This window comes from Elaeis guineensis, chromosome 13 (assembly GCF_000442705.2).
Source record: "Elaeis guineensis isolate ETL-2024a chromosome 13, EG11, whole genome shotgun sequence".
Taxonomy (NCBI): Eukaryota; Viridiplantae; Streptophyta; class Magnoliopsida; order Arecales; family Arecaceae; genus Elaeis; species Elaeis guineensis.
The window spans coordinates 79,523,327-79,595,415 of record NC_026005.2 but is presented as its reverse complement, the minus strand read 5'-3'; the positions used below and the strand labels follow the sequence as shown (position 1 = coordinate 79,595,415).

Sequence of the window (72,089 nt, the reverse complement as noted above, 5' to 3'; positions counted from 1 at the left end):
TAAATACATGTCTCTAATTCTAAACACCTTGAGAATACGTATCGAAACTAATTTCATGGACGATTCAAGGACACATCATACTTGAATGAAAAAAAAATTATTCTTTTATTGATCATATCAATATATTAAGTATAAAATTATGTCCTAGATTTATTACAATATGTCAGTCATATTGGCTTCTAGGACATACATCTAACAATCTCCCACTTGGAGTAAAGCCAATTGGCCACAAATCTAAGTTCCATTTTTTCAAAGCAGACTTCCATTTTTAGTTGGCTCAATTGCTTCGTCAGCGGGTCTGTCATGTTATCTGTGGAGTCTACTCTTCGCACCTTGACATAAGGTAGTCACAGATACCGCTGCTCTACGTGTTTGAACTTCTGGTGAGACCTTAGCTCTTTAGCAAAGGCTATAGTGCCATTATCATTGCAATACCGTGTCATGGCATCTAATGGCAAAACATCCAGTTCCACAACTAATATTAGATCCAGAATTCATCCTATACATCTACAGCATACTCAACCTCCATTGTTTGATTACTCAGAACCTTTTCGATATATCGAACAAGAATACACCCTTGAATCGTAACTCAGAATCTCCTCCAAAGATCAAGAACAAATCTTTAGTCCTTCTTAAGTACTTAAGGATGTTCTTCACAACTATCCAGTGCTCCTCGTCTGGATTCGATTGATACCTGCTCGTGATACTCACAGCAAAGGCAATATTAGTTCGAGTACATAGCATGGCATACATGAGGCTTCCTATTATCGAAGCATAAGAAATCTTACTCATGTACTAAATCTCCTTAGATGTGGTCGGACACATCATCTTGAAGAGACGAATACCATGTCTAAGAGGTAAGAAACCTCTCTTGGAGTTTTTCATGCTGAACCTCTTCAGCATCTTTTCTATGTACAGCTTTTGTGACAGGCCAAGCATCCATTTAGGTCTATCTCTATGGACCTTTATTCTGAGAATATAGGATGCTTCCCCTAGGTCTTTCATTAAGAATTCCTTAGACAACCATCTTTTGACCGTGGTCAGCATGGGAATATCATTTCTAATAAGAAAAATATCATCCACGTACAATACGAGAAAGGTGATTGTACTCCCACTGATCCTCTTGTATATATAAGATTCTTCTTCATTTTTGATGAAATCAAATAATTTGATTGCCTCGTCAAAATGATGGTTCCAATTTCGAGAAGCTTGCTTTAATCCGTATATAGATCTTTACAGCTTACAGATTCTGTGATCACCATCATCAGACGTGAAACCCATAAGCTGCTCTATATAGATATCTTTCTCAAGATATCCATTCAGGAAGGTAGTTTTCACATCCATCTGTCAGATTTCATAATCATAGTGTGCTACAACAGCAAGCAAAGTGCAGATGGACTTCAGCATGACTACGGACGAAAAAGTTTTCTGATCGTCAATGCCCTTGCACTGACTATAATCTTTAGCCACAAGCCTAGCTTTATAGGTCTCTACCTTACCATCAGCACCTATCTTCTTTTTGTAGATTCATTTACACCCAATAGGTATAATACCTTCAGATGGATCCATTAAAGTCCAGACTTGATTCGAGTGCATCGAGTTAATTTCTGACTTTATAGCATCTAACCATTTCTCGAAATTGATATCAGACATCGCCTTGTCAAAGGTGTTGGGATCATCACCATGACCCCTATCTCCCATAAGGAATATTTTCTTTACTTCCTCTGTAAGCATACCCATGTATCTTTCAGGAAGTCAGAAGATCCTACTAGATCTATGAGGTGGCTGAGGAACATCAACTACTGGCTCATGGACTATGGATTCCTGAGGATCTATAGCTCTGAGCTCTTCAGAGACCTCCTCTTCGAGCTTCACTAACCTCCCACTGCCGTCATCTTGGATAAACTATTTTTCTAAGAATACGATATTTCGACTCACAATCACATTGTGGTCTTGTGAAAAGTAGAAGCAGTATCCCATGGACTCTTTTGGATACTCAATAAAGCGAGCTGTAATAGATCTATCCTCCAACTTTTCAGCCATCTGTTTCTTGACATAGGTCGGACATCCCCAAGTCTTAAGATAACCTAAACTCGACTTCTTACCAAATCATATCTCATACGGTGTTGTAAGAATGGACTTTGAAGGAACCCTATTCAACAAATGAATGGTAGTTAACAAGGCATGTCCTCAAAGAAATAAAGGTAGATCAGTGAAGCTCATCATAGACCTGACCATATCCAATAGGATTCTGTTCCTCCTTTCAGATACTCCGTTGAGCTAAGGTGTTCCAAGAGAGTCCACTGAGAGACTATGTCGTTGTCCTTAAGATATCTCAAAAATTCTTGACTAAAGTATTCACCTCCTCGATCAAATCGAAGAACCTTAACGGGTTTGGCAATACAATGGGGTCCTGATCAAGAACATGACTTAATTTTTCTAAGGTCAGAACAATCTTGAGGTTTCTGAGCCAGTCTTTGAAATTGTTACCGGTCAAATGATTGGTTTCAAGGATGCGAGCTAGAGGGTTTGAGGCTGACATGATCATTTAATTACGAGAATAGAGATTCAAGTTAGACTTTTATACTCAATATTTTAATTTGCTACTAAAAATTTTAAGATGTAAATAATAACTCTCATTAATTTTTGAATCTCTCCACTCCCTTGGAAGGAAATAAAATCCTAACATGACAAAAGATTTCTAGTAAGTGCTGTGGTCCCACCGATGACATGCACCTCATCTAATAGTTATTAGTAACACACACACCGATGTGTAGGCAACTCTTTGTCCAGATACTTCACAAGCATGTTGCAGTCATTTGGTCTCTAAGTCATGTGGGCTCACCTAACAGTTATTGCCCATACTTCTTAGTTAAGCCCTACTTACCATTCACAAGCAGGTGCAAGACCGTCATTGGGTCCCTCATCTAACAGTTATTGGGTCCAACCCCATCCTTACCCTAGAGCAACTCTTTGTTAATAGAGTGGTTGCGTATTTTCGATGTAATTGAACCACTGTAATCAGTCGAGAATAATCAATGTCGGTAACATGCCTGCACATCTACAACGTGGAAGACCTACGGACTTAATATTTATGGAGAGATTTGGATTTAGATCTCATCTAATCAGTCATCATATGATCGATCTAACTGGCATCGGCTAAACCAAACCGCTGAGCAACCTAATTCAAGATCCAATCTTCCAAATTGATCAGATAAGTGGAGAACAGTGAGGGTTCCCCCATTGTCCTCCCTAGATACCAACGAATTAACCAGGTCAGCCAACGTAACCAATTAAATAACCACATCTCATTAACGGGCCTTAAACACCAATAGGTTGGTTGATCAAAATTGGTTAGCTCAAGCGAATCGGGCTCAAATCAATGAGCCAAATTAAGTTCTTAGGTTAATCGATTCTACACATGAGACTTAATCGATTTGATCAACAACAATTGTATGATCATTAACTTAATTTATTTAACTTAATTCAATACTTGACTCGGTTTGACCAATTACTTAATCGAATTAGATCCATATGACTCAAATTAAAAACCTTAGATATAATCCTATTACATGATCTAATTTTTTTTTATTTTTTCATATCCAAAATCCTCATGCACAAACACAAATTTTAGATTCTAAAATCATATTTTAGATCTAAATTCTTTACATGAAAGTAAGTTTTAAAATATAAAAATAATTTTCAATTTTAACATACAAACATATATCACATATATGCATGTAAAATCAGATCTAAACAAAATTTCAGATCTAAACATGATATCATATATCTCATATACTAATCATGGATTATATTACAAATAAATTTGTGATCTAAATATATAATCATATATCACATATATGAATCAAAATTCAGATCATAAAAAATTTTAGGTTTCATGTATGCATCTATTTCACATGAACTAGAACTCTTTTAGATCAATTTTTAGATCTATGGATGCATCAACTTATCAACTATATATTCAAAAATTAAATCAAAAATTAAATTTTAGATTTGAAGATCCTTCCATACATCTCATGTATCAAAAAAAAATATTTTTAAATTTTTTTCAAAAATATTCATATCAAAATTCAGCATATGAAAATTCATGGCTCTAATACCACTGTTGGAATTCTGGATTTGGTGCATGCATATGTATTTCAAAAATTTTATTTTTAAATACCACAGTGGAGAATAAGATTAAAATAATTTTAATCTTAATTTTGCATGTATAAAAATATGAAACCACATGATCTATTTCATATGCTGAAATTGATATATGCTGAATTTCAGATTGTGATCAAATCATATACCTGTATTGTAATTTCTTACTTCAAAACTGGATTTGAAAGAGATGAAGCTCTTTGTTAGCCACACAAATATCTGACTTCTATGAGTATCCACTCGAGATTAGCCTGGAATAGTTCTCTAAAATCTGAATATTGAATCTCCAAAATTCAGTCTGCTAAATCTGAACGAAGCCTGGATCGCGATCAACTTTTGATCTTTCTTCTTGATCTTCTTCTTCTCTTCTTCTCTAATTTTTCTCCCCTTACTATGTGCTACTACCAGATAGTAAAAATCAATAAAAAGAAGGTGCCCAACAGACTTGGGCATGGTACAACCTTGGGACGGGTATGGGACGCCTGAAGGAGAAGAAGAGAAAGGGAGAAGAAAGAGGGGCGTGGGGCTCTCTTGGCATGGAGAGGGGCTTGCTTTGATGATCTTAAGACTTTAGGGGAGGTTTCCTTTTATAAGCACAAAGATTGAATCCTATTCAATCATATAATACAAGTCCTACTTGCATTATATTTCCTATAAACTTAAGTTATACAACTTACATTAGGAAATATTATTAGCTCCCAACTAATGGAGCCCTTGCACCCATAATTAAACATCCTCTTTTGTACTCAAGAGATACCCCATATGAAAATAAAAAACCCTCTAATTAATGGACACATCCAAATTGATCAAATCAAAGTGGCGCCCCATAAAAACTATTAAGGAGATTCATAAGGGACTTGGACCCTTAATTTATGTGATCCATAACCTTAGACACCCAACATTTGGAGTCTCATGAATCTTATTCATGTAGATAATTAGCAGATAATTAAGTTAGAATTAACTTATCAAATAAGTAATCCCAACTGAAAGAGGAATTGAGTCCAACCATGTGCTAGCTTATCAAATAACTTATCAAATTGAGTCCAGCTTATCAAATAACTTATCTGGATCTATCACTGTCCTCATGATGATCCTATGACCAGGAGCCTTTAGGAATTAAATACATGTCTCTAATTCTCAACATCTTAAGAATATGTATCGAAACTAATTCTATAGATGATTCAAGGACACATCACACTTGAATGAAAAAAAAAATTATCATTTTATTGATCATATCAATATATTAAGTACAAAATTATGTCCTAGATTTATTATAATATGTCAGTCATATTGGTTTTTAGGATATATATTTAACAGCGCATGGGCAACCTAACAGTTTCAGAGCTGTGCATGATGCATGAGATGAGCTGTGCATAGGCAACCTAATAGTAGATTCTCAGAGCTATTCATGAGCGTCGCTAACAAAAACTGTGAGTAATAAGGATAAACTCTATGCCAATGAACAAAAACTTTACGGGATAAACACAAACTCAAACTCATGATTCAAAAGTTGAGTGTTCCTAGCTCCACCCATAATAAACAATAAGAGAGGAGGATAAATAATAAATCCTGTGAAAATAAATACAAACTATCAGAGGATAAATACAAACTTCAAATAATAAGTAGAGACTACGAATAATAAATACAAACTTCGAATAACAAACAGAAATGTGAATAATATATACAACCTCTATGTCGATAAACAGAAACTCTCCAAGATAAACAAAAACTCAAACTCTCCAAGATAAACATAAACTCATCAAATGGTCTTGGTCCACCACGATAAATAATAAGAGAGGAAGGAGGACAAACTCAAACTCATGATTCAAAAGTTGAAGGATCCTAGCTCCAGCCATGATAAACAATAAGAGAGAAGGATAAACAATAAGTCCTGTAAAAATAAATACAAACTATCGAAGGATAAACATAAACTCCAAATAATAAGCAGAGACTATGAATAATAAATACAAACCTCGAATAATAAACAGAAATTGTGAATAATAAATACAAACTCTATATCGATAAATTGAAACTCTCCAAGATAAATATAAACTCATCGAATGGTCCTGATCCACCATGATAAACAATAAGAGAGGAAGGAGGATAAACACTAAGTCTTGCGGAAATAAATACAAACTATCAAAGGATAAATATAAACTTCAATTAATAAATAAAAATTATGAATAATAAATATAAACTCTGAATAATAAATAGAAACTATGAATAATAAATACAAACTCAATGCCGATAAACAGAAACTCTGAATAATAAATAAAAATTATGAATAATAAATACAAACTCTGTACCGATAAATAAAAATTATTCAAGATAAATACAAACTCGTAGTTCAAAACACAAACTCTCTTGCATGCACTCGCGCATCCGTCGGGCGTGGCTGTATCGCTGTCGACCTCCACTATCTCATGAGTCGTACCATCTGCTTCGAACTTCTCTCGTCATCTTAGACCTCATTTTAGGCTTATTGTGGACCGTCGGGTGAGGGAAGAGTGGAGCCGAAGGGTGGAGGGCGAGGTGGTGGGGTGGAGGGCAAGGGGAGGGGAACCATGGGTAGGCATGGGGCTGGGGGGATGGTGTAAAGGAGTGGTGGAACCATAGGTGGCACCGGATGGGGTGGGTGCAGGGCAGCCACAGGAAGAGGAAGGTGGAGGACATGGGCTGGGGGGGCGCTGGAAGGGGTGGGTGTGGGGCAACTGTGGGAATAGGAAGGCAGAGGATCCGACGGGGAATCGAAGGGGGTGGGTGCAGGATGGCCGCATCTCCCCATCTCATTTTTTTTTTATGGTTCATGAAGCCGTCTTCATGGTGAATGAAGGTGCCTTCAACACTATAGTATAATGGGAGGGGGAGGGTGATGTCGCATCACAGTCAATGCGGGCTATCTCTCCATCATATCTCTTTTTTTTTTTTTTAACAATATCGGATCAACTAACAGGCAAGAAAAATCATCCATTTGCTTTTTAGGAGAGTCTTAGAGATGCACGCCGATCTAACGATCGAGGAATTGACCGAATATAGGTTGGGATCCGATCGATTGGAGCCTAATCTATATATATATATATATATAGTATAATGGGAGGGGGAGGGTGATGTTGCATCACAGTCAATGCAGGCTATCTCTCCATCATATCTCTTTTTTTTTTTTTAACAATATCGGATCAACTAACAGGCGAGAAAAACCATCCGTTTGCTTTTTAGGAGAGTCTTAGAGATGCGCGCCGATCCAACGATCGAGGAATTGACCGAATATAGGTTGGGATCCGATCGATTGGAACCTAATCTATATATATATATATATATATATATATATATATATATTTTTTTTTTTTTTTTTTTTTTTTTTTTTTTTTTTTTTTTTTTTATATATATATATATATATGCACACACACAAACACACCCACACACCAAGTTGGGGGAGGGCATAAATGGCTTCTCGCCCATTAGTCCTTAATTTTATTGTTAATGATACCCTTGGCTTCATGAATGAAAACTTGGAGGATAACACAAAGTTTGAATCTTATCTCACGCTATTAAAGTGACAAGTTGTGAATAAGCCGTCTTAACATTCTAAATAAATATCTGCTCTACTGATTGGTGCTGACCTCTCTTCGAGCAAGCACTCTCGGGTCTCGGGCTTGAATTAGAATGATGATGAGTGACCATCATATTTATTTTATTTGGCTCAAATAAAATTTTGTTTTGCACCAAATTTTGTGCAGCAAGTTATTCAACTGATTAAGCAAGCTTGTTGAGTACGTGATGATATGTGCTAAGTTTGTATAGCAGTGTGCTTGCTAATTTACAATTTTGCTCATTTGTAAAGTAACATGAGCATGCTTTTTGTACATGGCATGTAGAAAGTATTTTTGTGTCAGAATGTTTAACTATAAGTCCAGCCATAGCTGTTTAGATTGCAGACTTGGTGGCAAGTAAGGCTTATATAGCAGCAGAAAATGTAGTCTCTTTGTTTTTTAGCAAAACTGTTCAAATCCATCAAAATCTGCGTGTTATATAAAGGGGACAAGATGATTATAAGCATCATCTTGATGACTACCCTGGAACAATTTTAATATGTGCAGGTGAGTTCTCTCATATTATAGGTGAGGTTGGGTTGGGTTTAGAGGGTTAACTGTGATCCTATATATATTTAGTTGTACCTAGTTTAGTTTACTAATAAGAGCCTTCATGGAATTACCCAAAAGCCACCAACTCGACCCACCTCCTCCTGGACAAATCCTACAAATATTGCACCATTGCTGTGTCAAATTGCTGGAATGCTAACATATTGACGTCTCCTATTCTGTCACCCATTATCAAGCCATGTATCAAGCCAAAATGAGGTATAACAAAGTTTTAAGTAACCCAAGTTATCTCATTAATCTCCACGTCATACATGTGTTAATTAAGCCACAGATTAGCTTATATGAAATGGTGTTTGGTACGGGAGAGAGCAACCACCCACAATTTGCTTCCAATCTTTGGTTGAAAGTCAGAAATGAAACGGTTGTGCCGGTCACTGAAAGAAGATAATTATTTTTATCATTTCAGAAAGCACAACTCATGGACATCTATCGTGACTTAAATAGATGATAAAACTTCTTGAAATGTCTTAACCCTTTTCTCTTTGAGCAAAGATTTTCTTAATCATCAAAATGGTGATTTATCTAGGTCTGGATGAAGGCTGAAGCAAAGTCAACTAGTTCTTGAGGAAATAAACAAGATAGATTCCAATAGACTTTATGGGCCAATCATGACTGATCAATTTCCTGGAAGATATTCCATACTTCTGTGTAGTCTAGATTTTTCTAGAAATTTTGAATAATTTAAGCTTGCAGAAGTAATAGAATTGTCACTACTCTATGCCAACTACATTCATACATGTATGTTGCTATACAATGAGAATAAGGCCAACATGAACCAAATCAACAAAGAAGGAAAGGGTTTTGATTGGTTTGCCTTGCTTTTTACAATTCAAGCATAGTCCTAGGAGTGTCATGTGTATTTGTTTTTTAGTGCCGACTTCCAATAAGAATAGGAAAAAATAAAAAATAAAAAGGAGGAGGAGAAAGAACATGAAAGTTTGGTGATCCCTGGCAGCGTCAAGGAAGAGCACTTGGATATTACCAATTGGCTTCCACTTGCTCTTGGCGTGGCCAACTAGATAAATGATGCATTCAAATCAGCTCGCTTACTGTCGTTCCTTTAAGATTCTCAAGTGGGAAGTGCTTGCAGGCCCAGCTTGTGGCTTTTTCCAATAACTTTGTCTTCCCAACACAGATTCTCCGTTCAAAACTATCCTATATTATTGGGGCAGTTCAACCGACTCATCCGATTCTGATTTTCAATTAATCTGATAAATACAAACTATCGACTATCAATCGATTTGTCGATCAACAGTCGGCTATTCTTAACCTCTCTGGCAAACTCCGACTATGACGATTTAACTGACTTCAGACCGATGACCATTGACATATCAGAATTGCCGACTGATGGTATTAGGACTTCCACAATTACCGACATACAGTTAAAATATTTAGACTACCGACATAGAGTCGGCATACCAGAAATCGCCAGCACAGAAAGCGCATAATGACTAGAACATGATTAGTGGTGGGTATAACCATCCATCCCACGATCACATAATGCCGAAATTAGTGGAACTCATGTGTCTAACCGTTACAAACGGTTACCAACAACTCTGTCTATGCAAGGAGGTAAATGAACAGCATTTAGTAAGATATTTTTTTGAGCTAATACTCTATCTATCTAAATATTCATCTGCTGTTCACCACTCCTCACTGGCTTAAGCATCAGAGAATCCCTCCGGATATAATTTCGGTCAGTGTGGACTTTATTTTGTAGATACTCTTCACCGACAATGGATGTAATATGGGATTGGCAGCAATAGATTGGCGCGCCAGGAAGGAGATGATACGAGAAATTATGATAAAAATTAGAGCTTAAAACAACTCTACAGGATCCATGAGACAATCTTTCCATCGGGAAGACCTTCCTCCCCCACCTCCAATAGTAGAGTCCAGCTTTTCACGTTCTGTAGTCACTTTGGATGCACAAATTACTGCTTTAATACAGCAAATGAAGGTGTTGACAGAAGCGGTACATAGCCTCCAACAACAACAGATACAGCAACAGTAGCAGTCACTGATAGAAGAGCCGGTGGCGTATTCAGTGCCATGCAGACACAGCCACCGTCCTCCATAGCACTCACCCTCTTCATCTCCAGAATGACGATCATCTCGATGTTCTCATCGAGTCGAGCAACCGCTTTCTCGGCATTCTCATCATGCCGCTCATCATTTGTGGTGATCTCCCTCTCCTTTCTATATATATAGCATCAAGAAGGAGAAGAGGCCGTATGTACCTTCCACTTCTCCATCCTCAAGTTCTTTAGGGGATTCTATCCTGAATTTTTCTAACAACGACAGCTCGATGACTACGAGCGTAAATTCAAAAAGATCAACCGCTAACTTGTCCGACTCCAAGTGGAAGGTCGGAAGTCCTCCAACGATCTTGACTTCCACATTGCCTAACTCTTTCTCAGCATATCTTGGATGAACTAATCCCATCTTGATTCAAGATTATTACTACAATATATCGAGGTCCCCAGCCAGAACCACACGTGCAGATCCAGCAGGTGATTCGGGCGATCCGGTAGTGGGGGAGTCGAAAACCTCACCAGTAGCAGCGAAACATTTAGATCAATCAGCTCCATCAGACAGATCGCAGGACTGACAAAGATTCTGCTTTCAGTGCTATATTTCTATATGATAATAGTGGATTAGTCCACTCAGGCTACTTCGAAAGAGGCACCCACAGTCTGGAAATATTTATATTCATCTCCATTGTCCGTCGAACTCTAATCTTTGCCAGAGCCATATGACGGCTTCACCAATCCGATCGTTTGACGATTGTAAAGTCAATAGTTTGATGATTGTGCTAATTATAAATGTATATGAATTGATAAATAATAAAAGTTATTTCATTTTTTTCATCACAAGATTACATCTTCTAACGAACTCTTATTTTGTGATGAAGTTCTTAAGACTACTTTGATCGATAAAAGATGATTTATCACATAGTCTTTAAATTGATTTACGATCAAACAATACACTATTACTAAGATGATAGTGATATCAAGTATAGGTCATTGTGTGACATATGTGTTGGTTGTCCTTATAACCAAATGGTATAGAAACATTGGTATGGCATGCAGATGAGATACAGGAGTACATGTCACTGAATGTGACCAACTACAGAGCACTCTGCTATCAAGAGTAGCTCACGAAGGGTATGGATATAAGTATTCCTCCGAACTGAGATCACCATGGTGACTTACAAGCAACTCACTGTACTTTGATGCCAGACTAACTAAGTTTCTAATTCAGTGATAGAAGATTTCTAGATACAGTTAAGTACTTATCAAGTCGGTACATGAGTTAAGATGGGATTGACCCATCCGAATTAGTAGAAATTAATGTATCAATGTATTTTCATTTAGTAAAATCTGAACCCAGATAATCCATGTGATGGATTTGAAAGATTAAAATACAATATTGATGACTTATCTAGGATTGACAGTTAAATTCTAAGTCGTTCTCAAGTATTAAGATCAAAGGGATGAATTATACGACAACCATACGCCAATAGATTCTTGAATATTGTTGCTTCGTCATCATTAGACCTATCCGGACATCAGGTCACCATTGCTAGATGGTTACATCGATTAGTTTAAAAATTTATTCCTGTGCTACCGGCTTAGGTTTGAACCTATGGGATCACACTCAAAAGAAATTTCTGACTGATTATGTAGTTGATCAACGATTGAGAATCATTCAAGAGCTTCATCGTCAACTCGATTGATGATTAACCTTATGTAAAAATTACAATGAATTTACTCACCAAGTGCTAATTAATTAATGAAAAGTAATTAGCAATTAGATTACTGATTAGCATAATTTGATAGAACAAAGAAGATTAAATAAAATCTAATCAAATTGGATTCAGTTAGTTTTGACCTGATTAGGTTATGAGATGACCTAATCGCTAAGAGAGAATTATCTCTGATTTGATCAGGACTTTGGTTCAATCAATTCTTAATTTGATTAGAATTTGAATAAGAATTTATCAACCTAATTAGATTGGATTTCATCTATTTATTTGGGCTAAACCGGATATGATTTGGTCTGGATTCAAATAAGAAACAAGAGTCCATATAGGATTGGACTCTCCTTCTCCCATGCGCCACACATTTTGCACGCCATCTTTCTCCATGCTGAAATAGTTTTTGCATGAGATTTTTTTCACACCAAAGAGTCCTTTCTCTTCTCTATCTCACATCCAAATTTGGGTAGGATCTAATTTTATTTGATATATTCAAATTACATTTGAAATAGGATACCATATGAATAATATTTGACATTATCTCTTAGACCTTGCCGCCACTTCCTTTTATTCCTCTTATTTTGTGTGACAACATGGGGGTTTCTCACCATAGGAAATCAGATAGGAAATGGTTTCATCATGAAAAAATAAAAGAAGGGGCATCACATATTTCTTTTGGGCGTGGGAATTGAGAGGAGGCGATAAAAGGCAAGTAAGAGTCCAAAATCCTTAGGACTCTTCACCCCACCTCCTTACACACCCAAAAAAGGACTTTTATTATTTCTTTTGTTCGTGTAAGAGACTAGAGAAAGAGTTCTCCACATTGAGGTGCTTTGGGGCATGGTTCTTGGTATGAAAAAGAGGAGGAGAGTCCTCTCTTTGGGTTAGCGCAAAAGTTGAATTCTAGGGTTTCTTCCTTAGGATTTGGGAAGAGAGAAAAAGAAAAGAAAAAAATTATTTTCTTCACCATCTTTCTTCCATCTCTTCATCTCCTCCAAAAGACTATCTTCAATCTCTGAAAAGATTTCAGAGATTTGAAGAAAAGATCCAGATCAGCCAAGAACAAGGTCTTCGCACGAACTAGCACTCCCGAGAAGATCGATCAGAGCGGGCTTCGAGTAGACTATCTATAGAGGTCGAGCATATATGCAGCTACGAGCAACCAGTGAGGACCCTCTCTATCATGTTCATTAACAACGACGATCATCGACTCACGATCAGATATCGAGTTCTAAACTCAGATAGTTATAGATCTGATCTACTGCTTACATCTATGCATGCAGATTTTATCTTTCAGATTTTTTTAGATTTTATATGCAACATATCATGTCACAGATTCTAGAATAGTTTGATTTGATGATTAGATCATATACATATTAGATTAATATAATTAATCTATTTATTTTTCACTGTAATTTATTCAAAAAATTTTGAAATACATGCATAAAATTATCTACATTTTTCAATAGTGGTATCAGAGCCTAGGTTCGTTATGGCATGTTATATATACATATTAAATCTGAATTTTAATTTTATTTAGATTTGATATATGATATTTTGATATGAATTTAATTAATGGTAGATCGCACAAACTGATATAAGATTGTCATACTGTAGGATTTACCCCTTACAGTAAAAAAATTATCCTAGTTGATGCTGATCGTTGATAAAATCTGATTTTATGTTATACATATGATATTTATGATTTGATTTAGATGTGATCTAATATTGTGATCAGATCTGATGTAATTTAAATTAGATCTAAATTCAAGTATATATGATATGTGATTAGATTAGATAATCTGATTAGCAAGTACTTAAATTGAATTGATCATCAAACCATCTGATCATAGGAGCAAGAAAGGTTTAAAATCCTCTCTTTTCATTCAATGAAATGCTCTTATGGCGTATAGGGATGTCATGTGATTAAATCTCATGAAAAAAATATGAAAGAAAGAACTTATTTTTCTGTAAAACTTTAGATCTTGAAATCCTAGATTTATTGTACATGATACAAAGTTGTATGAAAAATAAAGCATCTAATCTATATGATTAAAATTATTTTAATTATGAAAAAATAAAATCTCAAATCATAAAAAATTTTAGATATTATCTAAAAGGAGTTTATAATTTATTTTATTTTAGGATTATACAAGAATTTTTAAATCTAAAATGTGCTCGCATAATTACTGAGCCGATCTAATTTTGAACTGAGTTGATCCAGTCTCTTTGTGTAGCCAGCTCAATGTTGATTGAGTCAACCTAATTTCAGAATAAAAAATTTTTACATAATATTTATTATAAATTATTTATAAAATAAAAAATTAAAATTATTTTAGATCTAAATCTAAATCCATATTGATGTTGAACTTAATTGAGAATTTAGTAAAGAATTGATTAGACCTAGAATTGTGATTTAAGATCTAATGACATTGCATAAAATATGGAGGTATGTGTTAGCTCAAATCAGATCTTCTTAATTAGGTTAGACTTAAGGTTAAAATCAAAGAGTTAATAGACTAGATAGAGAAATTGATTAAATCTAACCAAATATTGAATTAGATTAAATCAGAGTTTCTCTAGAACCAATAAAATAGTTGTAGATGGTCAAGTTCATATCTTTGATTAGATCAAATGGATCTTATTGTGACTCAGTGGTTGAACCCGAATCATCAGGTTGGTAAAATTGAAACTAATTAATCAATTAGTGTCTAAGATAAGTTCGGCATTTCGATCGATAGTTTTTAATTGAGAGTGGCTTACCTGACTATTTTGATGGTGTCTAAGGCAACTTAGCAGACCCTCCCACCGATCTCACTTATCTAATCAATTTAATGAATTATATCTTGATTAGACCACTAAGTGATTCGAGTTGACCCATACCATTATGGTTGATCAGTGTGACTGATCTAGGTATCATTTCAATCAGCATGATCTTAATCCAATTCAATGACTTGATGAAGTTAGTAGGAGAATTGTGGTTTACTGGTTGATCTCTTTTTTTCTCAATTCATAAATTAAATCTTCTAAATTATTAGATCTGTAAAATGAGCTAGTTATGGGGATAACTAAATCATAGCCTCCCATTAAGTTGGATGATAATGGGTTCATTAGTATAATAATCATTAGAGGCCCAAAGGCCTGGTGTTCATCTGCTATTAGAATTATCATTCATAATATGATGACTTAGTTCAGTCTCTCTGTCAAGTGGTCAGGTTAGCCGGTCAAAGTCGGACCTGATTATTTGGTAGTTGGATTCCTAAGTATAATCATATTAATGGTTGAACCTAACCAGGACTTGCAGGAAAGTCAACTGAAAAGTTACCTGAGGCTAAATCAATTATTAAAAATTATTTACAGAAATAATTGGTCAAGAACCTATCCATAGATGTACATGGGTGAGCCACGATCTGTGTGGATATTCTAGTACCCACTAAGGAATTAGAATAATTTCATGGATTGGAGGTAGAGGCTACCAATTCGACTAAAATAGTGGAAGAATCTTTAGACTAAAGTCCAAATCTTTAGGCTTAATCAATTCATAAACAGAGAGGTCTTGTATTTTTCTTTCAATTATGGCTAAATATCCGTTGCTCTATTCACTATTTGACAGTGACTAATTTATAGGACCTAACTTCGATAGATGGTATCGAAAATTGCAAATAGTTCTAGAGCACGAATGGATCCTATATATGATTATGGATCCAGCACCTAATGTTCCCACATCCAACACATATGATGTGATCAAAGGTACTTACAAAAGTGATCAAATAATCATATCATAGTATGGTGTTTTGAGAGCAGCGAAGAATGTGAATTTAGTTGTAAATTCAGTGATACTCAGTGGGAGAAAATTTTTCAAATATTGAAGATGTTCTTTTTGTACCTTTGAAGATGTATCTTTGGTGGGTAATAATCTTTAAGAAAGAAAAAGAAAAGAATGTGCAAAAGAGTCATACTTGGGCTAATGAGTTCGAACTGACAAAAAAATCTAAGGTTAACCTAGTCTAGTAGAGTCCTTTGATCCGAACAGGCTAAAGAAGAGAAATCAGCAAAGTGTTGTTGGACAAAGTGCTTATATGATAACACCTTATGATTTCTCTATCTATGATACTACTACATCGGTATTGGATATCGAAAGTTCGTGTAAATTGTTGCAACGACTTCAGATTAGTAGACAGTTTGAAAATAGCAAGAGGTTCCTGAACGTTGGAGATGAAAGTTATGTTTCAATCCTGATTTTAGAAATCGTCGAGCATATTTTCAATTCTAATAATATTATTTTAGTGATTGTCACTATTGTCTAATGATTTTGTGATATCATTATGAATGATGTCAAAATCATATGGACAATTGAGAAATGACATTTATGAATACTTATAGCCTGTTAGTGTATAGTATACAATAATCAAACAAACTTCTTAGAATAGATAATGTCATCGAAGCCTACCTTTGGCAATTTAGACTCGATCATATAAACAAGAATAGGATCAACAGGATAATTCTTAAAGTCAATAGTTATGAATCATTGTCAATCTATCAATCCTATCTTTTTAGTAAGATGACCAAGTCACATTTCGCTGAAAAAGATAAACGAGCCAATGATGTTCTGAATCTGATAAATACTGATGTATTGGATTAACGAATATGTTTGCCATAAATTTAGATTATTTGAAATATTTAAATAATTTCTTAATAAAGTAGAGAAATGAACTAGAAAGAGTACTGAAACTCTTCAATCAGACCAAAGAGGAGAATGCCCTTCTGATGAGTTTTTGAAATATCTAGAAAAGAATAAGATTCTCTCTTATTGAAATCGACTTTGTTAGATATAGTTCGATCCATGATGGAGTTTATAAATCTGCCAGTCTCCTTTTAAGGGTTATGCTCTTAAGACTCTTGTTATGTTCTAAGCTGGATTCCAAATTGATCAGTCACAATGACTCTATATGAGATATGGACTAGGCGTAAGCTGATACTTTCTTATCTTAGAGTTTGAGAGTATTTAATTTATGTCGAATATTTGCAGATCGATTAACTTAGATCCCGATCCTATATATATTATTATATAGGATATGCCAAAGAATCTATAGGATATAACTTCTACCATGCTAAAGAACAAGAGTTGTTCGATATTTTTTTTGAAAAAAGAGTACCTTAGTGAAGGAACTGATATCTTTGATATGAAACTTATAAAGTTCGACAGATAGAAGAACTGACACAATCTATTAAGCCCATAGAATTAGATTTGATTAGATCAAACCTAGAACCCATTATTGTAGCACCATTCAAGAGATCCGGTAGAGTACCATGTCCGTCAAATAAATACTTCAGTTTCTAGTTCCGAAATATAATCCTGTTGAACTCGATGAGAACAATAAAGATTTGATCATCTACATGGATGTCATACAGAGGTCCGACTCTAATTAATGACTTGAAGCCATAGAGTCCAAAATGAAGTCCATAATGGTCAACAGTATATGGATACTCATTGATCCACTCAAAAAGATAAAGCCCATAAGGTGTAAGTGGATCTTCAATAGGATTAGAGAGCGCAGACGAGAAGATTGAGACCTACAAAACTCGTCTGGTTGTCTAAGGATTATGGTCAATATTAACAAGATATTTTTCTCCTGTGGCATTGCTAAATATTTTAGAGTTGGAACGTGCATTTTGATAAGTGATCAAATCGTATGGTTTTGTTGAGAACGAAGAAGAACCCTACAAATATAAATGGTATAATAGTTCTGTAAGTGTATTTTTTGTCTTATATATGAATGAAATTCTCTTAATCGAGAATGATATTCCTTACATTATAGGAAATAAAAATTTTGCTGTTATCATTATTCTCCATAAAGGACATGAAAAAAGCATCTCTCATCCTAAGGATGAAGATCTATAGAGATGATCTAAAAAGATGCTTGACTTATCCCAATCCAACATACATAAGATATTTATAAGTAGAATTTGTTCTATCATATATATCATGTATGAGACCAGATATGGTATACTCACTAGGATAATAAGTGGATACCCATAAGATCCGGATGAGAATCACTGGTAGGTTATCCTTAAGTATTTGAGAAATACTAAGGACTGGTGACTCGGTTATAGAGAATCTGACTTAAAAATTATAGAGTATGATTTCAATTTTTAGTTGACATAATAATAGCAAGAACGTGTCAAAATACATCTTTATCCTAAACAATAGAGCAATATGCTGGAAAGGTTCCAAGCAGAGCAATATAGTCAAATTCAAATTGCGAGACAGAATGTATTGCAGTATTCGATGCTTGTAAGGAAGCTATATGATTATACAAGTTCACTGACAAGCTAGGAGTGGCACCTTCCGATGATGATCCTGCTATATTGTACAGCACCAGAGCCATAGCTTATGCCAAGGAGCCAAAGTTCTATTAGCTTACCAAGTATTTTGCATCGCTACCATCTTATTCAAGAAATCTATTAAGGTGATGTCAATCTTTAGAAGATCGATGGAAAGGAGAACTTGACCAATCCATTTACTAAAGCCTCAGAATCTAGGAGTTCTAAGATGATAAATCGAAGATGGGTATATGATACTATACTAATTGACTTTAGTCCAAGTGAAGTTATTAGAAAATATGTTCTAAAACCAATCATTTGACAATTATGCTAATTATACATATATATGAATTGATAAATAACAAAAGTTATTGAATTTTTTTCATCATAAAGTTATATCTTCTAACGAACTTCTATGTTGTGATGAAGTCTTTAGGACTACTTTGATCGATAAAAAAAGATTTATCGCATAGTCTTTTTTGGTGCAGAATTCCATCGAAGTCGGAGTTGCTGGAGTCGAGATGATCGCGGCCGCCGTCGGGACCTGCAAGGAAAGTCTAAATCGGAGTTGGGGGTACTCCGACAAGATCCTTCGACGCTCAAGTCAATACTCTGCTTCAACAGAAATGGAGTGCTCGAGTGAGAATTTGAGCAGAATTTTGAGATAGAATTTAGAGCTTAGAGAAGAATGTATCTGGGGGTCCCTTTTTATAGACGGAGAGCATAACTAATTGACAACGACGTCTATAACCGCCTGGTAGTGGACTGTTCAGAGCCGTCCGGAGTTTGTTACGGAGAGTAGTAGCGTCAGGGGTCGTTCAGAGCCATGTGGAGTTTGTTACGGAGAGTGGAGTGGTGTCCGTTGTCGCCACTACTCTCCGTAACTTGCCAGAGAGTGGTGGAGCCATGCGGAATCCATTGCAGAGAGTGGAGCAGGGTAGTGACCACTGTCGTGACTTGCCAGAGAGTTCGGATCTGTCGGCTGGAGCTCGGTTGGGATATCCGATGGAGCAGAATGGCTCTCTATCCTATCGATCTAGGAGAAGCTCGGATGTTTTCGAGACTACTGACGAGTCTACTGTCGTCGGATGCCTTAGGCGCTGATGCTACAGGCGGGAACCATCTGCTGTAGAAGCTCGGATGGAGACTTTCTATTGGTGAAGTCCGGTAGGAGTCCAGTTGCTAGGAAAGTCTGTCTGAGATTTGCCTGACGTGGAAGCTCGTCTGAAGATTATCCATCGGAGAAGTTCGGTTTCATGAGGAATCTGATGGAGGGTCGGGTGACGGTGGACCTCGGAGGCGTTGGAGAGGTTCGACAGACATCGAAGGCGATCGATCGTTGTAGAAATCCAGCTGTCGGAGTCCGCCCGTCGTAGGAGCTCGTCTGATATCCGTTCGCTATGGGAGTTCGGACGGAGTCTGGTTCTTGTAGAAGATCGAAAGGAGACCGCTTATTGTAGAAGCTCGGTCGAAGATCGATTGTCGTGAGAGCTCGGAGTAGCGACCTGGCCGGTGGGTCCTGTCCCATTGTAGAAGCTCGTTTGAGATCCTCCACTGTAGGAGCTCGGTTGAAGTCTGTCTGTAATAGAAGTTCGGAAGAAATTTATTTACAGTAGAAGCTCGGGTGGAATTCGCTTACAGTAGAGATCCGAAGTAGACCGCTCGTAGTAGAAGTTCGGAGCAGACCGCTCATAGTAGAAGTTCGGAGCAGACCGCTCGTAGTAGGAGTTCGGCTCTCGAGGAGCTCGGTTGGAATCCTTAAGGCGGTCGACCGCCGTAGGAACTTGGATGGAGTCGGATTACTGTAGAAATCTCATTGTCAAGAAGCTCGGATATTGATGAAGTCCGAAAGAAGTTCGGAGAATAGTTGATCACTGTAGAAGGTTGGCTGATAGTGAGGCCTAGAGAGTCTGTGGAGTGGCCCGTAAATGGATGGAGAAGCTCATTGTCGAAGAAGTCCGGAAGCTCGGACGGTCGAGGGGGTTCAGAGAGAGCCACACAAGGTCGGAAGCCAGAAAAGCCCTGAAAGGGTCGGTCTTTTACAAACTTCGGCCGGGGGTATTTTATACCCAACAGTCTTTAAATTGATTCGCGATCAAACGATACGCTATTACTAAGACGATAGCGATATCAAGTATAGATCATTATGTGCCATATACGTTGATTGTCCTCGTAATCAAATGGTATGGAGACACTAGTATAGCATGCAGGTGAGATATAGGAGTACATCATTACTTAACATGACCAACTGTGAAGCACTCTGCTATCAAGGGTAGCTCACGAATGGCATGGGTATAAGTGTCCCTCTGACCTGAGATCACCGTGGTGACTTGTAAGCAACTCACTGTACTTTGATATCGGACTAATTAAGTTTCTAATTCAATGACGAAAGATTTCTGGATGCAGTCAAATACTTGTCAAGTCGGTGCGTGAGTCAAGATGGAATTGATCCTTCCGAATTAGTAGGAGTTAATATATCAATGTATTTCAATTTAGCAAAATCTAGATCCGGATAATTCATGTGATGGATTTAAAAGATTGAAATATAATGTGAATGACTTATCGAGGATTGACTGTTAAATCTTAGGTCGTCCTCAAGCATTAGGATCAAAGAGATGAATTATACGATAACCATATGCCAATAGTTCTTGAATGTTGCTTTGCCATCATTCGACCTATCCAGACGTCGGGTCACCATTGCTAGATGGTTACATCGATTAATTTAAAAATTTATTCTTATGCCACCGACTTAGGTTCAAATCTATAGGGTCATACTCAAAAAAAATTTCTGATTGATCATGTGACTGATCAATGATTGAGAATTATTCAAGGACTTAATCGTCAATTCGATTGATGATTAACCTTATGCAAAAGTTGCAATAAATTTATTCACCAAGTGCTAGTGAATTAATAAAAGATTAATTAACAATTAGATTGTTGATTAGCTAAATTTGATTGAGCAATAAGGATTAAATAAAATCTAATTGAATTGGATTCAATTAAGTTTGATCCGATTGGTTATGAGATGACCTAATCGCTAAGAGAGAATTATCCCTGATTTGATCAAAATTTTGATTCAATCAATTTCTAATTTGATTAAAATTTAATTAAAAATTTATGAACCTAATTAGATTAGATTTTATCTATTTATTTGGGTGAAACCAGATGTGATTTGGTTTGGATTCAAATAAGGAAATAAGAGTCCACATAGGATTGGACTCTCCTTCTCCCATGCGCCACACTTTTTGCACGCCATCTTTCTCCATGCTGAAATAATTTTTGCATGAGATTTTTTCACACCAAAGAGTCCTTTCTCTTCTCTATCTTACATCCAAATTTGGGTAGGATCTGATTTTATTTGGTATATTCAAATTAGATTTGAAATAGGATACCATATGGATAATATTTGACATTATCTCTTAGACCTTGCCGCCACTTCCTTTTATTCCTCTTATTTTGTGTGACAACATGGGGGTTTCTCACTGTAGGAAATCAAATAGGATTTGGTTTCATCATGGAGAAATAAAAAAGGGGCATCAAATATTTTTTTTGGGCATGGGAATTGAGAGGAGGCAACAAAAGGCAAATAAGAGTCCAAAATCCTTAGGACTCTTCACCCCGCCTCCTTACACGCCCATAAAAGGACTTTTATTGTTTCTTTTGTGCGTGTAAGAGATCAGAGAAGGAGTTCTCTACATTGAGGGGCTTTAAGGTGTGATTCTTAGCATAAAAAAGAGGAGAGTCCTCTCTCTTTAGATTAGCATAAAAGCTGAATTCTAGGGTTTCTTCCTTAGGATTTAGGAAGAGAGAAAAAGAAAAGAAGAAAATTATTTTCTTTTACATCTTTTTTCTATCTCTTCATCTCCTTCAGAAGTCCATCTTTAATCTCTGAAAAAGTTTAAAAGATTTAAAAAAAAGATCCAAATCAATCAAGAAGAAGGTCCTCGCACGAGCTAGCACTCCCAAGAAGACCGATTAGATAGGAACTTCGAGTTGACTTTCCGTAGAGGCCGGACACATGTGCGGCTGTGAGCAACCAACGAGGATCCTCTCCACCATGTTCATCAGCAGTGGCGATCATCGATCCATGCTTAGGTATCGAGTTCTGAACTCAGATAGGTGTAGATCTGATCTACTACTTACATCCATACATGCAGATTTATCTTTCGAATTTTTTTAAATTTTATATACAATATATCATGTTATAGATCCTAAAGTAGGTTGAGTTGATGATTAGATCATGTGCATGTTAGATTAATATGATTAATCTATTTACTTTTCGCTGTAATTTATTCGAAAAAATTTTGAAATATATGTATGAAATCGTCTATGTTTTTCAACAATGATGGCTCCACCAATCTGATTGATCATTTAGAGAGTTATAAGACTTTTATGATGATTCAGAGGCTGATCGACACTCTCCTATGCATTGACTTCTAAGTAACCATTCGAAAGACTGCTCGAGCCTGGTATTCTGGATTGCAGCAAGGGAGCATAAGTTCTTTCGAGCAGCTCGAATATTCGTTCATGCCCCATTTTAACACTAACCGAAAAGTGTCGCAAATATCAGATAGTCTCTTCTCCACCAAACAAGGTGAGATAGAGACATTGAGAGACTTTGTAGCTCGCTTTAACAAGGCCACACTTGAGGTCTGAAATCTTAATGAAGATATAACCATCTCAGCCATGAAAAAAATCTGAGAAAATTCAGATTTACCTATTCTCTAAATAAAACTCTTCCTCGAATCTATGCTGAATTTTTGGAGCACACATACAAATATATTCACACGAATGAAGATGCTTCTGATCGGCATTAGACAGAAGAAAAAAATCAGAAAAAGAAACAAAAGAAGAGTAAAGCTCCGACTGAATCAAGTCGGTCAACAACCAATAAAGGAGCTTCACCCCGTTGACGGAGTCCAAGATCGAATAATTATGGTAGCAAGTATGACTTCTATACTTTTTTTTTTGCTTTCCGTGCACAGATCTTAATGAAAATCGAAGAAGAGGAGTATCTTCAACATCTCCTATCAATGAAAGCACCACTGAAAAGTCACGACAAGAAAAAAATATTATCAATTTCATCGTGATCACGGTCATGATACTGAACAATATATTCAGTTTAGAGATGAAATAGAGATCCTGATTCGATATGGCTAAAATTCCCACGAGATCATCCGACTCAACCTCCTACTGGCCAACAGTCTCAGCCACAAGTTGAAGAAATGATCAACAATCGGCCAACGACGGGAGTGATCAATATGATTTCTAGACGATCAAAAGATTAGGGGGCAACTTTCGAAGAAGAATCGACAAAGAAAAGATTACTTGACAATATAATCTCTTTTTTAGAAGATTATGTTCAGAGAATACAAATTCTCCATGATGATCCTGTCGTCGTCTCAGCAATGATACTAAATTATGATATAAAAAGAATTATAATCAATAATGAAAGTTCTACTAATATTCTCTTTTACTCGTTTTTCTTTCGAATGCGACTACCGATCATTGTCATTAGTCAGTTTTACTAAAGATGCAGTTACCGTGGAAGGAGAAATTACTCTCTCACTAACCGCGAGAATAGATCCACAATAAAGTATCGTTCTCTTAACATTCACAGTCGTCCAATTTCTTTAGCTTACAATACCATACTTGGATGATCAGGACTCAATACCTTAAGAGAGGTAGTATCAATATATCATTTATTGATCCAATTTTCAATAAAAAATAGAGTTAGAGAAATGTGTGGAGATCAACAACTTGCTCAACGTTGCTTCATGCTTTCTACAAAGAATAATCGATCTGAAAACTCTTTATCCGTTGATAAATTAGATCAAAGAGAGAACGAAAAAAGAGGTGAACCAGTCGAGCAACTGGTTTCTATCCCATTAAGAGAAGATATTCTGAAAAGACAGTCTAAATTGGATCGCAATTATCTGATTTAGAGCGACAACAACTGGTGAACCTGCTAAGAGCAGATACTGACATTTTTGTTTGGTCGGTGACCGATATATCAGAAATTTTTCTAAAAGTAATAACTCATCGGCTAAACATTAATCCTACAGTTAAGCCGATGAGATAGAAAAAAGATCTTTTGCTCTTAAAAGACAGAAGGCCATCGACGAAGAAGTCGATAAGCTTCTCGTGATTGACTTTATCAGAGAAGCTATTTATCTCAATTGGCTCACCAATATAGTGATGGTGAGAAAAGTTATTAAAAAATAGAGAATCTGGATCGACTATACCAATTTAAATGAAGCTTATTTGAAAGATAATTTTTCTTACCAAAGATCGACCAACTAATTAATACGATTTCAGAATATTGACTTTTGAGCTTTATGGACACCTTTGCGAGCTACAATCAAATTTGAATGGCACTCGAAGATAAGAAACATACTGCCTTCATAATTAACCGACAAAGGTATCTATTATTATAAAGTAATGCCATTCAGTTTAAACAATATCGAAGCTATTTATCAATGGCTAGTTAACAGACTATTCAAGGCACAAATTGGATGCAACATAAAAGTCTACGTTGATAATATGCTAGTGAAAAATTTTGAAACTTCTGATCACATTCGAAATTTGAAAGAATCCTTCGACATACTTCGACGATATTAGATGAAATTAAATCCGACTAAGTATGCATTTGGGATAATTGTCAGAAATTTTTTTGAATTTCTTATGTCGCAACGAGAAATTGAAGCTAATTCTGAAAAAATAAAGACTATCATTAATATGAAGTATCCAGACTTCAAAAAAGAGATACAATAACTCAATGAAAGGATCGTTGCACTCAGCTGATTCATCTCAAAGTCGGTAGAAAGATATCTATCCTTCTTCAAGACCTTGCAATAAGCAAAAGACTTTTTATGGTCAGATGAGTGCCAACAATCCTTCGAAGATCTAAAAAAATATTTGACATCTCCATCATTACTCACAAAATCAAAGGTGGGAGAAATATTGTATCTTTATCTGACGACTTCGACATATGTGGTTAATTCGGTACTTGTTCAGAAGGATGAAAACTAAATTCAATGGTCGATTTATTACATCAGTAAGATGCTTCATAATGCTGAAATATGATATCTAAGAATAGAAAAGATGATCTACACTCTGATCATATCATCACAACGATTTTGACCGTACTTCCAGGTACATCCAATAGTTGTCTTAATAGATCAATCGTTGAAGGCAATTCTGTACTGATCCGATACTTCAGATCAAATGACAAAATGGATAATAAAATTTAGTGAGTTTGACATTCAATATCACCCATGACCGTCAACGAAAGCATAAGTTTTGGCTAACTTTGTCGCTAAGTGCATCGTATCCGATGACAATCTTGAGGATGAATTCGACGGCAAATTAAAGCAAATTGAAACTCTTGAGGCCGACTTAGTATCGGTGTGAGTGCTACATATTGATGAAGTATCCAATGTACAAGACAGTAGAATCGATCTCATCCTCACCAATTCTGAAAAGATCGTAACTAAATATACCCTTCGGTTTAATTTTAAAGCCTCAAATAATTATGTCGAGTATGAAGCTCTTTTAGCTGACTTAAAGATCGTTAAAAAACTTGACATTAACAATTTGAAAGTATTCACCAACTCACAACTGATCACCGAGCAAGTTGAGGGCGAGTTTGAAGTTCAAGACTCCGTTATGATGAAGTACCTTCAAAAAGTGAAAGATCTTACATCAACTTTAAAATATTTTGAGATCTCTCATATTTCTAGAGCAGAGAATGCTCGAGCTGATGCACTTTCTCGACTCGTAACTACTTCATTTAGCTCACTCGATCGGATGTTCATCGAATGTCTTGAATAATCGAGCATTGACAAAGTCGAAGAAATGCTGCAAATCAATGACGAGCAAAGTTGGATGGACCTGATCATCCAATATTTGACTAATGAAACTCTATCTGTAGATTTTTTAAAAGCCAAACGACTAAGGTGAATGGCCTCATAATATATTTTAATGAATGGATAATTTTATAAAAGGTCATTCTCTCTTCTCTTACTAAGATGCTGGAGATCAATGGATGCCAACTATGCACTCCGAGAGGTTTACGAAAGAATTTATGAAAATCACTTGGGAGGCAAATCATTAGTTTATAAAGTCTTACGACAAGAATATTATTGGTCCACTATGAAGAAAGATGCAGCTGAATTTATCCGAAGATGTGAACTATGTCAGAAGTATGCTAATATACAATATCAATCAGTCAGCCAACTGATATCAATTATTGCACCATGACCCTTCGTGCAGTGGAGAATCGATATACTTGGCCCTTTCTCTCTGGCATCTGGGCAGAGAAAATTTATAGTGGATGCCAAATGATTACTTTACTAAATGATGGAAGCTGAATCCTTAGTACAAATCACTGAAAGTAAGATAGAAAATTTCATTCAGAAATCAATCATATGTAGATTCAATCTACCGCACATCATCATCACCAATAATGATCGATAATTTGACAATCAAAATTTCAAAGATTTTGTATGAAATTTTAAATTATGCACAAGCTTACCTCAGTCGGCCATCCACAATCCAATAGTAAAGTGGAGGTGACAAACCAAACAATTCTACATGATTTCAAAACTAGATTGAATGAAGCTAAAGACCTCTAGATGGAAGAATTATATCCGATCTTATGGACATATCGGACAACTTCTCATATATCGATAAGAGAAGCACCATTCAACTTAGCCTATGAAACAGAGACGATAATTCTACTTGAGATCAGATTGCCATCAATAAGAGTCGAACAATATAATAAGCCAAATAATTCTGAATGTCGAAGAGCTGACCTAGACTTATTTCTGAAAATCCAACAGCAAGCCCATATTCGGATGGCAGCAGATCGACAGAGAGTAGTCCGGTATTACAATAAAAAATCAAACCAAAAATCTTCCATCCAGGAGATCTGATCCTAAGAAAGACAGAAGTTTCAAAATCTCTGGACTAAAAAAAAATATCTTTAAACTGGGAAGGATCTTACAAGATGATCGAAAAACTTCATTCAGGTGCATATCGACTAGAAACTCTCGATGAAGTGACTATTTCTCAGATTTAGAATGTCGATAATTTTAAAATATACTATCAATAAAGTTGTTCATATGTACAACATATTTGAAATGAAATATTAGAATTTTGAATTTTAAAATTTTTAGTCATCTATAGGTTACCTACAAAAGTGGTATCAGATCGATAAATAATCAGTCAGTTAATATCGACTACATCTCGATTTTTTATTGTAAAAATTGACTTAAATGATAGCATCAAATCGATAAATAATCGATTAGCTTATACCAACTATATCCTGATTTTTCATGATAAAAATCGACTTAGGTCGAATGACTACTCATACCGACTTATCTTTAGCTAAGCGAAATATTATACCAACGCGATTCTGATCGAGTAAGAAATATACCAACTTGATTCCGATCAGTCGAAGGATATTCAACTTATCATCGTCTATCAAATATCTAAAAAAAATCTAAAAGCTAAGTCGACTGACATCTGACTAGCAGACAAACTCTACTATGATTATTGGTCGACATTCAACTCATCAATGGATAATCGGTAATTTGACTGTTATTCAATGACATGGACAATACATTAGGATTAAAAAGGGATTCCATACTTGAAAAATGTTTTTCCATTCATTAGAGAAAAGACTACAAAATGAGACCCAGGGTCCGATTATAAAATTAGACTATTGTCCGATTACAAAAAAAAAAGAGAAAAGATATTACACCGGTCACCAGTTGGCTTCTTCTTCAGTTGGCTTCGATATAGCATCGATGGTTGGAGCAGATTCTGGTGCAACTGGTGCATCTCTCTCATTCGGCACAATAGTCTCCTCGTCAACCTTTTCTCTTGAACTAGGAAGGATGATGCTGCTCAAATCCAAGTCTGGATACAACTTTCCGACTACATCCCTACCGTCTTTATATCCGATGCAATAGGAGACGAATCCACCCTCGAAAATTTCATCCTTGTACTCCTGTGATTCTCTGAAATTCTCGATGGCCAGATTCAAAGTATTTTTTGCTGACTTTGCTTCCTCTCTTGTGGAAGCCAACTCTGCATCGGCCAGTGCCAACTTCTCTTTAGTGGCCCGATGCCTCTCATGCTCTACCTCAAGTTCTTCAATACATCCATCCCTTTCTTTGTCGAGCCAATTGATTAAGTGCTTTTTGCTCTTAATCTGAGCTTTCAGAGACATGATGTTTTGTTGAGTCAACCCTAATTTGACTCTGATCGACTCCAATTCGGCCGTCGCATGGGAGATCCTCTCCTGGAGATCCTTCTCCCGCTCCACTGCTATCTTCTCTCGTTCAATTGCTACTTGAAGCTGTTCGACGCTGGCAGCTTTCTCAGCGTTTGCAGCTGCAACTTTGTTTATCCAGGCCCGACGAAATTCGATAAATTTTCGATATCCACTTTCTAGAGCATATACGTTATATGCCAACTGAAAAAAAAAAAAAGAACAAGTCAGATCAAAAAAAAATGAAAGAAGTATCGTCAACTTTGAGGATCGTCAGATAGAAGAAAGAAAACATCTTGAACATAGGCCGATCTTTCATATTCTCCTTATCAGTCGAGAGAAGAGTAGTCTTGATGAGTTGCTTGGCCAGCATCGGAGTAGCCAAAGCTGATTCACCGACTGAAATCCGGATATCGAAGAGGGTGGGGAGACCTGCCGATGATCTATTGTCAGCAGAGGTAGCTAGCACCTTTCTCACTCTCCAGTTGGCGGTCGTTCGCTCGAAACCACCATGAAGTCGGAGCTTGACTGCGTCGGCCCAGCTAGAGGCACTTGAGGATGATCTACATGGCAGCAGACAATTCTAGTTCGATCAGACTGTAAATTCGACCTGTGCCCCCACTAATGGAACCAAGATCGATGCCATCTTGGCCGCTACAACTGGCATGACGGCTGCGACATCCTCATCTCTCATCATCTCTACTCCAACCGACGGCATTTCGACAGGAGGAAAAATTATCAAAGCCAACAATGCTATGACCAGCTCAGCATCGGAAGCTATCATCAATGAAATGTTGGGCTTCTTCATCGATACTGACTTCGAATCAATCCGACTCTTTTTTATCGTTCGGAATGATCTGGCATTGGTCGTTGCTCTCTTTTTGACATCATGTTGACGGACGTCGGCGGCTGAGACTCATACTGTCGAACGCATGGCTACAATCAGAAGGTAAAAGTTCAGTTACAAAGTTCGAAAAGTAAATGAAAAACAAAATGACTGACTATGCTATATCTAAAGAAATCACCAAACTAAGTCTGGCATCATAAAAAACTTGCTCTGTCATTAGCTCTCACTATGCTAGGACTTCCATATCTTTGAGTCGGAGAAAATCTTTTTGATCAATAATATCGATCCGACTATGTTCATTGGGTCCGGTTCTCGGATCGTTCTAGGATGAAAAAAAGTCCCAAGAAGACAAAGAAGAGACAAAGAAAAATTAATTCTTCCATTCATGAATGGACGATGGAAGATCAGAAATAAAAAGACAAACCCTTTCTCAGATTAAAGAACCACCAATCCTTGATTTTCGGATAAGGATAAAGGACGAAGAAGGCTTGAAAAAGAGAAGGATGAAGGTTGGTTGGAATAAGATAACACAACAAAGCAAAACTAATAATTAGTCGAATGAAATTCAGAGCTATTTGAGCAGAGAAAGACGATAGTAATCAAGAAGATTCCAAACAAACTTCGAAATCGAGAAGTGAAAACTGGCTCAAAAATCCTCTATATAAAATGCAACCTGATCTAAAGGAGGAGAATTCATCCGAGCTATGCTTCATATGCCTTTTTGGGTTGCTTGTTCTGCTCTAGTTCCGAACTGCTTGCTAACAATCTTTAATGCGTAACATCCATTCACATTTCATCAGTTGATAGTGTCTCTTAGGGATGTCTGCCACACAGACTTCTTCCTATGTTGCTTCATTGGAGATCTCATCTATTATTTTGCTGAAATATGGTCTATACAATTACAAGGATACAACAATATACAAAGACAAAGTACCATATATGGTCTTCATCAACATTTTAGTTCCACTTGCTTCTATTAGTCATTCATCAATATAATTTTATACCAAGCTTTTCTTTCATAGAGTAGGCTGCCGCACACATTTCTTACTATATTTGTAAACTCGATGTTTCATCTTCAACACTGATGGTACATGGTTCATACACTCACAAGGATATAACTGCTATAATTGGTCTTCATCAACATGTATATTTCAGCTGCAACTAAGGTTACCATGAATATACATATCAACATACCACATTCTTTCCTGAAGCTGCCTCTGTCATCTATTCTGTTGCTGTTACCTACTTCAGACACCTACGTGAATACATGTGCTGCACCTGGACTTCATCAACAGTCATCATGCAAACTAATGTTACTGGCTGTTCTTTCATCAAGTGCTCAGTTTTGGCTTATCTACCTTATGTCATATATTTACTTTTGCACCTGCTTATATACATACTTCTCCTCCTGGCTACTTCAGGCAATTAGCCGTTTTGTATACCTCCTTATGTTCCTTTGTCTTTTTATATTTCCATCAGGGTCGCTCTTTTGTGGATATAGCTACCTGGTTTGCTTCCTTCTTTGTATCCTTCTATCCGTCATAAATAAAGCTTCTCTTTTCTACCCAAAAAAATGCTGCTTAACTTCAACCTCCTGTACTAAACTGGATTTATTGATGTCATTTGAAGAACAACATTTAGCTTTAAGAGGCATCAACAAATTAAGTAGGAAGAAAGTGATTGATTCTGAGTTTCCTCAATACTCTATACCAGTGGGTTTAATTATATTTCACATCCACAACTTCATATACAAAGTGATCTGGTCAGAGATGCAACTCCAGCAGCATTAAGCATCGCTTTTAATCTAGCTCATTATTATCCCAGTAGTTCCTCAACTGTGACATATGGAGAAGTAGTTCATCTCGGCCTAATCCTGTGATGCTGCTGGTCATGATCCATGGCAGAGGTTCTTTGTAGTACTTACAAATCAAATCCTGGAACTGCTTGATATTCTCTTCAGGCCGGGTTCCTTTACCGCCTTCATTTTGTCGCAGTTGGTGAAAACAAAAGTCATTCCAATCTGAAACATTTACATGAAAAGGACAGTTGGTAATACAGAGTTATGGAATTAGCATACGTTGTTACAGCCAAGCCAATTAGCACAGTCCAGGTCAATTTGCTGAGGTGGAATACTGGCATCAATGAGCAGCATGACAGCAACCAAGGTATGCTGGTTTAAGAAGTAACCCTTAGTAAATGATGACCAATCTGTTCGAGCAGATTGAGAAGCATTTGCAAACCTACACGAACAGAGTCATATAATCAAGAGGTTTTTGAGATTGCCAACAGGCCAAGTGTTTTTGGTCTTGTTCCTCGTAATTTGGATCTGAGAATTAACTCAGAAAATAAAAAAAAAAAAGAAAATGCCCACAGAGGATTTTTTTTTTTCCTCACACAATCAAGACAAACTCTCAGAACTTGGTAAAATTTTAAGCATCAAAAAACAAAAGGATCATTTATGAGATTATAGCAAAATATTTAATATACCCAGATATATAATCTTTAAGACCAAATTTCATAAGCATTCAGTGTATACAAGAATGATACGAGCCCTTCTGCATATGGCCTAGCCTAGCTTGACAGATGGCATCAGTAAAATATCTTTTGTTCCTAATAAGCATTTAGTGTCAACATTGACACCTCATGCTTGTGGGTTAATCACCGTATCACATCAATATGAAACCATGTGCAGTGCTCTGACAATATTTTTTTTGTTAAAAAAGATTTTAAAAAGGAAATTGAATAGACGATCACATGAAGGCAGCGTTTCTTCTAAAGAATGGACCTGCTAGGTTGCAAGGGAATGATATAGATATCATGATCAAATGGGAAGGCTTCTAAAGAACACTGAAGGCAGCGCTAATGAATCAAGATATGTGAGCAAGGAGAGAGCTTAAGGCAGAGCTGTTGCAGTAGCCTCCACGTCCAAGCTCAGATAAGCAAAGTTCAGATCAAATCCTAAACTTCCAAAATGATCCTTGAAAACCATCACAGACCTCAATGGCAGCAAAAACAACCATCAGATCCTTCTTGTCCATTCCAGACCAATGGACAGAATGCTTGTATAAGTAATCTATCACATGAAAATCACATGCCACAAGGTGTTGGTAATGTATGAGCACCACTTGAAGTTCATATCAGGTGCCTAAAAAGAAAAATCTCCTAGAAGCATTTGTTAAGGCATGCCATCCTAAGAAAGAGAATGGGCCTCACACCACAAAGCTCCTCCAGAATTTTTAGATGCAAATGAACATAAACAAAACTTATCAGCTGGACTAAGATTTTATAAAGATAAGGCACATCTGAAAAGGCTCATGGAGTTTATATACCAACTGTCCTTTGCATCAGTAACAAACCATTATGACTGCCATTGTTTCTCTTGGAATTATGCCATGAGATGGTTCTGAGCATTCAAATGCTTATTAGAATGTCCCTTGTCCTCTCTCAATTACATCTAAATTACACTTGACAATGACTGATTTAGGTAGAACTGTACACATTATCTTTCATATCTTAAATTACATACTAATTATCTACTTTACAAACTGTTGGGTATAAAATACCCTCAGCCGAAGTTCTCAGCGGGATTGACCCTTGCAGGCTCCGTCCCCGACTTCAACTGCAGGAAGACTCCGCCCCGACTCCTACGGGAGCCGGACTCCGTCACCAACTTCAACTGCTGGTAAGCTCCGTCCGGACTCCTACGGGAGCCGGACTTCGCACCTGACGTTAATTGCAGGAAGACTCCGTCCGGACCCCTACGGGAGCCGGGCTCCGTCACCAACTCCAACCGCTGGAAAGCTCCGTCCGGACTCCTACGGGAGCCGGGCTCCGTCACCAACTCCAGCTGCAGGAAGACCCCGCCCGGACTCCTACGGGAGCCGGGCTCCGTCACCAACTTCAACTGCTGGTAAGCTCCGTCCGGACTCCTACGGGAGCCGGACTTCGCACCTGACTTTAATTGCAGGAAGACTCCGCCCGGACTCCTATGGGAGCCGGGCTCCGTTACCAACTTCAACTGCAGGAAAACCCCGCCCGGACTCCTACGGGAGCCGGGCTTCGTCACCAACTTCAACTGCTGGTAAGCTCAGTTCGGACTCCTACGGGAGCCGGACTTCGCACCTGACTTTAATTGCAGGAAGACTCCGCCCGGACTCCTACGGGAGCCGGGCTCCGTCACCAACTTCAACTGCTGGTAAGCTCCGTCCGGACTCCTACGGGAGCCGGACTTCGCACCTGACTTTAATTGCAGGAAGACTCCGTCCGGACTCCTATGGGAGCCGGGCTCCGTCACCAACTTCAACTGCTGGTAAGCTCCGTCCGGACTCCTACGGGAGCCGGGCTTCGCACCTGACGTTAATTGCAGGAAGACTCCGCCCGGACTCCTACGGGAGCCGGGCTCCGTCACCAACTCCAACTGCTGGTAAGCTCCGTCCGGACTCCTACGGGAGTCGGGCTCCGTCCCCGACTTCAACCGCAAGGACTCCGCCCGGACTCCTACGGGAGCCGAGCTCCGTCCACAACTCCAACCACGGGTAGACTCCGTCCGGACTCCTATGGGAGCCGAACTTCGCACCTGACTTTAATTGCAGGAAGACTCCGCCCGGATTCCTATGGGAGCCGGGCTCCGTCCTCAACTCCAACGGCTGCAGGCAGACTTCGCCCGGACTCCTGCGGGAGCTGGACTCCGCCCGCGACTCCGACTGCAAGTAGGCTCCGCCCGGACTCTTACGGGAGCCTGGCCTCGTCCTCGATTTCAACTGCCGGTGAGCTCCGCCCAGACCCCTACGGGAGCCGGACTCCACCCCCGGCTGTGACTGAAGGAAGACTCCATCCGAACTCCTGCGAAAGCCGAATTCCGAGCTCATCTTGGACAGATGGCTAACTACCTCTCTCCGCCAGACACTCCAGTCGGACTTCAGCCGGCAGACCTTCGCCCCCTGGCGCGCTGCAGTAACAGCCGCGATTCTGCTCCATTCCCTGCGACAGATTCCACGCGGCTCCATCACTCCACGACCCTGCTCCACCTCCTGCGACGGATTCCACGCGGCTCCATCACTCCTTGGCAGGCCGTAATAATGGCCACGGTCCTGCTCCACTTCCTGCGACGGATACCGCGCGATTCTTCTATCCTCTAGCAAGTCGCGACAACGGACGCCGCTCCGCTTCTCGTGGCAGACTCCACGTGGCACGCCCCGGTAATAGCCACGGGTCCGCCCCACTACTCTCCGCAACAAACTTTTCCTTACTATGGGCGGCCCACTGCCAGACGGTTACAGGCATCACCATCAGTTTGTTGCCCCCTCCGCCTATAAAAGGGGGAACCCCAGATACGTTATTCTATAAGCTCTCGTTTTTACCTAGTAACTCTGTTAAAATTTTCGTTCGAGCACTCCATTCTTGTTGAGGCAGAGAACTGACTTGAGCGTCGGAGGATCTTGCCGGAGCAACCCCACCTCCGGTTTAGACTTCTTTTGCAAGTCCCGGCGGCGACCGCGACTCCCTCGACTCCAGCTTCTCCGGTGCAAGTGGATTTTTGCACCAACAGGATTGGCGCTAGAGGAAGGACGCTGTGTCTTCGCAGTATCCTTGTTCTTAAAGGAGTGCTCAACGGGACCGCCCCCGGGCATCTTTTCCGGCATCCTCTCCTCCTTTCTCCACTTGGTCCTTGCTCGATGCCTCCCCGCAAGGTGTCCACGTGACAATCCACGGCCTCCGCGGTTAGATCTCAAGCTCCGGCCTCACCTCCTGTTTTCCAACCTCCTCCGGCGACGGCGGTCAGCACGGAGCAGTTTGATCTGCTAGCGCAGCAGGTCAGAGGCCTCACTGAAGCTGTGCAGGCTATGCAGCAGCAGCAGCAGCCGCAGGCATCAGTGCGCCTGGAAAGGATGTCGTCGGAACACCAGAATCCGGCGGCGGGGCGGGCCACTTGGGCCAGCCGTCCCGTCTTTCCTGGGAAAACGAACCCGAGGGTGGAGAGCCCCCAATCGGATCACGACTCCACCCCTGGAAGATCCGTGCCCCCATTCTGCCAGAGGACCCTCGAGACTCGAAGTCGAGAGGATTTTCTAGACCGGAGACTCCAAGAGATGAACCGGCGGATTGAAGAACTCCGCCATGCTCCCCCCACTTTTGGTGAGGATATTTGCACTGACCCTCCCTTTTCTCAAATGATCATGCAGGAACCGATCCCGCCAAACTTCAAGCTCCCCCAGTTCGAAAGCTACGACGGGACTTCGAACCCGGTTGATCATCTGGAAGCCTTCCGGACGATGATGCTGCTTCATGGCGCTCCCGACGCCATTCTATGCCGAGCCTTTCCATCCACCTTGAAGGGAGCGGCGAGAAACTGGTACTCGGCTCTGAAGCCGGGTACTATCTTTTCCTTCGATCAGATAAGCCACCAATTCGTGGCACATTTTGTCAGCAGCCGGCGCCCCGGAAGGGTTCGGAGTCCCTCATCAATATCAAGCAGAGGGAAGGGGAGTCCATTCGGGCCTACATCAACCGTTTCAATGTCGCAGCGCTGGAGGTCCGGAATTTGGACCAATCAGTCGCAATGGCCGCTCTGAAGGGCGGCCTTCAGAAGAATGACCTTTTGTTCTCCCTGGAGAAGAAGTACCCCAGGGATTTTGCTGATTTATTGGCTCGGGCTGAAGGGTACGCCCGAGCGGAAGAAGCCTTCAAAATGAAGGATGAGGAGACCGCGAGAGAGCGGCAGGCGGGAGACTCGAGTAAGCCCGCAGTCGAAAAAGGATCGAGAGAAGCTCGGCCGCATTCTCGATCCCCTCCTGGGCACAAGCGTGCCCATACTCCGCCCCGGGTACGTAGGCAGAGAAGTCCGGATCGCGGGGTTCGACGGGGTTCTCCATCGGAAAGATTCCGCAACTACGCCCCCCTCAATGCCTCGAAGACCCAGGTACTGATGGAGGTCAGGGAGCAGCTCCCTAGGCTAGAGAGGATGCGCACGCACCCCGGGAAGCGCAACCCCAACAAGTTCTGTCTCTACCACCGCGACCACGGCCACGACACGGAGGAATGCATTCAGCTCCAAGACGAGATCGAGGAGCTCATCCGGCGAGGTCGACTCGACAGGTTCATCTGGCGCCGGCCTGAGGGTAGAGAAGATCGGCCAAAGGCCCTGCCGCAACCTGAACCGCCGAGGGAGGAGCAGCCTGAAGATCGGCCTCCAATTGGGACCATCGACTCCATCACTGGAGGGCCTCAAGGAGGAGCAGACCTTTCACGACCATGGAACTCGAGAAACTTGTAAATGTATCGCTTACGACTCTGCCCTGAATCTAAATTCCTTTGGACTTTGTGTGTTCCTCCCATTTGGCACGGATTTGTTACGACTGGGGATAACCCCTTCAAACAATTAAAACAAGGTTATGTTAGGAACGGGAGGAGAACCTCATCCTAACATAAATAAAATGAAAGTCCGATTATCTTGAGATCGGATTGGGGGAGAGGCCTTACAACGCCCTAATGCTCCCCCACAGTCATGTCAGGAACAAGAGGAGAACCTCGTCCTGACATGAGCAAAGTCAAAGGCCCGATTCTTTTAGACCAGATGGGGGGAGAGGCCTTACAACGTCCTAATGCGCCCCCACAGCCATGTCAGGAACAGGAGGAGAACCTCGTCTTGACATGAGCAAAGTCAAAGGCCCGGTTCTTTTAGACCGGATGGGGGGAGAGGCCTTACAACGCCCTAATGCGCCCCCACAGCCATGTCAGGAACAGGAGGAGGACCTCATCCTGACACGAGCAAAGTCGAAGGTCCGGTTCTTTTAGACCGGATGGGGGGAGAGGCCTTACAACACCCTAACGCGCCCCCACAGCCATGTCAGGAACAAGAGGAGAACCTCATCCTGACATGAGCAAAGTCGAAGGCCCGGTTCTTTTAGACCGGATGGGGGGAGAGACCCTTGCGATGGCCCTTATGTGCCCCCGCAGCCCCGTTGGGAACAAGAGGAGAACCTCGTCCTAACCTGAGCTGAGATCGGCTACGTCAGGAACGGAAGGAGAACCTCGTCCTAATGGTGACGAAACCCGGCCGTCCAACAAGATCGGATGAGGGGGAAAGGCCCCTCAGCGGCACCTTCACACTTCTACGCAACCCCGCAAAAAGCAAGGGGAGGGCCCTCACTCCGAAAAGAGGAGGAAAATTAAAAAGGAGAAGCGACGAACTACGTCGGAAACAGATGAAGGACAAACCACACCAAAGACCTAAGGAACCTCGTCTCAACAAAGGCGGAAAGTTCCTACCAAACACCCCCGGCCTCTAAGAAGGCTCTCGACACAGGTCAAGAAAACAGCAACGCCTCCGAGGTAACGCGGAGTTCGGACCACCAAGCTCGAGCCTGCGGCCATGAACGACGAGGAAAGCAAACCAGCGTATCGACGACCGGGCACCTCCAAACGACGTCAACGTCGGACAAGTCGAACGACAAGAGAAGTTCGGCGGACGACAATTTAATACAACATGCGGATGAGGTAATACAAAATCCTCTTTTCATTCCATTTGCGAAATGTACACCACAAAGCCCAGAAGGCCAAAGGAAGAAAAGCAAAATTACAAAAGCGAGACAAAACAACAAAAGGGAAAGCGTATACATGAAAAGACAGAGGGCCAAAAAGAGCCCTAAGGAAGCTCTACTCCTTCCGACCTAGAATTATCTGCTCCACTCCTCATCCAGGACTGCCTCAGATTCTCAACTTCTTCTTCTAGCTCCCTCCTTTTCAGCAGCGCGTCCTGGAGCGCCCGACGAAGTCGCTAGCTCTCGGTCTCCGCCTCTCGATGCCTCTTTCTCAGGACCTCAGATTTCGCCTCCGCATCCGTGACGGCCTGCTGCTCGTATGCCAGCTGGATCTTCAATTGCTGCAGCTCAGCCATCCTTTCCCCAAGGGCGACAGAAAGCTCTTCGACGGTTCCTCTCAGGGACTGGAGTTCATTAGAATCCCGAGCAGAAGTCAGCTGAGCCCTGTCAGCCAGCTACCTCTGAAGACGGGCGACTTCGTCGGTCGCCGCCCTGAGTCTCCCTTTATATTCCTCTACCTGCCTGCGCCAACCGGCCCGATGCACGCGTAGCTCACCTCGGCGTCCTGAAGCTGCTGCTGAAGGTCGGAGACCTTCTTCGACCACTCCCGATCGCCGTCGGCTCGAGCCAAGAGCCGGGACGAACTTCCTCCCAGCTGGCCGATCTTCTCCATCGCAGCCGACAATTCCACCCTGAGAGCGCTAATCTTGACAGCTTGAGCCCAAATTCGATCGCTGGCGCTCTTCTTGCATTCCTCCAGCTCCTTCGCGAAGTCCGCCTCCCTCCGGCTATACTCCATGATCCCCTTCACGTGGAGATTCCGAAAGCGAGCAGCCTCCGCGGTGGCTTCAGAATGACCCTCTCTCAATCTGCGAAGCTCGCCTTCCATCTTCTTTGACTTTTTTGTCAAGTGAAGGACTTCCTTCTTCAGCCGCTGGATCGTCGACTTCAGCGGAATCCCCAGGGGCAGGGGAAGTGCTTCGGCAGGGCACTGCTATCGGAAGGCAAAAGCGTCAAGACACGCCTCATCACAGAAAGAAAAGCAGAGAGAAGAAAGGAAGGAGGGAGAAGCCATCCACGATAAGAAATTCAACTTTATTGATTGGATGATTCTTGAAGACAAAAAGGAAAAGAAAAATTGCGGTAAAATAAAAATACAAGGTCGGAGGTCTCAGACCTCAGAGGCAGGAGTTGGAGAGCTCGACGTTCCTGGAAGGGGGGCTGCGGCAGCAGTGGTAGCGGGAGAGGGACCGGCCTCGTCTTCAGACTCCTCACCCAGGAAGCTGAGGTCGAGCTCCGAAAATTTCCTGGCCACCTTCTCCTGGCAGAGCTCGAACCCCTTGATGAATGCCTCCTGGCCGAATTGGACATTCAGGTCCCTCATCTCCGCGGAGGTCTTGAATTCCTCTACCGCAAGAACCCTGGCCTCCGAGACCAGGACTGAAATCTGCTCAGCCAAATTGGCGACCTCGACCTCCGCCTTTCTCACCGTCTCCTCCAAGGTCTGCTTTTCCTCCTCCCGGGCTTGTTTCTCTCTTTCCAGGGCCTCTTGGAGGGCGACTACTTCGGCTGCCTTTTCTTTGAGGCGAGCGACCTCGGCCTGGCAATGCTCCTCCACCTGGATAGCGTCCCTCCTCGTCCGATTCGTCGCCTCGATATTGGCGAGGAGCTGGTGCCCAATCTGCAAGGGCGTCAAGGGGATCAGAACAAGGGACGAATGGCCAATTAAATGAAGATTTGTTTACCTCGAGGAAGGATCCTAGGGAGTACCAAACCCGCTGCTCAGGATCGATGCGGTCGATCCTCTCGACGACTTCAGGCAGGATGCAGCCGTCGATCAACTGTCTGATCAAGTCCCTGTCATTGAAGGGATTCTCCGGCTCCTCTTCGGAACTGAGGGACTCGTCAGCGGCGGCTCGACGGCTACTCACCCTGCGGGCCACCGACTTCCTTCTCTTCCCCCTCTCGACTACGGGCGCCTCCATGGAGCGGACCCCCGAAACGGGAGCCCCAGTCGGCGGACTCCTCGAAGAAGCCCGGGGGGCCGTGGGTTCGGCGTCCGAGGGAATGTCGATCGCTGGAGCCGCCTGGACGGGCGCGGCCAAGCTCGACTCCTCCGCCCTGGCCCTCTTTGCCGATCCGGAGGCCGCGGCACCCTTTTTTTGTGGGCCTTGAGGCCCCTGGCAAGCATCCGTGCTGCTTCGGCGTCTATTCCTTAAAAAAAAAAAAAGAGAAAGGGGGGAGAGATCAGAAATCAATAATGGAATGAAAAAGGAGTGGCACAGAAAAAAAAAAAAGAAAGAAGAAGAAAAAGAAAGAGAAGAAAGAAGAGAGAAGAAAAAAAAAAGAGAAAGAAGAAGGACAGAAGAAAAGAAGAGAAAGGAAAAGATGAAGTACTCGCAGGATCCTAAGGGCTCAGGCGAGAAGCTTGGGAAGGGAGGGAGCGGAATAGGCGAGAAGCTTCCGGGCAGCTTGGAGGTCGTCCTCCCCTAGGCTGGGGGCCCGGCGGATAGAATCCCTCAGAGAGCTCCAAGGGGGCAGGCCCAGCCTCAGGGTCGGGCAGTGGACGAAGAGATATTTTTCCTTCCAGTTGTGGATTGAAGAGGGGGCACCTTTCAGCAAACCCTTCTTGCCGAACTGAGGGGAGAAATACCACCAGTCCTTCGTCGAAGGATGACGCTTGAAGGTATAGAAGTGCCTAAACAGAGAGAGGGACGGTCGGACCTTGACTACGTGGCAAAGGGAGAGAAACCCTATCAAAAATCTAAAAGAATTCGGAGCAATAGAATCCAAAGAGATGTCTAAGAAGCGGAAGAGGGCGACAACAAAGGACGGAAGAGGAAGCCAGAGTCCGGCACGGAACGCCTCCTGATATAGGCAAAAACGACCGGGTGGGGGAGTGCTAGCCCGGTCGGAGGGGCCAGGCAGCTCCAGTTCGTACTCCGGAGGAATCCATACTGAACCCTTATCAGAAGGAGTTCATCCGGAGTCAGGGAGCATGGAATGGCGCCCGACGCAAAAATCGGGCGAAGCCCAGCCCCAGATGCGGGTTCATCTACAGAACGAGGGACCTGGGGGTTGAGGCGGAAGAACTCCTGGAACCGCTGGGAACGGAAGAGCCGGAAGACATTTTGAATAACTCTGAATGAAGACTCTAAAGATCCCGAAGAAGACGGACAGGACAAAGGACGAGAGGTTACAGGAGACTAACTCAGAGGAATACAACAGAGAAAAAAAAATGGCAAAGAAAAGGCCCCTAAGTGGCGGGAAGAAAGACGAAGGTTCTGGGACTAACCTAGATCGCTCTGAGGGATGCAGAGGGGCAAGAACAGGGACGACTCGAAGGACGCCTATGGCCCGAGAAGACGCCAAGAGAAACAGGGCTCTCGAAGAAAGGACAGATACTGATAGAACTCTGAAGCGGAATAGGGCCCCTAAAGGTGGAAGGATGGGTTTAAATAGACCCTGGGATCCGGCCCATAATGATCACAAATCCCCCCAGGCCGGCCCGCGCTCGACACGTGTCCCACTCGCCACGGCAGGCGGCTAAAAGCGGCTGACGGTTGGCAGGGCCATTATTGCGCCGTACCTGGGCCAGTGTACCAGCGAAAATTTCGAAGGGTCCCTTCGTATCGCCCCGATTTGAAAAGACCCCAGCACGCGCACATTTAATGCCAAAATATCTGGGGGCGGTCGTGCGCAGGATTCGAGGGGACAACTTCGGCTATGCCACACTCTCTGTACTTCCTTCATTCGAAATTCAAACTCGAAAGTAGGGGGACTGGTGTTGGGTATAAAATACCCTCAGCCGAAGTTCTCAGCGGGATTGACCCTTGCAGGCTCCGTCCCCGACTTCAACTGCAGGAAGACTCCGCCGGACTCCTACGGGAGCCGGGCTCCATCACCAACTTCAACTGCTGGTAAGCTCCGTCCGGACTCCTACGGGAGCCAGGCTTCGCACCTGACGTTAATTGCAGGAAGACTCCGCCCGGACTCCTACGGGAGCCGGGCTCCGTCACCAACCCCAGCTGCAGGAAGACCCCGCCCGGACTCCTACGGGAGCCGGGGTCCGTCCACAACTCCAACCGCGGGTAGATTCCGCCCGGACTCCTACGGGAGCCAGGCTCCGTCACCAACTTCAACTGCTGGTAAGCTCCGTCCGGACTCCTACGGGAGCCGGGCTTCCACCTGACGTTAACTGCAGGAAGACCCCGCCCGGACTCCTACGGGAGCCGGGCTCCGTCCACAACTCCAACCGCGGGTAGACTCCGCCCGGACTCCTACAGGAGCCGGACTTCGCATCTGACTTTAATTGCAGGAAGACTCCGCCCGGACTCCTACGGGAGCCGGGCTCCGTCACCAACTTCAACTGCTGGTAAGCTCCGTCCGAACTCTTACGGGAGCCGGACTTCGCACCTGACGTTAATTGCAGGAAGACTCCGCCCGGACCCCTACGGGAGTCGGGCTCCTTCACCAACTCCAACCGCTGGAAAGCTCCGCCCGGACTCCTACGGGAGCCGGGCTCCGTCACCAACTCCAGCTACAGGAAGACCCCGCCCGGACTCCTACGGGAGCCGGGCTCCGTCACCAACTCCAGCTGCAGGAAGACCCCGCCCGGACTCCTACGGGAGCCGGCCTCCGTCACCAACTTCAACTGCTGGTAAGCTCCGTCCGGACTCCTACGGGAGCCGGACTTTGCACCTGACTTTAATTGCAGGAAGACTCCGCTCGGACTCCTACGGGAGCCGGGCTCCGTCACCAACTTCAACTGCAGGAAGACCCCGCCCGGACTCTTACGAGAGCCGGGCTCCGTCACCAACTTCAACTGCTGGTAAGCTCCGTCCGGACTCCTACGGGAGCCGTACTTCGCACCTGACTTTAATTGCAGGAAGACTCCGCTCGGACTCCTACGGGAGCCAGGCTCCGTCACCAACTTCAACTGTTGGTAAGCTCCGTCTAGACTCCTACGGGAGCCGGGCTTCGCACCTGACGTTAACTACAGGAAGACCCCGCCCGGACTCCTACGGGAGCCAGGCTCCGTCCACAACTCCAACCGCGGGTAGACTCCGCCCAGACTCCTACGGGAGCCGGACTTCGCACCTGACTTTAATTGCAGGTAGACTCCGCCCGGACTCCTACGGGAGCCGGGCTCCGTCACCAACTTCAACTGCTGGTAAGCTCCGTCCGGACTTCGCACCTGACGTTAATTGCAGGAAGACTCCGCCAGGACCCCTACGGGAGCTGGGCTCCGTCACCAACTCCAACCGCTGGAAAGCTCCGCCCGGACTCCTACAGGAGCCGGGCTCCGTCACCAACTCCAGCTGCAGGAAGACCCCGCCTGGACTCCTACGGGAGCCGGGCTCCGTCACCAACTCCAGCTGCAGGAAGACCCCGCCCAGACTCCTACGGGAGCCGGGCTCCGTCACCAACTTCAACTGCTGGTAAGCTCCGTCCGGACTCCTACGGGAGCCGGACTTCGCACCTGACTTTAATTGCAGGAAGACTCGCCCGGATTCCTATGGGAGCCGGGCTCCGTCACCAACTTCAACTGCAGGAAGACCCCGCCCGGACTCCTACGGGAGCCGGGCTCCGTCACCAACTTCAACTGCTGGTAAGCTCCGTCCGGACTCCTACGGGAGCCGGACTTCGCACCTGACTTTAATTGCATGAAGACTCCGCCCGGACTCCTACGGGAGCCGGGCTCCGTCACCAACTTCAACTGCTGGTAAGCTCCGTCCGGACTCCTACGGGAGCCGGACTTCGCACCTGACTTTAATTGCAGGAAGACTCCGCCCGGACTCCTACGGGAGCCGGGCTCCGTCACCAACTTCAACTGCTGGTAAGCTCCGTCCGGACTTCTACGGGAGCCGGGCTTCGCACCTGACGTTAATTGCAGGAAGACTCCGTCCGGACTCTACAAGAGCCGGGCTCCGTCATCAACTCCAACTGCTGGTAAGCTCCGCCCGGACTCCTACGGGAGCCGGGCTCCGTCCCCGACTTCAACCGCAAGGAAGACTCCGCCCGGACTCTTACGGGAGCCCGACTCCGTCCACAACTCCAACCGCGGGTAGACTCCGCCCGGACTCCTACGGGAGCCGGACTTCGCACCTGACTTTAATTGCAGGAAGACTCCGCCCGGATTCCTATGAGAGCCGGGCTCCGTCCTCAACTCCAACGGCTGCAGGCAGACTTCGCTCGGACTCCTGCGGGAGCCGAACTCCGCCTGCGACTCCGACTGCAAGTAGGCTCCGCCCGGACTCCTACGGGAGCCGGGCCTCGTCCTCGATTTCAACTGCCGGTGAGCTCCGCCCAGACCCCTACGGGAGCCGGACTCCACCCCCGGCTGTGACTGAAGGAAGACTCCATCCGAACTCCTGCGAAAGTCGGATTCCGAGCTCCTCTTGGACAGATGGCTAACTACCTCTCTCCGCCAGACACTCCAGCCGGACTTCAGCCGGCAGACCTTCGCCCCCTGGCGCGCTGCAGTAACAGCCGCGATTCTGCTCCATTCCCTGCGGCAGATTCCACGCGGCTCCATCACTCCACGACCCTGCTCTACCTCCTGCGACGGATTCCACGCGGCTCCATCACTCCTTGGCAAGCCGTAATAATGGCCACGGTCCTGCTCCACTTCCTGCGACGGATACCACGCGATTCTTCTATCCTCTGGCAAGTCCGACAACGGACGCCGCTCCGCTTCTCGTGGCAGACTCCACGTGGCACGCCCCGGTAATAGCCACGGGTCCGCCCCACTACTCTTCGCAACAAATTTTTCTGACTATGGGCGGCCCACTGCCAGACGGTTACAGGCATCACCATCAGTTTGTTGCCCCCTCCGCCTATAAAAAGGGAACCCCAGATACGTTATTTATAAGCTCTCGTTTTTACCTAGAAACTCTGCTAAAATTTTCGTTCGAGCACTCCATTCTTGTTGAGGCAGAGAACTGACTTGAGCGTCGGAGGGTCTTGCTGGAGCAACCCCACCTCCGGTTTAGACTTCTTTTGCAGGTCCCGGCGGCGACCGCGACTCCCTCGATTCCAGCTTCTCCGGCGTAAGCGGATTTTTGCACCAACACAAACATTAACAATGTCACTTTCAAAAATGATTTATTAGGTATAACACCATTTATTGAAAGGCTTTTTAAGTGTTTTTGTTTCATATCACTTTTCATGACCCCTTGCTTATCCTCTCTCGCATATATCCAATTCCATCCCCGCTCCACTTTCTTCAAACATATTTTACTGCTAACCTGATTCTTGAATCAAAATTTTTTTACCTCCTCATTCAGAAGTGTATACTAATATAAACATATATCGGACTTTGTTAACAACTTCATCAAATACTATGTTGAATTATACAAATTAATTCTTCCGTTATCTTCTCATCTAGAAGTAACTACCAACAAGTTATTTAGTCAGATGCTTCTAGGGATCTTACTGATTTATTTACTTATTGTTTCCAAAATGCATGGTTATTTGCCAGCACTCAAACATTTTCACTTCCCATCATATTCTAAGATAATTAATTCTTAACTCATGCACTTGAAGCTACTGCTGTCCCTATTTTACCTTCATGAAGGTGCGTTATAACCATTAGTTGGCATGTTGGATTTCCCAATCAATCTACCCTGCAAGGTATACCCAGACCTACATGCATACTTTTTGAGGCACGTGGGTCAAAATTTATCCACAAAGGCACCATGAAACAACTAGAATCTAAACATGCTAGCGAAAGATTTATCCAATCTGTTCGCATAAGCAATGCAAACATGAACATTATTAGAAATTAATTGTCATAGACCAACAAACAGTTGACATGCAAGTTGTAGAAACACTTGGAGAGCCAAGACAGAGATGCTTACCCGTAACCAGGCAAATCGACAATGTACCAACTCTTGTTGATCAAAAATTGATTGATAAGTTGGGTTTTGCCTATACAAAGAAGCATTATAAAAGATCAAAACTCCCAAACCAATACAATCTTCAAAACCCATAATCAGCCATAAACCCGATTATCACATCCAAGTTAAGCTAGAAATGGAACCAGGAAGCTCTGATAAACAAGCAAATATAACAGTGACTGCCAAAAAGGAGCTTCTTTTATGCTGCTCTGAGATCAATTATAAGTTTGAAAGCTCCTCTAAGCGTATGTAACCATGGTCGCACAAACATGCCAATCTTGGCAAGCTGTGGGAGGCATTGAACTTGCTCAGATCCTTCAGAGCAGCATGACAGCGGTTTTCCAATCCAAAGAACAGGCTATTAAGAGAAGAAGTGGACCTGGTTTTTTGGAAGTGAGGGCGAACTCCTTGCGGACGAGAGCATTGATAAGGGACGACTTTCCGACATTGGAGCGGCCCAGTATCGCGAACTCAGGGCGGTCGTCCTTGCGGCAGTCACGCGCCCGCGCGCTGCTCTTTACGAACTCCACCTGTTTGATCTGCGCATGGCCGGCGTAGGGACCCAACACGATGTTTGACCCCGGAAGCAACATGTCGGGGGTGACCTCCTCCCGGGGGACGCCCGGCGGGACGAAGAGGGCCGTCCGAACAAGCTCATCCGCCGCGGGCGGCCGGGCGGCGGTGGAGCGTTTGGGGGGGGGGGGGGGAGTTGGCGCGTTTCAGCCGGGCGGAGAGGGAGAGAGAACGGCGGAAGGAGGCGGCGGAGGGGCGAGGCGCGGGAGGAGAAGCGGCGAAGGATGTCGCAAAGCAGTGGAGGCTTAAGAGGCGGTGACGGAGTAGCATACCGTTGGGAGGGAAATGGAAAGAGGAACGCGAGAGGAGGACCATGGGGATCGTAGGAGCCAAGTTCAATTAAACCCTCCTACAGGGCTAAAACCAGAGGATCGTCGTTCAGATCTCTAATTATTGGATGCATCATGCCCAGTCTCGCCACATTAAACACCAACGTGCATTTAAACAATTCAAGATAAAACGAGAGTTGTCAGTTATCCACCGTACAGGAACCTCGTCCACTTGGAAGAGGCCAATCGCCGAGTCGTTTGGGTGTTCGGGTGGTGGACAACGACAAAGGCCACGAAGGAGAGAGTACGAGAAGAAGGGCAAGTTGGAAGGAGGTGAAGGATGGGGAGAGGAGCTAGTAGGCGGCAATGCCCTCGGTGATCCAAGGATAGGGGACTTCGGATGTTAGTATATCAACAGTTGCAGCAGCAATAACGGTGAAAAGATGGAGATTGGAGAGGAGATGTTAGTGTTGGACCGCGTTTGGGTAGGTTGGGCTGCGGAGAAGCAGTCAAGGGGCAGGAGCACTCGCGGAGGAGGATACGGAAGGCATCGGAAAGGGAGGTCACTGTTCATTGCCATGTAGCGGGAAGGGCATCGTGTAGGGAATGGAGAAGCGGGTGGGAGGTGGTGCATCTCGAGACCTTGTTGAAGCCATCAAGCGGGAGACCCTTAGCGATGCTCCCAGTGATCAGCTCATCAACCTCAGCACCTCCGGTCAAATCTCAACGGCCCATCGACAGCCCTAGCTTCCACTTCTTCTCCTTCCGTGTTTTTTTTTTTTTTTTTTTTAGCGGCCAGTAGCATCACTTTGATGCACGTACAATCAAAAAAATCAACATACAAAATCACACAAAGTGTTCATAGGCACACATCTCCATAATACTATGATCAATTTTCGATGTGATCGGCAACAAACGATACTACTCAATCTACGATATTTTTTGCCTCTCGATAAATAAGTCGAATAATTATCGTAAAAAAATAATCAAGAGACTTTCAGATATTATAGAGTATCGGATGAGCTTCCACCCGCTTCAGCAACCCCCTAACTTCAATTTTATGGTGTAGCACTATATAATCTTTATATTCAGAAATACGAGGATGTCATTCTTATGGTTGGAGGGTAAGCCACCAATATCTCGCTATCATGCATGCGCCAAATTCATAGCAACAAGGGCAAAGATTTCCTGTGCAATGCTCGAACTTGGGGTGCGGCTGTGGTTAGAGGCACAATTAAACTCATCAGATCTCTATCATCTAATTATTATTTTTATATTCAAAAATTAATATAAAATATTTATACCGTCTATATTTGTTCATGGGCCACCTGGTTGGGCAGGTTTGGGCCAATGCTGTACGCTCCGCAAGCCCGTTCAAGCTTCCAAAACAAGTTTGTTCATTGGATAGGCCTGGCTGCCTGGGCTTGGCCCATCACAATTTTTTTTTTCAACCCTAGATTATTAGCGTGTATTATCTTCGAATATCAAGATTAGCATTAAAATATTTAATTATTTATGCATAATATTTTTAAATAATTTTTAATCTATTATAACAAAAAATATTTAAAAAATCGAAAGTATAAGAGCCAGGTTCCACTTCTTGGCCCGAAGTCTAGACCTGGCTGGAGCCTATATAATGTATTATTCATGTCCCTATTTGAACTTTTCATCTTTTATTTTTTTTTGAATAAACTATAATGATCTTTTTTGAAGTTCGAAATAATTATAAATTTTTTTAATATTTTAAAAATATATATTTTACTATATAATTATATATATATATATATAAACTCTATGGATATCTTTTTATTTATGCATAATATTTTTAAATATTTTTAAATAGTTTTTAATCTATTATAACAAAAAAATATTTAAAAAATCGAAAGTATAAGAGTCAGGTTCCACTTCTTGGCCCGAAGTCTAGACCTGGATGGAACCTATTTAATGTATTATTCATGTCCCTACTTGAACTTTTCATTTTTTATTTTTTTTGAATAAACTATAATGATCTTTTTTGAAGTTCGAAATAATTATAAATATTTTAATTTTTTAAAAATATATATTTTACTATATAATTTTTAATATATATATATATATATATATATATATATATATATATATAAGTCTACATCTGGATGGAACCTATTTAATGTATTATTCATGTCCCTACTTGAACTTTTCATTTTTTATTTTTTTGAATAAACTATAATGATCTTTTTTGAAGTTTGAAATAATTATAAATATTTTAATTTTTTAAAAATATATATTTTACTATATAATTTTTAATATATATATATATATATATATATATACTCTATGAATATCTTTTTGTTAAATAAATTAGTAATCCCATCATTATCCAATCCATGTAAATTTTAAAATATTTTATATTTTTTATTGATATTTTATATTTTTAAAATTTAAAATTTTTATATTTAATTAAGAGGTTATATATATTTTTTTCAAACGTTAAAGGATCATGTAATTATCCCAAATCTTGAATGGGGTCGGAATAATTTTATTTTATTTCATTTTATTTTATTTAATCACCGACCTGAAATGCCACCCTCTTTTTCTTTTTGGTAACAACATACCACTCTTCGAAATCAGGGGATCGTCATTTAGCGCTCCGTTGTTGGGTCGTTTTTAGATAGGAGGAGAAAGCACAACAATGTCGTGGCTCGCGAGATCTTTCACCAACTCCCTGAGGTCCGACCTACGCCACGGCGGCGGCAGTGGCAGTGGCGTGGAGACGCCAACGAGGGCGGAGCGGTGAAGACGAGAGAAGATGGAAGAGGAGAACAAGACCTTTCGATCGGTCCAGAAAGCGGTGGCCGAGGCGTCAAAGAGGATCTCTCGGAGCTTACCAAAATCCTAAGTCGTCAATTCTGGGGCGTCGCCAACTTCCTCGGCCCTCCCCCCCAGATCCCCTCCTCCACATCGGATGGCGATCGCCAGTCCGATCCGGCGGCCTCCGAGGGTGTGGATCAATCGGAGTTCGCAGAATCTCAGGCGATGGCGGGAATCCGGAGTGATTTCGCCGAGATTGGAGGGAGATTCAGGTCCGGAATATCCAGGCTATCCGGCCACAAGGCGGTGTCGGAGATCTCCAAGATTGCCTCCACCTTTCTCCCATTTGGATCCGAAGAGGACGAGGAGCAGATCGAGGAGTCTGAGGGGAGGCTTGGCAGGGATGCTGTTGGTGTTACGGAGGAGGTGTTGGCGTTTGCAAGGAACATCTCCATGCATCCGGAGACATGGCTGGATTTCCCATTGTTGGCTGACGACGAAGATTCTGATGGTTTGTCTTCTTCTCTTGTCCCCTTCTCCACTGATAGGGTTAAGCTAATATAGGCTTCAATTGGATTACATTTCTAGAAATTTGTATTGGTATTGATATCTTATGGCAAAGCAATCTGGAATTGTTTATCACTGATCAATTTACAAGCTTCTTCTTATCACCAGTGTAGATTTTGATGAGGTTGTCTAATTTGGTTCGCTCTTTAGGCATGAAAAATTAATGATCTCATGAACTAGATATCTGGTTTTCGTACTGTTATCTGTTGTTCAGATTGGTAGATTTAGGAATAATGTGGGTGGGATTGAGATAAAATAATGACAGAATGCTTAAATAATCGTGTCCTTTTGAGTGAAATTGAATAAAGATAATGGGAAATTGAATTATTTAAACTAATATTGCAAGGAAGCTTGCATATTATAAACCAAATGTATTAGAAATGATCTAATTTGGATTCATTATTCAAAAATCACTTTTAGTTGTTTCTTTTTAGAAGCATCTAGCTTTAGTGGTGGGGTTAGAGAATAAGCTACTAATGCTTTTCTGGTTTGAAAAAAACCCTCTATGTATCTTAGAATCCCGAAGCATAAGTTAGAGCACAGTGCCTCCCCCCCCCTAAAAATTACTTTACTTCTTTTTGATTGTTGACTTTGCGAATAAAATTTCATTTTTAAGCCTTGCGAACCAAACAAGTTAGACTGAAACACTTTCATAAAGATTTATTTTATGTATACTGTTATGCATCATATGAGGTGATAATGCCATAAGGTCATTAATGTGCTTTTGTTTGTGCTTTTGCTGCTGGGGTTTCTCTTTATGATAAAACTTGTTCATTGGTTTTTGCTTGATAAGCAGGATTACCTAGACACTTGGCATGGGTGCCAATTGTCTGAGTATCCTCAGGTATCTGACACGGCAGCCTCCAAAAATCTAGGCGTAAGAAAATGGCATACATATATTGTGTGTATGTATTTGTGCAAGTGTTCATGCATATATTTGGTGTGTTTGTATCTAATGATGCTCATTTAAAAAAGAAAAAAAAAGCACTTACAATTATAGATCCTATTTAACAGATAAACTAATGGAATAGCCATAAGTTTGCAAGTTGTTTGATTTATTTTTCCAGGTTCAGTTAAGATGCGTTAAGATACTTAAAATGATAACCAGTTATGATATATTTGCAGTTCAAACATGATGCTATTTCACTTACAGTGTTCATATAATTGCAATAACCTTATATTCAAACAATAATTATAATTTTTTTAACATGTCCATGTAATCTTGATAACTTTATATTAGAAATCTAGCACAAAAATGCTTAAGGATACTTCATTAAAAGTGTCCTGCACTAAAAACATTGTCATCGGCATGACACTCCAAAAAATAGTGCTTAGGACTTGCTAAAGTCGGTGGAACACCTGAAGGTGGAGTGTCAAGCCATGTCATGTCATGTCTTGAAGTGGCAACACTTCCTGACTGCTTATAAACAGAGTTTCCAGGTAATATAGTTCATAAGATGCTTAACTTTTTACCAAATGACTTCTACTTAAGCTTTACGCAATAAGTATCAAGTATATGCTTCTCTAGATTTATAAAATAATAGGTCAGACAGTATTGTTTTTAACTTTGAATGTGCTAGCCTTAAATTTGAAAACTTTCTTGAGGAAATTTGATCAAATTAAAGTCTATTAGGAAAAACAACATTAGCTTTTTATGCATTGATTAAAAAAATTGCCCTAGGAAATATAAATATAAATATATTAACAAGAATACCATAAATTTGGGGCACTGTGCAAATTTATTTTTGCTGTAGAATGCCAAAGATGACCACTCTTTTCGGAGATAAACTTATAGCAAATGGGTTTTATATTAATTGATTCAGGGAATGTCCAGTTGATGGTGAATACTATGCATGACAATATTCCTTTCAAAGATGATAATGATATTCAGATATTGTAATTCTTTACATTCTTAGTATGTTATGTCTTGATTAGAATTTGATAAATTTTAATATGCACAGCATTTTAGCCTTCATACTCTCACACCTTTATGTTTTCCCATTTGATCGATCAATAAGTAATCTTTGTTTTAGTTGCAAATTTTCGGCTTTAAATTTTCAGTGGATGGTATAACATTCTTTTGCTAGAGTTTTAAGGGCCGCGGCCCCTCCCCCGCCCCACCCCCACCCCAACCAAAACAAAAAATTAAAATTTTCAAGGGAAAAAAATTCTTCAATTAGAAGAATTTTCAGCTTTTATTTTTGTTCTCTATAGCTTCTTACATCTGATAATATTGCTGTCTTCAAGATTTTGATATGTCTGATGTCCAACAAGAGCATGCACTTGCTGTGGAACACCTTGCACAAAGATTAGCAGCTTTGAGGATTGAACTCTGCCCAACCCATATGAGTGAAGGGTGCTTTTGGAAAATTTATTTCATGCTTCTGCATCCCAGACTCAATAAGCATGATGCTGAGCTTTCGTCAACACCTCAAGTAAGTTTGCCTAATTCCATAATGTCTGATTTGCTTATCATGATGCTTTTCAGCTGTCAGCACTTTAACCTTTTCTCATGGAATAGCATATTTCTTATAAAACATTGCCATCAATGTAAATGGTCCTTGAATGTGGTATGGTTATTTTGGATCTTGGTATCCTATCTGAGCTCATATGCATTTTGGAGTTTGGTTTTTCATGGAGCCTTTTTTTGGCTCTTACCAACTACATACCTCATGCTTGAGATTTGTCATGACTGCAATTGTTTGAACTTGCCTTCTGTATATTGTCTAATAGCATTCATCTTGTTTCTATACAACATAAATAACAAAGCTTTACCCCGTCAATTTGGGGTTTGATCATATTTGCAATATCTTCCTACTTTAAGCCAATTTTTTTTAAAGGTTCCCCATATAAATATTTTTATGTACTGGATTCTAACATGACCAAAGGCCCAGTTGTTTTCATTAGATAATAGTATGTATGAATCAGTATATTTCTTATTAAAATATAATCAATTACCTTTCTATTCTAATGGTTCAATTCAATCAAATATCTTATTCTATGGGTGTTGGATCACTGAGTTTTACATAGAGCCATAATTATAGGATTTACTCATGAAATATTAGAGTGTAGCTTGAACAATTTCCAGTAGTTTGTAATTATTTTTATGTGAAGCTAGGAGGGCAAAATGGGTTTATGGAGAATTAAAATATTTGTGCAATATGTGTGTGGCACCATTTGAACCCTCTTGTAGATTTAATGTGGTAATTTAGACTGTATAACCATGTTTACACATTATCTTTTATGAAACATAGATGTTAACATAGTTGATATGATATTATCTTTTAAATATATTTTAAAATCTTAGCATATGAAACATTTCATTGCTACTCAATCCATGTGCTGTTTATAAGTGATTCTTGTTTTGGCTTGTGATTTAATAAATATAAATACCATGTCCTTGTATATGTAATTACTTATTTCCACCAAGATAGCATAATAGTGGTTGGATGACGATATGCAGAAGTCTATGCGCTTTTAGTAGGTGAGAGCAAGTTATAAGCTGAAAGAAAGGTGAAGAAGACTGTTGATGCAATGGAAGACTCCTCAACTATAGCGCCCAGGGTCATGAACACTGAACAGTTTAATTCTGTTATATTCAATAACTGATAAAGTTAAGGGGTGCTAATGGAAAAGATGCATGACTTGTACATAAAGCCTATGAAAATTGACAGAGGAGATAATTTATCCAGAGAAACCTGATTTTAGACTTGGCTGGGGAGAAAAATGGCTCTTGAAAAGTTGGGGAGAACAATGCTGACAAAAGATTATCTCTGGGGCATGATAGCGTTATTTTCAGTGGTTAAGAGAGTAGATTTGGCAGTGGAAGACATCAAGCAAGATTTATATAACATGATAGAAATAAAATAGGATTAGGAACTTAAGTTTGGTTGGCACAAAAAATGAATGCCATCAGACCCCATGAAATCTGGTTTTCCCTTCTTTTTTTTCAGTATTCTATATATTCTTTTCTAACACTCTCTTCCTTTGGTCTGATTTTTATTTTAGTTGGAACATATTCTGAATCAAGAACTCTTAACCAAATGGTCCAATATCAAACAGGGGTCCCAGTGACAACATTCTTGTGCATCAAATTGGTTGTGTGGTGGCAAGATCAATTGGGAGAAGTGGTTCAACTCTCCAACAATAAGGTGACAAATTTGTAACATAATGAGGTTTATAAAAAAAGGACCAGAGAACCTTTTGAATTTCATTAAGAATGAGAAATTCTTCAATTCCTTTCGACATTGGACCTGAACTGACACTCCTGAGGTGGATGAGTGGGCTGAAAAAGTTGAATGAACTTGGTTCTCTTGAAGAAAGCAGATACACCACCAAACCATTAAATTTAAAGAAAGGTGACTTTTTCGATTTAAAGTTTCATTTGTGATCAAGGTAATCTATATCAATAAAAGGGATGAAAAGTCAACATGATATGCATATTAACTACCTTGACAGCTTGTTGCGGATCTAGAAATGATGAACATAGAACTGTTGATAGCCTGCACTTCAGACAGCTGCTGATAGTTCTGCTACTTTACATCAGCAAGCTGGATATATGAAACCTAGTACACTTGATGAATTATTCAAGCCCCGCAAGACATTCTATCTTTAGTTTGGATTAACTTATTGTAGAGCCTTATGAGGGGTAGTTGTATGCTATTGCTGAAACCAGTTGGCAGCTGAACATGGATTTTGAGGAGAGGAGACAACAGCTCCTTTACAATAGAAATCCTTGGAAGCAGGTGTAAACTATGGACTTAGCTAATATGAATAAGGAATGGATGGTTTTGATGGTTACCAGTTTTTGTTTTTATTTATTTATTTATTTATTGAGCAGGTGATGAATCAAAGTAACTTGAGAAAAATACTGATGAGAAGCTTTAGTTTAATGACATCATTAAAGGATTGATTTCTCCTCTGGATAGTTATTGTTATTATATTTCACTAGTTTCATTAAATAGGTCTTTGTTTGGACAATCCAAAAAATGTATATTTATCTATGAGGGCTGGTGTATATGTGACAACAATTGCTCGCAAGTTGCAATCATGCTTAGCTGGTTTTAAAAAGAATTCATTTTCAAAATTTTATGGTTCATTTTGATGCTTAACTATGAAGAGACCTAGTATGTGGCTCTACATGATAGTTCATCCTGTTAAATAGCAAGGAGTCCGAATAGCTAATATCCTAATGAGTGGCAGGACTAGGGACTCTACAATCGACTAATCTCACAGCAAGATCTATGTGATTGCCAGTGACATGGGCAATCTCTAGAAAGTGTAGCCAGGAAGGCAGAAATATAAATATATAGAGATTTGAGAAGAGGGAATGCATACTCAAGTTGTCATTCTTTTCTTTATTCATAAGGTCGTTGTTATTTATAAGGTTAGGCCTTTATAAAGGATACAAGTTTCCTATCTCATCAGGCAATTGTTTATATTCTTGGATTGATGATTGGTGCTCTGATATTCAACTAGCCTATTGTTACTCAAACAGTGAGAATTGCTGCTAACTAGAGGATTGGATCCAGGATTGTCTTAAAGGGTCATATTATTTGTAGGAACGTTAACTGATAATGAACTTAAGTATTTAAGCATCAAGGATATGGAAGAAGATTTAACAACAATGAAGATTCCATCAGTAACATTGCCAATGTTCTTACTCTTGCAAAGAGGAATTGAAAGGGGTCCTGAGTCGATATTATCCTTGAGGCTTGGTTTATCTTGCAGAAAGTTGTGCTGCTATATTAGCTGGTATGCTTATGGGTAGAAATATTCGAACATGAGAGAGGTTGTAGAGGTTTCTGGATCTCCTCCTTCATCCATCCTGCAAATGATATCCAAGAGTATTGAGCTCTATACTGGTGATTTCTTTGAGATTGGGTCATCGGAGAGGATTGCAAGAGGAGTAAGATACTACTGGTCACTGATGTTAGAGAGAAGCATGGTTGGGAGGTCTGTGAGTGAGAGAGAGAGAGAGAGAGAGAGCAACTAACCCCCTTCTGGTCCAACAATCAAAAGCCCACTGGGTTCTACACTTGACGAGGATAAGGCATTAATAAGAGGAGTTGCTTCAGCAGCAGCAAGAAAAGAGAGTTTTGATTTGGCAACCTGGGATATCACAAGAAACATGATGCACAATGGTCATAAGCTGTGAAGCAAAAACATTCAGTTACATTTTGGTAGAACCATGAGATGTTAGCTATTTCTAAAAAGAAGCTTAATGTGTCAACAAACTGCACTTATTTTCACATTGCTGGTTTGCAGGTACTTTAAGTCTTAGTTATTCAGATACTCCATAATCAAATCCCGGCCTAATCCATATTGATTTTGTTATAACTGGACATTCTTACATTTCTCCTTATCCAGTTTATAATCAAGGAAGAAACAAGTAATCTTGGGAGTTCAGCCCTTCGTTATCCCTGAGTTCCAAATGCAAGCCAATTCTTTAATAATTCACTAAATTTTCTCTCTTCCTCTCTGTTTCTTTTGCCCCCTGAAAGTTAGTTTTTCCACATTTCCAGGTTAAAAATTTGTCCCATCCCTAGTCTCACTGCATAATGCAAATAGCATGCACATAATAAGACCATAATTTCTTTGAGAAATTTGAGGGCACAAAATTTTGTTTCTCTAAAGCATGGAGAATAATCTCTTGTAAGTACACAAACTACATATTGCATTTCTAAAGCATGGAGAATAATCTCTTGTGAGTACACAAACTACATATTGCATTTCCTGTTTCATGTTTATCTATGTTATAAGTAAAACACCTAAGCTCCTAAATAATAGAAGGTTTAATATGCTTGGACAAAAGCCATAAGATGGCATAGTCCAGTATGTGTTATCTAAATTGTTAAAAAAAAAAAAAAACAAACAAAGGATCTAATGCACTTCTAAAATATTTAGTATCAAAGAGAACTTACAACAGGCAAAAAGCTGTGAAATTTCAGTGGAGGATTCAGAGTCATTTCATTTGTAGCCGCTGACCTATGAAAAGGACATCATATCCTGGTGAGCAGAGAAGTAGAGTCACTGAATGATTTGCCACAATCTTGTGAAGAACTTCTGTGTTGTATAGCATTGACTTGAATGTAGAAGGAAAACATAAATTCATATCACAATGAATTAAGAAGACAATTTATGCATGCACACATGCATGCTCTTAAAAAGGAAAAATCAAGAAGTGATTCCACTGTTTAACTGCAGCTAATATGACACGCTGCAACCTGTCTACCCGATTTTCTGTAATTGTAGGAGACCTCTCTGTCGGCAGGGGTGTTACACTACTAGCTCCCAATTCCTTGACAATGACCGTGAATAACTAAGCCACTGCATATGCAAAGTTAAATATAACAAAATTCTCCACATTTCACTAGGGAAAGAAAACGTACAGTACATTTCTCGATAAGCCAGTCTGCTCGACCACCTTTCAAGGTCCCTGAAAGAACATAGCAAGAGATAGATATAAAAAATAGACAAATAGCTTGGTAATGATATAGGATTTTTTCTTTTTTTTTGAAGCACAAGTAAGACTCACCGAAAGCAGCAAACACATGCCACTGAATGCCCTGAGGAGCAATTATTTTCGGGTCCTCTAAAGCCATGACATCTAAACCAGTACGATCAACTTTCTGTATGTAACCTTCAACTAGACCACCTATCCCATTGAAGAGCTCCACCCTTGCATTTTAGTACAGGAAATTCAGAAAAATACATTGTCAGTATCGAGAATAATTCTATCCAACCACCAACAGAAATGATATCTGTCTACAATTATGTTCAAGCATCGAAGGTAGCACCTTCGCATCGTCAAATATTATGGTATGAGAGTCATTTCAAACATGATGAAATAAAATATGGATTAGTAGGCTAAGAACATACACAACTAATAACCTGCGTAGTTTGGTCAGCACTTCTGCCCACCTAAAAGAGAGGTATCTGTGGCTCATGCTGCACTTAGGTCTGGCACTCCACTCTCTTTGAATCTTGGAATCTTGCTCTGTACTTTCTAATCACAAAATTTTCTGAGAGCTTGACTGCTCCACAGGAGACTTGCACCAGATCTTTTCTAGGAAAAAATATTCTAAATCTGAACATTTATCTTTCCTAGGAAATATATGTTGCCCACAAACCCAACGAATTACTAATAAATATCCACAATCTATAACATGCCATGTATCCTCTACAACCTCCTTTGTATAATCTCTCATTTGGACATAGAAGTATCCAACTCAACCGCATTACATGAAATCACTCATCCATCCTATTTCCAAGTGTCCATTGGTCTACTTCTACATGGGACGTCATGCCGTTGATTATTTCATCCCTAAAACCAAGCTGAAAATCAAAGCTTATCATCCTGATTTGTTCATCCTTTTTGGCTTTGTCTTTTTCCCTTTCACTTCTCAATCCATCAGTATCCCGACCATATTTCCCTTAGAATTCCACAATATCTCTGGTAAAGGATCGCTCTCTAATGTAAAACTCTCCACATTCGAACCAAGAGATCAAGCTTCACTTGAACTGACAGTAGAGAAAGAACATACCTATCATTCACGGCCAGGCGCAAGACCGTCGTCATGTGCCAGAACTCGTCACCTTGAACCCGAACAACACTTCCCTGTTCGAACATATCAAGTAAAGAAAATGGTTTGACATGCGGGAAAGAACCGAGGAACCGAGTGCTTGTAGAAATGCCTCCAAGAGATTACGATACAATTAGAGCACCAGCAAAGAGAGAGGAGTGCAATGACGTGCCTTGGATGAGGGAAGGGATGGGGAATGGAAGCGAGGGAGACCGCCACGGGCTTGGCTCGCAGCGGCATCGGACGATTGGGCGCGGAGGGTGCTGAGGCTCCGCCACGAGCGGCAGATGAGGCCAGGAAATGGAGTTCGTGCGGCGGGAGATGGCATCCTGTCCTCGAGTAACCCTTCAGTAATAATCCACTGAAGAGCGATGAACCAAGCTATGAATGGGATTTGGATTTTGGAGAGCAGAGGAGATGGTTTATAGTTGTCGTAACCAGACCCTGGTGTCACTTTGCGGGAAATCTTTTAGCTGAAGGGGATGGAATTAGGTTGGATTAGATTGAACTGGGACTTGATTAAGCTAGATTAGGTTGCACTGGGGCTGAATTAGGCTAGTTTACGTAAAAGACTGGAATGGGTAGGATTGGTCATGGTTGAGGTTTGATTGGGTGCAATCAAGGAAGAATTCTTTGCCCTGCTACAGCTAAGAAGTGAAAAAACACCTTGCAACTTTATGCCTTGTGCTTTCCCGTTGATTTGTGTATCGGAAAATTTTTATACTGGATGCATGGACTTCCTTTGCTAACCATATTTTAATTTTTGCTCGATATCCCAATCGTTGGAGGAAAAGATGAGAGAGTTGAAAAATGCAGCAAATGGGTGCCAAAACATTGCCAAAGGCGCGTGAGAGAGAGAGAGAGAGAGAGTACTCAATGTGCCCCCTGCGGTTTTTTTTTTTTTTTTTTGATGTAAAGGAGATTAATATGCATTAGTACAATAGTCATCAAAATTTATTAAAAAAAAATAAGTACCACAAAAGAAAAGAAAAAGAACCCCAATCCAATAACTGGAACTCAAATTTAAAATTTTTGAAATTTGAATTTCAAAATTTTCTCTATTAATCCATCAACCAATATTGAAAATTTAAAATCTCCCCCCCCCATAACATTCATTCAAATTTCAAAATAGTCGGAGGAGAACGTCGACCCTCAGAGAAAACATCGTTGACTATCACACCAGAGAAAGAAGAGCACAGAGGGGAACACAACAGCCGGCCCTGGACATTCCAATGGTGGATCCTATAGAAATGAGCCACTGGAGATAGGAGAGGGAGAGGAGATCCTACGACACCCCATGAAAATCTGATAGCCATTAGAGATAGGAGAGGGAGAGCAACTCAACTAGGAGGGATCCTGCAGAACACCGACAACAGATAGCTGGAGGAGGGGAGGGAGAGCAGGGAGTTCGGTGCGGATTTCAGTGACTGACCCACTACCAAGGGTGCTGGGTGACGCCTCGCGAAAATCTAGCATCAAACAGAGAAAGAAAAGGGTGAGGACTCAATCGGGGTGGGGGGCACTTTGCGAAACACCGACAGCAGACAACCGGAGGAGGGGAGGGAGAGTAGGGAGTCCGACGCCAAGGGAGGTCAATGATACCCCACGAAAATCTGACAACAAACAGAGAAAAGAGAGAGAGAGGGGCTCAACATGGGGCATTAAACAGAGGGAGGGGCTCAGTAGGAGGGGGGGACTCTGCAAAAAAAAATCAATGAAGACAAGAGAGGGAGAGCGGACCCTGCGACAATTCGGCACCACCTCGCTAAAACCTGGCAGCAAACAGAGACAGGAGAGTGAGAGGAGCTCAATCAGAGGGGGGGACCCTACAGAACACTGACAGCAGATAGTCGGGGGAGGAGAGGGAGAGCAGAGAGTCCAGTGTGGGTTTCGATGACAGACCCACCGCCAAGGGTGCTCGGTAACGCCCCGTGAAACACCGGCAATGGGTTTAATGGGGGCTGCAAAACACCGACAATGAGCTCAATCGGAGGAGAGGAGGGAGTGCAGGGGGTCCGACATGGTTCCGACGAATGAACCACTGCGCGTTGACCGTCAAAGGGGAAGCAAGGCCCAGCACCGATCAACGGAAGGGAAGAGAAAAAAAAGGGGGGAGGCTGGCGTCAGCTCAACCGATCGTCGGAGGAGGCCTCAGGAGGGTGGGGGCTCAACCATGGGGAGGGAGGAGAGGGAGGGTTCCATCGACACATAGAGGGGAAGAGAAAACAAGGGAGAGAGGAGAAGCTGGCTTCCGATGAGAACAACCGAAGAAGAGAGAAAAGGAGAGGAGGGAAAGAAACGGGAGAGAGAGAGAGGGGGGAGAAGACGAGGAAGGGGAAAGAGAGGACCCGAGCGGTCGGCCACCAAAGAAAAAGATCCATCGGAGGAGGCCTTTACTCGCAAAGACTTTAGGGATGTGACAGTAGAAGGGCTGGAGCTTCTCTCTCTAGAGAAGAATCCCGGTTATGGTTCACAAATGGGGATCTTTTTTGGGAGGTTTAAAATAGGATATTTAACCATAAAAATCAGCATGTAAATGTTCTATTGAGTATTTAGCAGCCACGAAAATAGAAGTCCATAAAATGACTCTCCTAGGATTGGCTACAACTTAATTAGCTATTTTATTCACCTCCCTATAAATATATGTTATGTCGAAAGACATAGAGATTTTTTCATTAACCAACACTTATCGAGCTAATAAGAATAAGCCAAGTATTATATGCCTATTATGGATGTAGGGTTGGAACTGGGCCGGGTCATATCCCTGTTCGAGCCTGATCCAAAAAAATTTTTGGACTTCGGACTGGACTTAGGCCTGATTATTTTGAGAAAAAATAGGTTCGAGCCTGGCCTAAACCTGATTGGGCCTACCCAACACCTGTCCTTCGTCAAGCTAACCCCAGCCGCCATGTCCACTCCATCGGCCGCCACCCATGCCGATCCTTCCAGCTGCATCTGCACGGCCGCCATCGTGTCTACCCACTGTCGCTGGAGCACCCACCCCTCTCCAATGATCGTCGCTGCACCGATCCCCTCCTCCATGTCCCCTCCGTCGACCGTCACCCACGCTGATCTCCCCAATCACGCCCGTACAGCCACTGTTGCATCCACCCGCTGTCGTTGGAGCACCCACCCCTCTCTGATAACTGCTGCAACATCGACCCCATCCTCTATGTCCCCTCCATTGGCTGCCACCTACATCGATCTCCCCAGTCTCTCCTGCAAAGCCGCCGTCGCACATCCAACCACTATCGTTGGAGAACCTACCCCTTTCCGACGACCGCCGCTGCCCCGACCCCTCCTTCATATCCCCTCCATTAGCACTAGATCTGCATGAAACCATGAACCAGGGCAAATCTCGGAGCATATGCATGATGGATAGCGCACAATCGAAAATTTGTGACATACGAGGGGTAACGTGGTGTGTTATTCGGATAGAGGAATAGAATAAAAAATTTATCGAACTTGATCGGGCCAACTTAGATAGTTAATTAACTCGAGCCAACATAAATGGCTGAATCTATTTAAGATCGGACTTAATTGGGTTGAAATTTGGACTCAGACCCTGGCTAGGCCAAAGATAAGCCCAAACTCAGTCTGAAAGAAAAACGGACTTTATATTTAGGCCCGAGCCGATCTGAATTGTTTCAAATTGAGTCTGAAGCCTGACCCGAAGTTAGCCCTGCCCAAGCCTACTTCCAGTCTTACATGGATGTCGTGTGCTTGAAGTTCCTAAACCATTTTAAAGAGGGTGGGTTTTTGTGCAACATTTATGATATGAGATAGCTAATAAGAGATCGATCTCATGCTATGATAAATTGTATATATTTTAGCATTACAAATTCTTATAATGGCTTGACATGTGTTAATGTCTTCAAAGATATATCTAATATATATATATATATATATAAACGGAGGTCTCTCAATGGAGAAGCCTCCATCTGCCACATGGCAGCAATATAGAGTCTCCTTTGGCCACATTACCACATAAAGGAAAAAAAATGCTCATGAAAAAGGAGCGGAGGCCGTCGCGCATTGCCGTCGGAGTGCACGAAAAAGGAGCTAGGGCCATCGTCGGAGTGCCAGCTGAGCTCGATGTGCCGGCCATCGTGCGTCATCGCAGCGGCTATCGCACGTCGTCGGCAGTGGCCTCCCTCTCCGTCATCGTCATCGTCATCATCGGTGCGGGAGGAGAGAGAGTCACGTATTTTCTTTTCATTCGTTTCAAGCCTTCCACCCGAAGCCTCCCTTCCCTCGCCACCTCCACCTCCCGCCGTCGCCGTCGCTCCAGAGGAGGAGGAGGCCAAGGCCGAGGAGCCATCCAACCTGCTCTGACCGAGCGAAAGTCGGAGGAGCCTCCAAAGCCAGTAGAAGCAGAGGAGAAGCCCCTGAAGCCAGCAGAACTGGAGGAACCCCCAAAGATGGTGGTGGTCGAGGAGAAGGCTTGTCTGCCGCCACCAACGGAGGAGAAGGCCGTCATGGTAGATGAGGATGGGGCCAAGACAGTGGAGATGATTGAGGAGATCGTGATCTCCGTCGCTCCATCGGTCATAGAGAAGGCGACTCCGACAGCACCGGCTGCAGAGTCGGAAAATGAGGCCTCTGGTGAAGCGCCGACAGTCGTGGTGGCATCAGAGGAGGTGTTCATTTGGGGTGGCAGGTCGGACGATATCAAGGTCCGAGATGGAGAGTGCTGGCACGGGGAGAATAGGGCGATCGAGTTGAGGAAGAAGCGGATGAAGTCCTCCCGTGTTAGCCAGTAGAAGTCCGCCGCTCTGCCACTACCGAGGAGCTTCTTCCATTCGACATACCTTATAATATTTAAGAATTTTCAAACTTCTAATATCCAAGTTATTTATTAATAGTGATTGTTCCTCAACGAAGTCATTATATGTGGGTAAGAAAATTTTAAGCAGACACTTACACGGTCTGTTCCATCCCTTGCCTTTCTGCTAAAGATGGGAGTATCCTGATAAAAATTACGGCAGATGACTTAAGAAACATAACATTAAGAAACATAATCTTTTTATGTCTCAAAATTGACATGGATTTAAAATATATATAAAATAAATAGAATAGAATAGTTAAATAAAATAAAATATTTTTTAATATTATATATTTTTAAATATTTTTAAATATTTATATTTTTATTTAAAATATTTGATATCATCCATAATATTTTTATATTATATTAAAATTTTAATTTATAAAAATATTATTTAAAAAAAATAAATATATACCATATATCGTATAGAGCTCTAAGCTAGTTTCTGATGAAGCCTGGCATCAGGGAATTCATGATGCTTGGAAGGGGTCAGTCCAAGCTTGGTTAGTGCTGGTCTTGGGTTCGACACGTGCACGAGTTAATACATGGTGATCCACCAGAGATGCAAGGTCTGGTTCTGATTCTTCACAGAATCTCTCATTATCGATGGGGATATATATTGACCTATCAATATGGATGGGGAAGGATGGCCATGCTTAACCATTTGATTCATTTAATTAAATTAAACTTGATATAGGTCAAATTTAGATTAAAAAATTTTTGATCTATGTTATATCTGATCCGACCTATATTTTGTACGATCTAACCCGATTGGCCCCCCTAATTCGGAGAGCTTCATCTTGCCGAGGGAATGCAGGATGGGAAAAGGTATCGGGGAAGAGGGAGCCTTGATGACCAAGACACCAAGCAACCAGTATCATGCTCCAATTGCACGGACAAGAAGGCACGTGGTGTCCTATGGGCACATACTCGATCTTGGCACAAGCGGCAGCACCATGCTAGCCTTCCATGATACAGACCAGCTTTTTTTATGTCTTCTAGGAGGTTGAGAAGTGTTTCAACTTTTATTACGTGCTTTTTCTGTACGTGGACTATGGACTGATATGTTAGCGGGTCATGTGTTGTTGCGGTCAATTTTTTTATCATCTATCATTGGTAACGAACATCTATAAAATAGCATCCACACAAATCGAATTGATATCCGACGAAAATCATCCGATACTTAAGGCAGAAAGAGAAGACAAACAGTAGTATTTTGGATATTCAGAATAGCAGAGTCCTGACGAGCAATGACCTCCTCCGTGCTGTTCACTTATCCTCTTTTTTATAGATGAAATTATTGTAATCATCGGACATAGTCCCGTATTTTATGACGCTAAATTATCGGACCATAATCATGTAGTGGGTCATTAGTTCTCACTAATTGCACTGTGATATGTGGTGGGTAACCGTTCGTAATGGTTATGATGTGTTGAGCGGATCAGCCGATCATACATCGGTAGTAGGTGTGGCCGTCGGCTGATAGTTCTATTGCACCGACAGTCCAAATTGTTCGATAGTTATCAGTATCAGCCGATTACTAGTTGGTAACCGACTATAAGTCGGTGAAGCTTGTTCAATTGGTTGATGAAGAGTCGGTACTATCTGTTTAGTCGATGCTCAGTCGGATTCGTATGTTAGATCGGTCGGCTATTGTCGAGTCAGAGTCGGAATTGGTTGATGAAGAGTCGGTACTATCTGTTCAGTCGATGCTCAGTCGGATTCGTATGTTAGATCGATCGGCTATTGTCGAGTCAGAGTTGGGAGTTGGCTGGCTTGAATTGGGAGTCGGTCGATTTATCTCAACATATATTTACTTTTCGATCCCTCTCACATTTCCCGTTTAGGTGGATTTGTTTGTATTCTTGGTTGCACTTTGTTGGGTTAAATTAAGGCCGGAGTTCTTGGTTTCCTGTCGGGTTTGATTTTATGCTATGTTTATTTCTATTTTTCACTGGCTAAGTAACTGGGCTAGAACCTTTGATTTTTTTTGTATTGATTGTTAATTAAAAAAAAGAAAAAAGTTTGTGTTGATATAGCTGCTTATCTTTGATGCTTTGGCATTTGACATTGCCTTCTAATTCTGTCCAGTTATATGTATGAACAAAATGATGTCAAGCATAATGTAGCTTTGTGGATTCTACAAAGCCTCTTTATTTCAGTTTATTCTCTAATAATGTACTACTTTCGAGTCTAATCCTTCTCTTTCTTTATCTTTCCATCTTCTCTTTCATTATCATAACTTAGCTCGATACAGTGATAGTTTTCAAAACAATTCAATCATGTACAATTTGTTTCCACAAAAGGAGTTGCTATGATATTTTTTAATTATTTTTTTATAAAAATGACAGGAACATCCTAATCATCCATTAGGTAGAGATAATTAAGAAATTTTAATTTTTTTAGCAAGTTATCAAACTGACTTATTTTATTCTTACCAAAAAATGATTTAATTTAAATTTTTTTTTTGAAAACGATCGACTTTCCTTATCTCCATCTCACCACCTCCTCTCCATGCCTCCTCTCCTCACCAACCGTCTCTCTATGTTGCTGCCCCCCTTTTCATATTCTTATTTATCATGCTGCCCCCTCATCTCGTCCACTGCCTCTCCTCATACGGTCCACCTCCCTTCATGTCGTCCATCATCTCGCGCAGCCCCCCTCTCCTCATCGATCCCTCTCCCCACCCATCGTGTTTGCACATGCCTTTCATCTCTTCGTGCCCACTCCCCCACTCACAGCCCTCTCCCTCGCATATCAATTCCATCTCGCTGCCCACTCCCCTCATCAACCCTCTCCCCTTACACGTCACCTCCCTTCATACTGTTCACCTTTTCCTCTCCCCTTACACGTCACATCTCTTCGTATTGTTTACCTTTTCATGCGGGCCGGCTCCGCCCTCCCCCCCACGAAAACCACCGCGTCGACCCCCCCTTCCCCCCCGCCCCCCATACACTAGCTCCATTCCAACACTTCCTTCCCTCCATTTCATCTTTTTCGAGAAAAACCACAATGGAATCAAAACGAAAGGAGAAAAATATTTTAAAAATATTCTTAATATTTTCAAAATATAGCTTACTACAAGATGATACATGATGTTATGATCCTATCACAGAAATAATGTGGTTATAGCTTTAACAAAAATTTGATATTTCGAAAAAAATTGAATTTATAAATAAAATTTAAATTTTGAAAAAGATTGAATTTGATGTGAATAATATTTTAATAATACTGCATAATAGAAATTGATTTCAAATTAATAAATTCTATATGCTTATTTTTTATAAATAATTATTTACTTTATTACCTAATTTAATATAGTCGAAGTGATTATTGTTTATTGGACTATCTAGCTTATTATCTTATTTTTTATTTTTTTTACATATCTTGAGAACTAAAATGATATGAGAATATGTATGGAAGAGTAATTAGAAGCAGATTCTTGATATTTTTATTTTGGATTGAATTTTTTTAAAATTTAATGTAAAATCTTTTAAATATTGTTGAATTTATTGAAACATTAAAATTAAAATTTAGATTATTAAATTTGAATTTAATTTATCGATTAATTATTTTATTATTTTTTTATGATAGCATGATAAGATGTTCTACATGTTTGTGGATAAAATTTTTTTGAAGTACGATAGTTATCGTGATCTCTGATTTATGATTTTGGATTAGAGATGTAATAATTAATATGATATCAGATAACAGTCGGTAGAAAATTTTGAGTATTTTTTTTTAATTAAATGAATAATTTTTTAAAATATAAATGAGAATCTTAATTTTTTAAAGCATCGTAGTAAAATTCTTTCATAAATCATCCAATGACCTAGCTACCCAAGAAGGCAGAACGAGTCGCCAACTAATCAATTTATTTATTCACGATTAAGTTGGTGACTCGCCTTTCCCATTAAAAATACAAGTGTTAATTATGACACTCCAAAATCCTACTCCACAATAAGACTCAATTTGACACCCATTCACATAACTGGCCACATTTATTTCTCCCACCATGGCGACATTGAGTCGTGTTTCATCCCAAAGTGAACAAAATTGAGATTCGTACTCGATCGTTGGGTGAGTGCGACATACACGTACCATGATGTACCGGGTCAACAGCCGCCTTTCTATTCGTCAACGACGAAGTTCTCAACGCTCTTGCACCTCATTCCACCTCTTGAAATTCCCAAAATAATCCTACAAAATCTCAGCGGCACACCGGTCAAGGAAAATAAATCCATGGCAATTTCTACGGTGTAACTACTACGCATATAGACTTTTACGCGGAAATGATCTCATGCCCGTTCGAGAGTCCGAGACAATCACGAATGGCAGATCTTCTCCCTCATACACATTTCTATGCGCGCGTTTACGACGTTGCTCTCTCATCCGCATGGCATGGAGGATCACAACCTCCGCTTCGGTGCATTCGTTCACTCACCTCTCCCTCTCGGCCTGTCCAAGTCAACCGGTCGTCAGCCCTAATCCATTTCGATCGCAAAACGAGAGCGGAAACCACAACCAGCCTCGACTTTTCTGAAGCACCAAACGACCCTTCGGCTTCCAATATTAGGTCATCTCGGTACCTTCTTTCTCCTTGTCCCTTCTTCGAAGCTCGAAGGAGCCACCGTAACGGCTTTTTCTGGCCAGAAATCCCCACGCCTTTAAATGTTTCCCGGAAAAATGCCGTTCCGTGAAATTCTAAGCTCCAATATCAGAACCTTAGGTTAATTCTTCTCGATCACTCTTCTTATGGCTCTCCGATACGTGGACGCGACGCTGAATTTCAGCAGGCGACGTCGACGACGGCTGCTTCTTCTCGCTGCCGCTGGAATCTCCAGCTATGGCGCCTATCGGATCTACCATCTCCTGTCCGTCTCCAGGAAGCGCGAGAAGCTCGTCAGGCTCCTCAGAGCCCTGATCTCCATCGCCGAGGCAGCGTCCTCCGCCGCCGATGCCGTCAATCTCGTCTCCACCGACTTGAATCGGTTCCTCCGGTCCGATTCCGACGAGATCCCCACAAGCTTGAGGCAAATCTCCAAGATCGCCAGGTCGGAGGAGTTCTCTTGCTCGGTTTCCCGGGTTTTCGAGGCGCTCACCGTCGGGATAATCCGAGGGTTCGCGAAGGCTGAGAGCACTGAATTGGAGCCGCGGAGGAGCTCTTCTTCCTTCTCTGATCGCCTTCTGGATAAGCTCTTGTCCAACGCCGGGTCCGGCTTCGCCTCCGTGGTGGTCGGGAGCTTCGCAAGGAACCTGGTGATTGGATTCTACTCCAGGGAGTCCGCCGGAGAATTGGGCAATCGGACGGCTGGAGTTTCAGGGTTGGATTCGGAGTCGCCGGCGGTACCGGAATGGGTCCGGTTGATTTGCGACGACAAGTGCCGGGAGCTGATTGCCGATAGTATTCAGGGGTTTGTAAGCACGGCGGTGACGGTATACCTTGAGAAGACGATGGCGATCAACGCTTATGAGGAGATCTTCTCCGCCCTCACCAATCCGAAGCATGAGGCCAAGGTGAAGGATGTCTTGGTCTCTGTTTGCAATGGCGCCGTGGAATCTCTAGTCAAAACTTCGCATCAGGTGATGACCACCTCGAGCTCGAACTCCAGCTTAAGCTCCACTGTGGCCGGTGTGGAAGCTGTTGGCCAAAAAGACGAAGTCTTTAGCGAAAAACATAGGAGATCCTCGTCGGATAAGAAGCTAAAGGGTGGTAGTGGGTGGGTCGACCATGTTTCATCCACATCGGCAGTTCCGAGCAATAGGAGATTTGTTCTCGATGTCACGGGAAGAGTGACATTTGAGACTGTGAGGTCTTTTCTTGAATTCCTGTTGTTGAAGCTCTACAATGGAGCGAGGAGCGGTGTCAATGTTGTCCGTGAAGAGGTGGTGGAGAGGGGTTTGGAAGTAGTGAGGTATGTCAGTGCCAAGTCCATGGCAATATTTACAATGTGTGTGGCGTTGTGCTTGCATGTGTCGATCGGTGCGAGGCTTTTGATGCCAGCTTAAGAGGGATGTGATTGTTTTGCCAAGTGAGCTCTAGTTGTTGCAGTGTGTAAGAATTCTTTCTCTTATTGCTTCAAGTAGGCTACAATTCCATTCTGCAGGGCGGAAAGAAAATTCAGTTTATTGAGGTTAGTGATAAATATCATTATAAAAAAAAATCTAGTTGTCCACTTGTTGATGCACAGATATATTGAATACTCTAAAATTTTATGATAGTTCTGGTCCTGATCATAATAGTGTTCGTTGGGTTTTGTGGGAGGAAGGGACTGATGTTGTTTACCTGAAATGGGACCCTGTATTTGTAAATAGGCATATAACTGACAAATTTTAAGGGGACCTAGCAAAAGAAGAATTGTGCTTGAGGAGTTTCATGAAGTTTGATAATACACTATGTATTGAACTTGGAAAGTTACTTACTATTTGCCTTTCATTTTTCCAATAATATCTTGGTCGTTTTTGTTTTTTGAAAGTAAATGCTTTCTATGCTATGATTGATCTATGTTGGATTATAACAAATTGCTTTGCTTGCCCTTAAAAGAGGAAGAGAAATGTGGCAATAGACGAGCATGGCAATGTGCTTCATGTTGCTGTAGATATAGAATCTGAAGACTGAGATGCCTGCATCAGCATATCTCTTAGCATTTTTGCTATGTTTTGGTGTTGAAGCGAAATTCAATACATTACTGGGTTTGACACCATTAGGGACATATTCTTCCAAGAAGAGTACAGATGCAATTGACTACTAGAGGCTTAAACGTAAGCTTCAATTTTGATGTTGTTTGATGTTTGAATGCTTTGTTAATGGGAACAACAAGATTGCTTGATTAATTCTGATATGATTGATGCTAACTTTATTGTAAAGAAAATATCGATCTCAAAACTCTTTGTTTCATTTCTTCCTTATGTACATAATGATAGCTTACCTTCACTTTTTCTGATAGTTTGCAATCTATTTAAACATTGGTTAAACTTTAGGATAGTTTGTTTATTAGTCCTCCTTACCTTTAATCGTTAACTGTGTGGATAGTTTTATGTATCTGAAGCCGGGAATGCAGCTTCAAAATGTTCTGTTAGGTTATGTTGTCCAACTGATAAAAGGGGGATAAATTAATTTAAATATGATTCAATTTCACATTGACCTTGAGTATTGTAACATGGTAACATGCTTTTGTCTTGCTGTTTGGAGCCATGCCTGACATTGCTTTTGTAATGATCTATTTAAAAATTTGGAATGTACAGTGTTGTTTTAAACCAAACAATGTAGAGTCCTAAACAGCATGACAGAGTCAATGAGAGTATGAATCTGACAATCTTTTTTAAGAGAATTTTGGGAACAGCACTAAATGGCCTAAATTTTATGGTTCTAATTTACAAAGGCCTTCTCATTCATGTGGGATTCCCTTTTTCAAGTAGCTAGTGGACAGTGTTAAGGAGTCATATTGGAATTATAATTGGTTGTGTTAGATTCTAGATTGTTGCTTCCCTCCAAACTTAAGTCCAAGTCTTGAGGGGTTAGGTGAATATAAATCTTCAGAATAAAACTATCAAAAATTGGTACTTATGGAAGGAGAGATGAATGTGGCCTTTAATGGCCTTACATAGAAAAGAGGAGAATGAATCTTGGCATCCCATCTTTGTTTTTTCTTTGATCAAATTTCATTTGCACTTGTGCTTCGTCCTTATGGTTTTCATTCATGTTCTTTGTTCATCAAATACTGGAATTGTAGGTATCTTTTAAATTTTTGAATTTTCAATCCTCTTGTTCATCTTACTCACATTATGCTCTCATTGTTTGAGCTTTTGAGCTGAGTATTAAATTGATTACAATTCTTTATATGGTGACAAAATAAACCGTGGAAGTAAACACAATAATAGGATATGGAACCGAAAAGCATTAAGTTCAAGCTATTTATTGGCAAGATTAGCAACTAACTAGGCTGCTTGACATCAAAAAGTGATAAGTATGGAGTGATGATCAATATTCACTTGGCAACTAAGTTCTATAATAGAATCATGTGGGAAATTTTCTGTCAAGCGGTAAATTTTATGAGAAACTATAGTTCTGCAATAAGATCAGGAGTCTTGTCTCAAGATATATCTGCGGATAGTAAATTATTATTTGTTATGGAGATGCAATGCATTAGGATGATCCATGATATCTACAAGTCGTCTCTCCACTCTGCTGGTTCGTAAAGCTTGTTGGCTTGTGCTTGGATTTTGTAATGTTCCAAAGAGGTCTGAATTCAACTGTTTCTGAAAATTATAACTACGTATGATGGACTATGTCACAATATGGAAAAGAATGATGGATGCTTTACAATGTGACTATAAATTACTTTAGTTAATAAATTTAGATGCATCATACTCTATCCATCCATTTACTTGAGGCAGGACACTGCATTCTCTATGATTTTGGGTTGGAAGAACTTGGGTTAATTTGATATATTACTAGTTCTTGTGATTGTTAAATGGGTGATCAGGTGAGCTGGTGAATCAAAT

General features: G+C 41.3%; 2 protein-coding genes and 2 pseudogenes across 2 annotated transcripts; 2 read left to right on the top strand and 2 right to left on the bottom strand.

The window, feature by feature from the left end:
- Window positions 1-31,142: 31,142 nt before the first annotated feature.
- Window positions 31,143-47,391, bottom strand: LOC140853346 (GTP-binding protein At2g22870-like; annotated as a pseudogene).
- Window positions 47,392-49,473: 2,082 nt separating this feature from the next.
- Window positions 49,474-57,055, top strand: LOC105036462 (uncharacterized; annotated as a pseudogene).
- A 103-nt stretch (window positions 57,056-57,158) lies between these two features.
- On the bottom strand, window positions 57,159-59,615 carry LOC140853260 (uncharacterized). Its single transcript, XM_073247632.1, has 5 exons — window positions 58,932-59,615; window positions 58,721-58,794; window positions 57,712-57,854; window positions 57,566-57,612; window positions 57,159-57,474 (listed from the first exon to the last, which is right to left on the bottom strand). The coding sequence occupies exons 1-5, from the start codon at window positions 59,085-59,087 to the stop codon at window positions 57,337-57,339; spliced, it is 558 nt and encodes a 185-aa protein (XP_073103733.1). The 5' UTR covers window positions 59,088-59,615; the 3' UTR covers window positions 57,159-57,336.
- A 7,901-nt stretch (window positions 59,616-67,516) lies between these two features.
- On the top strand, window positions 67,517-70,064 carry LOC140853259 (protein PHLOEM PROTEIN 2-LIKE A10-like). Its single transcript, XM_073247631.1, has one exon. It carries the CDS (start codon window positions 68,340-68,342, stop codon window positions 69,591-69,593), a length of 1,254 nt encoding a protein of 417 aa, XP_073103732.1. The 5' UTR covers window positions 67,517-68,339; the 3' UTR covers window positions 69,594-70,064.
- Window positions 70,065-72,089: the final 2,025 nt, after the last annotated feature.

What these genes read in the sequence shown, in the direction of transcription:
- LOC140853260 (XM_073247632.1), bottom strand. Translation starts at nt 59,087, where the DNA reads ATGCCATCTCCCGCCGCACGAACTCCATTTCCTGGCCTCATCTGCCGC. An exon ending in CGCCTGGCCGTGAATGATAG is followed by an intron (nt 57,855 to 58,720) that starts GTATGTTCTTTC and finishes CTAAAATGCAAG; the next exon opens with GGTGGAGCTCTTCAATGGGA. An exon ending in GCATGTGTTTGCTGCTTTCG is followed by an intron (nt 57,613 to 57,711) that starts GTGAGTCTTACT and finishes ATGTTCTTTCAG; the next exon opens with GGACCTTGAAAGGTGGTCGA.
- LOC140853259 (XM_073247631.1), top strand. Translation starts at nt 68,340, where the DNA reads ATGGCTCTCCGATACGTGGACGCGACGCTGAATTTCAGCAGGCGACGT.